The sequence below is a fragment of the Neofelis nebulosa genome, chromosome 8 (assembly GCF_028018385.1).
Source record: "Neofelis nebulosa isolate mNeoNeb1 chromosome 8, mNeoNeb1.pri, whole genome shotgun sequence".
Classification (NCBI taxonomy): Eukaryota; Metazoa; Chordata; class Mammalia; order Carnivora; family Felidae; genus Neofelis; species Neofelis nebulosa.
Genome location: NC_080789.1, coordinates 63,628,656 through 63,682,613, shown reverse-complemented (window position 1 = coordinate 63,682,613; position 53,958 = coordinate 63,628,656). Strand labels below are relative to the sequence as shown.

General features: G+C 53.8%; 4 protein-coding genes across 4 annotated transcripts in view; 2 read left to right on the top strand and 2 right to left on the bottom strand.

Moving 5' to 3' along the window:
- The first annotated feature begins 2,885 nt into the window (after positions 1–2,885).
- LOC131519561 (keratin, type II cuticular Hb6) lies at positions 2,886–9,739 on the top strand. Its single transcript, XM_058742695.1, has 9 exons — positions 2,886–3,313; positions 4,055–4,263; positions 5,052–5,112; positions 5,866–5,961; positions 6,177–6,341; positions 6,626–6,751; positions 7,005–7,225; positions 8,830–8,861; positions 8,993–9,739. The coding sequence occupies exons 1-9, from the start codon at positions 2,945–2,947 to the stop codon at positions 9,151–9,153; spliced, it is 1,440 nt and encodes a 479-aa protein (XP_058598678.1). The 5' UTR covers positions 2,886–2,944; the 3' UTR covers positions 9,154–9,739.
- Positions 9,740–16,426: 6,687 nt separating this feature from the next.
- Positions 16,427–23,322, bottom strand: LOC131519559 (keratin, type II microfibrillar, component 7C). Its single transcript, XM_058742694.1, has 9 exons — positions 22,863–23,322; positions 21,118–21,326; positions 19,996–20,056; positions 19,770–19,865; positions 19,019–19,183; positions 18,614–18,739; positions 18,140–18,360; positions 17,426–17,457; positions 16,427–16,946 (listed from the first exon to the last, which is right to left on the bottom strand). Exons 1-9 carry the CDS (start codon positions 23,244–23,246, stop codon positions 16,759–16,761), a joined length of 1,482 nt encoding a protein of 493 aa, XP_058598677.1. The 5' UTR covers positions 23,247–23,322; the 3' UTR covers positions 16,427–16,758.
- Positions 23,323–34,535: 11,213 nt separating this feature from the next.
- Positions 34,536–46,033, top strand: LOC131519558 (keratin, type II cuticular Hb5-like). The gene is made up of 9 exons (XM_058742693.1): positions 34,536–35,030; positions 37,703–37,911; positions 39,391–39,451; positions 40,040–40,135; positions 40,881–41,045; positions 41,281–41,406; positions 42,268–42,488; positions 44,947–44,978; positions 45,688–46,033. Exons 1-9 carry the CDS (start codon positions 34,608–34,610, stop codon positions 45,837–45,839), a joined length of 1,485 nt encoding a protein of 494 aa, XP_058598676.1. The 5' UTR covers positions 34,536–34,607; the 3' UTR covers positions 45,840–46,033.
- Positions 46,034–51,255: 5,222 nt separating this feature from the next.
- The window catches only part of LOC131519557 (keratin, type II cuticular Hb5), an 8,110-nt gene continuing 5,407 nt past the window's right edge, over positions 51,256–53,958 (bottom strand). Inside the window, exons 7-9 of the mRNA XM_058742692.1 lie at positions 53,643–53,863; positions 52,655–52,686; positions 51,256–52,252 (exon numbers count right to left, since the gene is read on the bottom strand). Coding sequence (XP_058598675.1) covers positions 52,059–52,252; positions 52,655–52,686; positions 53,643–53,863 — 447 coding nt within the window. The 3' untranslated portion in view covers positions 51,256–52,058. The remainder of the gene's footprint in view (positions 52,253–52,654; positions 52,687–53,642; positions 53,864–53,958) is intronic.

Sequence of the window (53,958 nt, the reverse complement as noted above, 5' to 3'; positions counted from 1 at the left end):
GTACTGAAGGGAAGCTTGAACAAGAACTTCCTAATGTTAAAACCACCAGATTTGCCCCTTTTTTCCAGGTATCCCTTGAAACAAGATCCACTTAGGCTAAAAGAAGAGCCTCTAATCTCCTGATATGAAGGTTTTTTTGTTCACCCTGTTTCTGTAAACACCGTGGCTACTCCAGAATAAAGGGTTTTTCTCTTTTATATAAAACTTCCCTAAATGGGAGATATAATGCAAGCACCTTTTTAGGATACCATGACTACCTGCTCTCCTTCTGGGACGTTTCCCTCAACTCCAATTTCCATCTGTCCAGCTGCAGTGAAAATCTGACTTCTCTTGCTCTCTTTGGAGTTCCATTGTACCTGGATGGATGGCATACCCCCCACCCTCAACTTCATGCAGTCTACTAACCAATCAGGGGGCTTCAGGATCAGGAAAGAAGCAAGATAAGTGAGTATGTCATTGATTTATGGCTGAGGATTTTTGGTGGTCTGTTAAGGCCAATTTAGAAATACAAATTTATGAATTATTAATAGATAACAGACTTCTGGGACTGTCCAAGCCTCTTTTCATCCAGTAGTATAGTTGCCTAAGGATTGCTGACATTGTCCCTTTGCCGAAGAGGAGAGATCCTCCCTGAGACTTCCCTGGGGGCAGTTGGTCTAGAGTGGGGTTTGAAGGAGGGGCATTTGATTTTGGGTTCTCTTCCAGGATAAAAGAAGTAACCATGGCCAAAGGTCTCAAGTCCTCCCTGTCCCTTGGACTGAAATCATAGTAGAATAATAATAGTAGATAACATTTACTGAGCACTTGCTATGTGCCAGGTGCTGTGTTAAGCATTGTTCATGTACAATTTAATCCTTTTACTAGTCCTTTAAGATAGACACCATTAGTGGGGATTTTACATTGGTGGTTTAGGAATGTGGGTAGGTACATTCTACCAAACCTGCTGATATATCTACAGCAGCAGCATTAGCAGCAATAACAACTACAAATATGATTACATAATTAGAGTGTCAGGCTCTATTCTAAACGCTTTACATGGATTAATTCTTTTAATCCTTACAACAGCTTTATGAGGTGGATATTATTATCCCCATTTTATAAATCATGAAATGAGGTACAGAGAGGTTAAGTAATTACCTGAGGTTACATAGCTAGAAAGTGGCAGGGCTGGACTTTGAAACTAGGCAGTTTGGAATCTGGGTCTGTGTGCTTAACTGATATGCGATGTATTTACACTTTTTATTTTCAATCATATTAAGAAATGATTTTATGTAGTCATGAAGCACACACATACATACACACCACATACAGTTGAGACAAAAAGGAAATAAAATGTTTTTTTTTTACTACATATGATGCACTCTGCTATTTTCTATTCCACTCTGCTTGATTTTGTTCTAATCTACTTCATTAAAATTCTGTTTGCTTCTATTAGTGGGCCACAATGTGAACTCTGAAAAAAAGGCTGCCCCAGAGCCTCCTGCTTCTTAATGATTATAATAAAACACATATGTACTGTGTTCTGGAGTTTAATGAGCACGTGGACATCTCTGTAATTTTCCCAGGCAGTGCTGGAAGGAAAGACTTAATATGTTTCCCAGAGGAATGAAGTGCCTTGCCCCCAAATCACACAGAGCTGTTCATGGAAGAGCCTTGATGTCCATCCAGCCCTGTTGGGTTCAAGGCCCACACTATCCACACTACAGGTGGCACATGCCAACATGGATCTGTTTTGACATCTGCCAAGATTACTGACAAACTGCTATAAAGGGAAGGGGGTTACAGGGTTGGTATAGCATAGGAAGCAGCACAGATCTGGGAGGGGGGAGGTGGAGGCAGGGGGCTGGATGCCCTACTGATGGCTCTGTCTAGATTGATTCTATTATATTCTGAGCAAAATGCTATACAGCTCACGACAGTAGTGTCTACCCCATGCTTTCTGGGCCCTAGAGGAAAATGGAAGTTTGAGATGAAAACCAGACATACTTATCTTTTCTTGGAGCCTTGCTGGAAATAGTTGGGCATTCCTGAAGCCAGCGAGCCACTGTGTGTCCCCTTAGGCCCCAAGGAAGATTTTGAGGAAGGGAATGCCTCCTCTTTAGCATAGGCTGGACAGAACGGTCTCATGTTTTGGCCTCGGGACTGGTCTGTGTGCAAACTGAGATGGGCGAGTGTACACATGAACAAATGAGTGTGTGTCCATGTGTATGTGTGTGTGTGTGCGAGAGAGAGAGAGAGATTATGGGTGACAACACCAGTATGTGAGTGCGTTGTGTGTGTGTGTGTGTGAGAGAGAGAGAGAGAGAGGGACAGAGAGAGTCATAGAGACAGAATATGTTGATAGGTGTAGGTGAGGGCTTTGGGTGCTGGCATGGGGGTATTGGGCCTTTGGCCAGGCAGATATGGGCTATCGGTGTGAGGGAGACCACCAAGCGCACCCCAAATTTCACATCATCTTCTGTAGATCTCACATTCTCCCAGTGTCCCAAGGCTGGCCCAATCAGCACCACGGACAGAGGTGGCGGCTTCGTGAAATGGGGCGGTACAGGAACTGTAGCCCCGCCTTTCTCCTCCCTCCATTCTAATCTGAGTCATTGCTTCCCATCATCCAATCCAAGAGTTCCGCCGAATGCGTAAAAGTAGTGTACGGGGAGGGTGTGAGAGAGGTGAGTTGGCCTTTTGAAGATAAACATTGTGCAGTTTTGGGTAAAAGGCCATAAACATCTGGCCGCATCTGGCCCTCAATTAAGCACATAAGGGAGGAGCCAAAGCAGCTAAACAACCCAAGCCAATAAAGACATCTAATTGCTCCTAACTCGTGGACGCACTAGGCTCCCCACATATATAAAGGGCCCAAAGATGTCCAAGACCTGAACACTTCAGTCACCGTACCCTCCATTAGTACGTCTCCCTCCTCAGAGCCTCCTTTGCCCCAAGAAGCACCATGACTTGTGGATCTTACTGTGCTGGCCGCGCCTTCAGCTGCATGTCGGCCTGCGGGCCCCGGCCCGGCCGCTGCTGCATCACCGCCGCCCCCTACCGCGGCGTCTCCTGCTACCGCGGCCTCACCGGCGGCTTCGGAAGCCACAGCGTCTGCGGCGGCTTCCGCGCCGGCTCCTGCGGCCGCACCTTCGGCTACCGCTCCGGCGGCGTGTGCGGCCCCAGCCCGCCCTGCATCACCAGCGTGTCCGTCAACGAGAGCCTCCTCACGCCCCTCAACCTGGAGATCGACCCCAATGCGCAGTGCGTGAAGCACGAGGAGAAGGAGCAGATCAAGTGTCTCAACAGCAGGTTCGCTGCCTTCATCGACAAGGTGGGTGTCCGTGATCACACCCTTCCTGAGCCCTCGATTCCTGGGCTAGGCTGAAGACAGTCAGGGGCAGGAGACAGGAGGTCCAGGTGAGCTCCCGCTCTCATGGACGAAATGGACACACACCCAGGCCACATGAGGACCAAGGACGTCAGGATACAGAGCGGAGGCTCCTGATTTGATAGTGTTGCCATTATACGCAACCTCTGTCCAGACAGGCAGGTCCCCACGGAGACACAAGGACAGGCTTGGAACTGGCCTGTCAGAGGAAGAGGGCAGAACATGCACACACACAGACACCAAAATGGACACAAGAAATAGGAAGAGGCCCGCAGGGTGAGCCAGTGGGTGGCTGTCCTTGATCCCACCCTTCCTGTAGCCCACCCATGCTCAGCACTCAGGCTGGGCACTGAGACAGGGGGAGCCAGAGGCCAACCGGAGACCTCTACCTGCCTCCAGAATACACATGCCACCTGGACTCACCAGGTCTGGAGAACTCCCTTTACCTGAGAGCAGACGCTGACCTTGCCCAGCCCCTTGCTCCCATCCCTGAGTGAGAAAATCCAGACAGAGATCACAGGAGGGAAATCCAGGAGTCACCTTGTCTCCCACTGCCCATCTCTGCCAAGCTCTGCTGAGCTCCGGGGTCGGGAGTTTGCCCCTAAAGCAATCACCCCAGCCCCACCCCAAATTGGCTTCGGGACACCAAGAGCCGTCTGACCCCTCCCCACACCCTGAATGCAGGTGCGCTTCCTGGAGCAGCAGAACAAGCTTCTGGAGACCAAGTGGCAGTTCTACCAGAACCGCAAGTGCTGCGAGAGCAACCTGGAGCCCCTGTTCGAGGGCTACATCGAGACGCTGAGGCGGGAGGCCGAGTGCGTGGAGGCCGACAGCGGGAGGCTGGCCTCGGAGCTCAACCACGTGCAGGAGGTGCTGGAGGGCTACAAGAAGAAGTGAGTGCGGCCCGGAGTGACGCTGGGCACAGGAGATGGACTTGGCTTAGAGCCCGTTGGGTTAGACTTGAGAAGAATTTTCCAGAAGGACGAGGGGCCATGCAGGCCGGGGACTTGCGCGGCAGGGTCATCTCAGCTGCGCCACTCTTGCCCGGATGCCTGCCTCAGGGTGGGGCCGGGATGCCCCCAGGAGACCTCTCTGTCCCCTACTCAGCCTTCCCTTCTCAGAGGCTGTCCCCCAGGCCCCGTGGGGAGGAGGTTTCTGCAGGCTCCCTGGCTGCCTCCTGCTGACTGACCTCTCAGTTTTCCCACCTGTAGCACCTGAGCGTCTGGTGGTTCGGGACTGACAGGCCCTGGGGCCCCGGGTGCCACTGCCTGGGGTGCTGAGTGCCGATGGGGGACGGGTGTCATAGGCCCCCACACCTGAGCCAGGTTGGGCAGCCAGATGAGGGGAGGCTGGGGCTGCCGTGCCCCAGAGGTGACACTGTCCTCTCTTAGCATGGGGCTGGGGTTGAGTCCTTATGTGCCTCCTAAGGTGACCTCACAGCAGCTGTGGGAATGGGGCTGGGAGGTCCCACACCTTAGCTCTCTGGACCCCTCAATTTAAAGTCGAGACAGGATCCTAGACCCGTTCCAGATCCAACCAGACAGAACGGAGCCAGCAGATTTGCTGTGTTCCAGCTGTTGGGAGCTCACTAATACTGCCCCCTCCACTGATGTGAAAGGGAGACGGCTTCTGGTGAGACCTGCCCTTCCCTGACCTCCCTCTCTGCCCTCTTCTGCCTCAGGTATGAGGAGGAAGTCTCTCTGAGAGCAACAGCTGAGAATGAATTTGTGGCTCTGAAGAAGGTGAGTGATGTGGGATCCGGAAGCACAGACACCAGGGATCTCGGAATGACAGACTCTTCCTGGGGAGACCCAGAGGGTCTCAACCTCCACGTGGGGCACACGACCTGGCCCAATTGGGCTGGGAAATCCCAGGGGTCAGGTCATGGAAGGCTCATTCAGGTCGCCGATGAAGGGCAAGAACCTTGGACTGTGCATTACACCCTGCCCTGGAGCGAGGGATGGCTGGGCTGACCGGCGGATGTCCCACTGTGCTTTAGAAGTTGTGGTCTCTGGCGGGGACTCCATGGAGGCAGGGCAGCTCCAGTCTCTCTGTTGAGGGACAGCGTCCTGTCTAGCACTGGGGGAAGTCTGACCAACAGGAAGGGCCCGGTCCCCAGGTATTGGGGAGGATGGAGCTGAACCCGGAGTGACCAGGTGGTCTTGGAGGACTGCCAGGGGACAGGGAGGGGTCGAGGTGGCGAGCAAGGAGTCAGTCTGGCAGGCTTGTTGGGATAGGGAGGGTAAGAAGCAGAGCTGGGACCATAAGAGGAGAGAAAGGCTGGCGGCCCATCTCAGGCACAAAAGCGTTTGTTCTCATAAGGGCAGGAGGTTGCAAAGCCCACCCCAGGCAGGTCAGAAAGTATGGCGACGGCATGGGAATAGAACAGTAGGAGTCCTTTCCCTTGGCCTCCATGAATGGGAGAGAAGAGAGGGGAGAGTTTGGGGTAATGAGCACCGGGGTCCTTTGAGCTCACAGACGCCCCATTTTTCCAGGATGTGGACTGTGCCTACCTCCGCAAGTCAGATCTGGAGGCCAACGCGGAGGCCCTGATCGAGGAGATCGACTTCCTGCGGCGCCTGTATGAGGAGGTGAGGGGCCATGGTCCAGGTCGAAAAGAAGCAGCCAGCCTAGAAAAGGGGGCTGGGTCCTGGGACTGATTGGCCAGGGATTTGGGTTGGGTGGCGGCTGCAGTCCATGAGGCTGTAGTGGGAGCTGGGGTAGAGACCAGGTAAGGGCTGAGATGACTGGGTCCACACTGTGGTGGGTGAGGCTGGGGTGTAAACAGGTTCCCCACAATCTGCAGGAGATCCGCGTTCTCCATGCCCACATCTCAGACACCTCGGTCATCGTCAAGATGGACAACAGCCGGGACCTGAACATGGACTGCATTGTGGCCGAGATCAAGGCTCAGTACGACGACATCGCCAGCCGCAGCCGGGCTGAGGCCGAGTCCTGGTACCGCAGCAAGGTGAGGGGCACAGGACACCTGTCTCTTAGACATGGCAGCACGAGGGAAGCCAAGTATTTATTAAGAAGGCCTCTTTTGTCTGGAGTTTCTGATCCCGTGGGATAGTAACAGAATGGCACACAGCTCTCAAGTTATAATCGCTGGGCAGGGCTGCCATGTATAGTTGCACAGGCTGAGCACTGTACAACCTCCCGACCATCTGTGGTGTCTGAATGGGAGGGAAACTGCATCCTGCGCTCAGGAGCACCTCTGTTTCCCCCGCTCCCCCCCCCCCCCCCCCCCAGTGCGAGGAGATGAAGGCCACGGTGATCCGGCACGGGGAGACCCTGCGCCGCACCAAGGAGGAGATCAACGAGCTGAACCGCATGATCCAGAGGCTGACCGCCGAGGTCGAGAATGCCAAGTGTCAGGTACGGGTCGCCTGGGGCCTCCCCAGGGCCACACAGGCAGTGTGTGCTCCGACTGGCTCTCACCATTCATGATCCAGCCCATTTGCATGGCTCATGTCCCTGGTTGTGGTCCCTCAGGGGGACTCCGTTAATGAAGGGGAGAGGCCTGTTCTTGGGGTGTCCCCAGCTGGGGGAGGGGAGAGACTGGACACATGAGGGAAATGGACCGAGACACCCAGGACCATAACCCACTCTGTTCTCTCCTGGGCCCCAGAACACCAAGCTGGAGACCGCGGTGACCCAGGCTGAGCAGCAGGGCGAGGCAGCCCTGAGCGACGCCCGCTGCAAGCTGGCCGAGCTGGAGGCCGCCCTGCAGAAGGCCAAGCAGGACATGGCCTGCCTGGTCAAGGAGTACCAGGAGGTGATGAACTCCAAGCTGGGCCTGGACATCGAGATCGCCACCTACAGGCGGCTGCTGGAGGGCGAGGAGCAGAGGTGGGTACAATAGCCTATTTTCTCTCCCAGCCCTGCCTGGGTTCCCAACGTGCCATGTGCCCTCTGGCATCACTGGACTCCCATTTCCAAATCTCCCCATCCTGCATCCTTACAGGTAATTTGAGAAAGTCCTTTCAGTTTGTTTCTAGCCTCCTTTGAGTCAGTCATGCCCACTTATGAGCTCATATGAGATTGGTATTTTTGCAAATCTGCCTTTCAGAGCCAGGAGTCAGGCCCTAGTAAATTGTTTTCCCGAGAATCCTAGTCTGGGCTTTCAGCCACCCTCTCTTGAACGTGTCTTTCTCCTCCTGGCCTTGGTTGCACATAATCCAGCATTTAGCTTTTGTCTCAAGGCTGGCCTTGGCCCCATTCAGGAGTTCATATTTATCCTGTAATGACTGACTCAATGGGGGATTTTATCAACTCACAGTTATGTATCGTAAGCACAGTGGGCCGCCCTAAGTGGTCGTCCATTGCAGTAGGTGGGGCGGAAGGTGGACAGATAGCAGGGGCCTGTCCCTTGAGGCAGCGGTGTCCTGCTCTGGGCATTTTTGCTTTTTGCTAGTGTTGGAGGTGGCAGGGCTGGAGGGCAGCTGACCATCTCCTATGTATACAACACTCCTGGAATGTTGCCCCTTGGTTGGTCAGGGAAGTTTCATTAGTGGACAATTCCACAGCAAAGAGTATCTCAGGATTGAGGTTGGAAGGCCTGGTGTTAGCTTTGGAAACTGAGAAGTCCAGCCCTCCACCACATAGGGCTCGTGGAAGCGGGGAACTCAGAAGCTTTGGTGTGGGTCCTCTATGAACCCTGGGCATGGAGTGAGTAGGTGGTAGACTGCAAATTCTCCCCACACCTGAAGCTGACTTTGTCAACCCTTTGCCATGGTGCAACCAGAGGGACTCCCGTTCCCTTTCTTTAAGGAGTCGCGTTGTGTGGGAAGGGAATGAGGGTTGAGTGGAGTTAGGTGGCCAGAATTACAGCCTTGCCTCTATCACCGGTTATTTCCTGTCCCTGGGCCTTGCTTTCTCCACCCGTCAAATGAAAGAACTCATGGAGACAGCCTGTTCTAAATGGGCCCTAAAATCCCATTCATTCATGCCACAGTTGTTTATTGGCCAAACACTGTTAGGCACTGTCGATTCTTCAGTGGGGAAAAGACAAGACAAAATGTTCTGCCCTCTTGAGGCCCACGTTCTAGTGACCGCAGTCAGACCAGATTTAGGAACTTAAATCTGCACTTCCTCGAATGCGTTTACAAGTCAATCGGAACCAACAGCAATCATAGCAGCCGACAGGTCTGAACTGCTCACCACGTGGCAGGCACGGAGCCCTTACGCGGGTCCCTGGATTCCACCCTCACAGGGGATCTAGGAGTAGATACTCCCGATCAGGAGGCAGGTGGATTGGAGGGCAGGGCAAATCTGAGGTTGCTAGCCAGCCAGGCGCACTGGGCATTCTGTCTCCAGAGCCCTCGAGGTGGCTGGGCTTCCCGATTGGCGCGTTTATAGCCCCTTCCCCAAAACAAGTGCCCAGAAGGAGGGCACGGACCTCGCTGTCGCCTCTGGCCCATGGCACCGACCTCTCTCTTTTCCTTTCCCAACAGGCTGTGCGAGGGCGTCGGCGCTGTGAATGTCTGTAAGTAGCTCTTCCCTTCCCGCCTGCTCCCGTCAGGGGGGCCCCAAGCCTTCTGGGAGGGACGTGTTCGCGACCCCCAAGCAGCCTGGCCGTGGCCATGCCTGATGCGTTCTCCTCCCCCTCCCATGCAGGTGTCAGCAGCTCCCGCGGTGGCGTCGTCTGTGGCGATCTCTGCGCCTCAGGTGCTGCCCCTGCTGTCACCAGCCGCGTCTGCAGCGCCCCCTGCAGCGGTAACGTGGTGGTGGGCACCAACTCGTGCGGGGCTTGCAGTGTGGGCTGTAAGAAGTGCTAAGAGGCCGCAGCGCCCCTTCCAGCGCGCAGCCACGTCCCCCTCCGCCCGGCCCGACCCCGATCGCCCCGCCGCTGCCCCACGACGGCCAGCTGCCCGCCCCCAACAACCAGTCGCCAGATGTGCACCCTCGGCACGTCCTCCCTGGGTGCTCCTTCTGCGCGCCACCCCCCGGGCGCCCTGAGCCCTGTGCACCTGGGGCGGCACCTTGGCTTCTTTCCGTAGCCTTTCCTAGTAGTGGATTTATCATCTTGAGGATTCATCCTTTCTTCTGCCTTCTGTGTTGTTTGCTGGATTCATTCGTCCTGCCCGACTCCCTCACCTAAGCTTGCGGGGACAGGGCAGGCCCTAGTCTCTCCCTGTCTCCACTTCCTGGGAATCTGCCAGTGCGCTGGATCCTGTGGAAGGGAGGTGGAGAACACTGACGGTGGTTTTCCTGTAACTCTGTGAGGCCCATGGCCGTGGGAGGGAAGAGCATCTCCTTGCAGGGCTGCCTGCAGAAGCTTCTGAAAACCCAGCGACGTAACTGCCAGCCCCTTTGTCTTCGTTTCACTCTGTGTTTCCAATAAACTAACTGTAGCGTATCAAACCCAGTGCCTCAGAGTTTTCAAAGTGCCAGGGCTGTCCTGTGATAGGAGATCCCTGCCAGAGATTTCCTCAGGACCCCTCCAGCCACTTAGTTACTACTGGCACTGGGTACTCCCCTCTGATCTTGAGCGACGTAAGCCTTGGAGACACAGAAGAAGACCCAGCGATGCAGGGAATCACATGTGGTCATGGATTTCTCTAGACCATGATTTCTCAGCTTCAACAATATTGACATTTGGGGCTGGAGAGCTCTTTGTTGGAGGGCTGTCTTGAACATTGCAAGGTGCTTAGCAGCATCACTGGTTTCTACCCGCTAGATGCCGGGTGCACTCCCCCACCCCCATCCATTGTGACAACCCAACATGTCTCTAGAAATGGCCACGTATGCCGTAGGAGTTCTCCACCAGGGTGATTTTGCCCCCCACCCCCCACCCCAGGGGCATTCCCGGAGAGGAAAGAGCATGAGGAAAGGTGTGAAGATGAGAACAGAAGGAAGGAGTGTGAGACAAGCAGTGTGGGGGAGAGAAAGGGCACTGGGGTTGGAGTCAGACTAGGCTTCTAATTCAGCATCCTGCCTCTGCCATTTCCCAGATGTGTGACTTAGGTCAAACTGCTTCCACAGTCCGAGCTTCCCTTTCTTTCCCTCCCAAGATCCCCCAAAGTTTCATCAGGTCATGACATCAGCTTGAAGTTCAGGATCTCACTATTTGGATCAGATCCAGGTATGCACAAGGCTCTTGGGACATGGTTCCTTGGTTGCAGCACCCCCCCCCCCCCATTATGGTTTATCTCTATCTGAAGACCTGTGAATTAAGAGTTTTTATGTCTACCACACTCCTGTCCTGCAACGGTGAGATGGGGGTAGGATAGCCACAGTGGGCACTCCCATTTAGAGGGAGGAAAAATTGGGGGCACTGAGAAGTCACTGGTTCTTAGCAATTCCAAGTATGGTCAGCCAGGCCCTGCTACCTCCTTCCATTGTAGAGTGTCATTAGTGCCACTTTTGCTCTCTGGAAGTGGTCCTCCTCTGTTCTTGGCTCTATCCTTTGGGATCTTGGCTCCGTTTTCTGGATCGCTCTTTCTTTTCCATGACAAGTGGCTCATGTTTTCTTAGCCTGCTTCCTGTCTATAGGAGGTTGGGGACCAGAGGCCTGTTTTCATCTTGAACTATCTCTATTTCTTTTCGTGAGAACGGCTGTAGTTCTTTTAAAAATGTTTCTGGGGTGCCTGGGTGGCTCAGTTGGTTAAGCGTCTGACTTTTGCTCAGGTCATGATCCTGCAGTCTGTGAGTCCAAGCCCCACATCGGGCTCTGTGCTGACAGCTCGGAGCCTGGAGCCGGCTTTGGATTCTGTGTCTCCCTCTCTCTCTCTGCCCCTCCTCTGCTCATGCTCTGTCTCAAAAATAAATAAACATTAAAAAAACCTTAAAAATGTTGTTTTTGGTGTATCAGAATTTGCTGGACAGAAGCTATCCCCATAAATCTCTTTGAGATAGGCTCCTCTCAACCTTAGACTGAGAGTCACAATGCTTTAGGACAATACCGAAGATTCTTGGAAGCCCTGTTCCTTAGTAGACAGAATATCTCTGATGGCGCCTTTCAGATGCTTAGAAAACTTTTGGTCCACAGAGTGAGTCTAAGGGGCCATGAATTAAATCTTTTTGAGATCTCAGCAAATGATCTAACAGCCAATGTTCATCTGGCTTTTGCTTGAGGGCATGGTTTACTGGCAGGGCTTTGAATTTGGTCTTTGTTCTGCAGCCATTTCTTACTTTGAGAACCTTTTGCTGACTGGAAAGACTGTCCTTCTGAGTTGTGTTAAAAAGCCAAACATTTCCCTCCACAGTCCATCTCTGTCCTCTTGTGTTTTATTGTAGGCAGCTAGGCACCTTGGTCATTCTACCTGGAAACCCTGGCCAGATCCCCAACTCCATAGATGTCCTTTGTACCTTCCTTGTCACCACAGGCAATAGTACTGCCAAACTTGTCACCACTACATGATATGGGTCACCTTTTACAGCATCTAGTAATAACTTCTTCATTGTCCATCCAGCTTTCTCTAATGGTCTCCTGGAGGACATTCAGACTATGCCTGATGCCTGGTCCCAGAACCAGTCATGACCGAACCCAGGTTTGTTTGTCCGACATGCAGCAAAGCCGATCATTGAGACGTTGAGTATGCAGAAAGGACAAGGTTTATTCAAGAGGCAGCCAAATGAAGAGACAGGATGACGGCAAGCCTCCAATTGACCTCGGTGAAGGGGGAGAGAACAAGTTTTTTACAATCATAGGAGTTGAGGTTATATATATATATATATATATATATATATATATTAATGGAAAGGCAGGGAAACTTATGACTATTTATGAAAACAGATCGAGCGTGCGCCCTGAGCAAACATGCATGTAACATACATCCCATGTTCACTTGGGGGTGGACTCTTAGCATCAGAAGGAGGCAAAATTCAGCCCCTAATGTAAGAGGTTATTTCAGGACAAGGAGCAGGGACTGTGGGCATGCTCCGAGAGCGGGTATAAACCAGATGGGTTCATTGTCTCTGGTAAGGAATGCAGGGCTTTGCCTGTTCATGGGCAGGAACCATATGAGTTGACCTTGAGTCTAGGCTTCTGCAGAGACAGCTAGCGTATTTGTTAGTGGGGACAGAAAAGACACAGTAGCTGATTAGGGAGAAACAGTTCTCTGAAAAACAAGCTTTTGACTTTCTGTGAAGTTTCTATCTCCTGGTTTGACAATGTTACAGGTCTTAGGTTTTCTCGTGGTAGCACCCTCCTTCCAGGTACGGATTTCTTCTTCACTTATCTATGGCTGTTCACAAAGTATCCCCAAACTTAGTGGCTTAAAACAACAATATTTCTGATGGTCCCTGGGATGAACCCTGGATGATTCTTCTGTTTCATATTATTGGCTGGGGGCTCGGGGAGGTCCAAGTGGCTTCACTCATGTGGTTGATATGTGGCGCTGGCCACTGGCCGAGAGCTCAGCTGGGGCTGATGGCCAGGAGCCTCTGTCCTTCTCCACGTGCTGCCAATCCTCGTAAGGTCTGGGTGCAGAAACCCAAGAGTGCCACTTCCACCACATTCTATCGGTCAAAGCAGTCAGAGGCCCCGCCCAGATCCAGGGGAGGGGCAATGAGGATTGATGGGGAGTGAGTAGCACGTACAGAGTGGGGAGGAATAGCTGGGGGCCATTTCTGAAGACAGCCACCACAAGAGGATTCAGTGAGACCACGCAAATAAAAGTTTAGAGTGCAGTGTGGCACATAATTGATACTTGACAGCTGCCATCATTATTGTTATTACTGTTACTGTGGTATCATAATGGCACAGCACTTCGAGCCTGTAAACAGCAGGAGGCAGGGTAGGGTTGTCAAAAAACCTGGGTATTGCAGGGCACCTGGGTGGCTCAGTTGATTAAGCGTCCAACTTGGGCTCAGGTCATGATCTCATAGTATGTGAGTTCGAGCCCCGCGTCGGGCTCTGTGCTGACAGCTCAGATACGGCTTCAGATTCTGTGTCTCCCTCTCTCTCTGCCCCTCCCCTGATCACACACACACACCCTCTCTCTCAAAAAATAAACATTTAAAAAAAAAAAGAAAAAGGCTGGGTGTGGAAAGTCTGGAATTTTGGGGGTTCCCGTCCTGGTTTAGTCACCAAGAGTGCGTGGTCAAGGCTTTTCAGCTTCTGGAACCTCAGTTTCTCCATGTTTTGGGGTGATAACTGAATGAGCACTCACTCCCGCTGCTGGGCAAGGCCAGGCAGACGCCGAGGGACTGTGACTCTGGGTATGATCACTACCACAGCTGGCCTCACCTCAGGCTTGTCAGCCCACAGGGGCCTGACATCCAGATAGCTCATGTTCCTCGCAGTCAATGTGGACTTTCCAAAGAGGAGGCACAGGGCTCTCTGTGAAGCCTGGAATTGGCCCATGCCATCTACCTCTGCAAGATGATGTGAAAAGTGTCTGGAAGGAAGTAGGAATGAGGAATGATCGCGGGCAAAGCTTTTCTGGGGTGGAGTTGGGGGTGGGGGTAGGAGTGGGCCGTGGAGGAAAAGTATAGACAGGAAGGGCTCATCTTAAGCTTTCTGATGGCACTGGAGAGCGGTCCCCCTCCTCCCCACCAGCCTTAGGACTTATTAGAGTTCCTGGATTTTTCCATGCTCTTCCCTTGTCTGGAGCACATCTCTTCCTCCTGGTTAACTCCTTACTTATGTTTACTTTCTTGCCATAAGATGTAAGCTTCCTGGAGGGCAGGCATCTGTGATTATTTCCATCACTTCCATGAACCCTGGCTTGTATAACAGTCCTTGGTAGTAGTTATTTGTTGATTGAATAAATGAACTCCGGCTCTTTCTTTAGGTCTCGGCTTCAATATTACTTCCTTCAGGAGGTAGCCAGCTTTCCCTGGCTAATGTTCCTCCAACTATGCTTCTCCTTTGCTCCTAGTACCAAGGCCCAGGCTTCTTTGTGGCTGCACCTGTCGTTGTTGGAGAGGTGGCAGTGGTGATGGAGGAGCTGGGGCTCAGGGACCCAGGAAAGGAGGCTCTAATAGACGGAGAGTATGCAGCGTCAGTCCTGCCTGGTGCCTTGAACTGGCAGGGTGGAAGAAAGGCACATCCCGTCCAGAGGTATGGGGTCTCCCTGGGATCCTCTGGGGCACCTGGATGACATCTCAAGGCTGGCAGTCCTTATAGTATCCTCCTTAAGTCCCTGGGGAGGGAGTGTTATGATCCCAGAGCAGAGTTCAGAGTCACTGCAGAAGAAGGTCAGAACTGGAAAGGCCCTTGCACAGCCCCTGGGCCAGCCCTCACTTGACATGTGTTCAAGGCATCCTGAGCCAGAGGTGGGGAGGAAGGCAGGGACGACAGGGAGTGGGGAGAGGCGCTGAGATCAGTCAAAGCCAGATATATAGGACGGGTGTGCTGTGTTCAGGAGTCTGGACTTCATCCTGAGGGCAATGGGGACCCACTGAAAGGTCAGACTTGTGTTTTATAAAGACCTCTGGCTGCTGTGGGGTGTGGGCTGGGAGGCAAGAAGACCGGCACTCGAGCCAGGATGGTGGGGGCCTGGAATGTGGGTGGTGGCAGCAGAGAGAGAGGAAAGGGATGGTTTAGAGGGGTACTTAGGAGATAGAAAATGAAAGCCCTTGGGGGTTGATTGGTTTTGAAGGTGAGAATGCAGGCATGGGGAGATTATAGGTCTGGGCAAGTGTGTTAATGATCTTGACAGGGGACACAAGAGGAGGCTCTGGCGGGCAGAGAGCGAATAGTGAGTTCAGCCCGAAGGTCTGTTGGCTTAGAAGAGTCTCCAGAACTGCCAAGTGGAGATGTCTTGTAGGAACTGGGGCAAGTGGGTCTGAAGCTGGGGAGTGAGGTCGGGCGGCGGGGGAGTCATCCGGACTCGGAAGTGCAGCTGGGGGATTTTAATCAAGGAGGCCATTAACTGTGGTGGTAACTGCAGGCCAGAGACTGATGTCATTGCCCAGGCAGTGTGTGCCGAGAGGTGAGAGAAGGGCCCCAAGGCACCTGAAAGTTCAAGGGCAAGGTTGTCTGGGTGAGGGACATGAGCCAGGGAGAGGTTCGGCCTGGGAGCAGCTGAGGGCCTGAAACAAGGCAGAACAGGCAGAAGAAGGTAGTGGAGGGCCCGAGACTCAGGGCTCAGGAATGGGGAGGGACAGAGGGCCACAGGGAACCTAGGGGGCTTGGGTGAGGAACCGAGAGGGCCCCAGGGATTCCAGGAGGGAGTGAGGGAAGGTAGCGGGTCCTCGTAGGACAGCTTGAGGAGATGGGTGGGAAGGAGCAGGGCCTGGAGGAAGAGTGGCCAGCATGGGGGCTGGGGACAGCTGGGGCAAAGGGAAAAATGAAGAGGGTCAGTGAGAAGGAAGTAGACTGCACAGGAGGGCTGGGGTCTGAGGAAGGCTATTCCAGGCCTGGCTCTTCCTGAATGAGGTTAGAGGCCTCTCAAGCTTTTCCTCCTGAGAACTCCTCCACTCTTCCTGAATGGAGAACAGGAGAGATCAGGCCATGCGGGGGACAGAGGGGCCCTATCAGCCTTAGGATTGAAGCTCTGAGGTATCTGAGGATGAGAGTAGTGTGGAGGGGAGCTGAGGAAACGAGTAGATGGTATGCTCTTACCAGCTACGGGGCCTTTGAGGAGGCTGTCCCAGGTGCTGAAGAGGTGTGTGTAAGGGGGGGGGGCGGGAAGGATGGGCAAGAGGTGGGTGTCAGGGGTCTTATCTCCCCTTGTTTGATGGGCAGCAGTGGGAATGGGGTGGGGTGGGGTCCAAACTGACACAGGGCGGCCACCTGAGGTGGTTGCTGCTGTGCTGTGTGGGTGGGTGGTCGTGGTGGTGGGGAGGGGAGAGAGTGAGGGTGTACCAAGAAAGTGGGGTGTATGTGAGGGGCAAGGAGGCTAGAACCAACTGCCCCAACTGCCTTCCAGCCGACACCATGACCTCCTTTGGTTCCCTTCAGAACCAGTCAGAAGAAGAAGAAGTCCCAAACTACCTGGCCAGGGGAGGATGCCACTGTCTGGGGACGGGCCCTGCAGGTGTCCAGGCCCTGAGACAGCTCAGATCTGCCCCACTCTTCACAGGCCCGTGGGGCCGGGGCGCTCACCGGTCAGTGGACATGGGCTCAGGCCAAGAAAGCAAGATACCACAGCACAGAAAGCAGGTCCTCCAGTTTATTGGGAAAAACAGGAGACAAGAGACCAGAGAGGCAGGGGAGGCCTCCAGCAGTGCTCCTGCCAGGGAAGGAGAGCCCTTCTCCCTGGGAGGGGCCAGAGGCCAACACAGCGGAAGGGAAGGGTCCATTCCCAGGCAGCAGCCCCCTCCAGTAGGACAAGACGAGCAGAGGAGTGGCTGATGGGAAAGAGCCGCATGGTGTATTCTCAGAACACGAGGGGAAGAGCTACCGAGGCACCGCTGTTCTCAGCTGGAGGTGGAGGCAGGGGCACATCTGGCAGGCAGGAGGGGCTTCTCTGGCTCTCTCTTGGGGACGCCTAACACCTCCCCAGCCCGCAGGAACCCCCTCCACAGGTGGTGTTGAGCTGGCCGCAGGGCGCACACATTCCGGTGCTCACCGCCAGGTTCCCGCTGCAGGGGGCGCTGCACGCGCTGCCGGTCACAGGCCGGGAGCCGGACACGCAGAGGTCCCCGCAGACGACCCCGCCCCGGGAGCTGCTGACGCCTGTGGACACAAGGGCACAGTCGGGAGGTCTTGCTGGTGGCCACCCCATCTGGCCACCTTCCTTCGGCCTCTCTGATCCGCCTAACCCTCAAGGGAAGGACACAAAGGGCCTTCAGCTGCATGGAAGGAACCTTCGTCGGAGAGCCAGGAGCCCTGAGTTCTGAGACTCGTTCTGCTTTGCGACTTGGGCAAGTCCCTTCCTTTTTCTGGTCCTCGGCTTCCTCACCTATACAAGGTGGCAGTTGTATTGAGTGACATCTCAGGTTCCGTTCTGCAGTGACCTGTTATTCCCCTACCCCATGTATGCTGGCCAGTTCTTCCTGCAGGCTAACCTTAGCCGCTCCTGCTGCATGACCAACCTACTACCATTTACTGAGGGAATTAATGGAAACGCTCCCCGCAGTGTTTCTATATGCTCACAGCCAGAGAATTCTTGTTGCCAACAGGAAATTTTCCTTTTCAGGGCTCAAGATACTTACAGACATTCACAGCTCCAACACCTTCACACAGCCTGAGTGGAGAAAAGGTAAGAAAGGAAAGAGAAAAGTCAGGATGAGATCCTCAAATTTCCTCTAGGCGGGAAGGGATTATCTCAGGTCTATTTTTGGTCTATATTTATGCCCTTGTATACCTTTTAAAAAGTATCTTTCTGGCAGTTTCAGCAATGCCAGGCCACACTATTTGGCAAGCAGAGCATGGGCTGGATTTCAGCTCTTATTTGCTCTTCAGGTGGCTGCCTTTGTGCAGTGCATAGCCTGTACAACCATACATGGCATACTTGGATGGGTCCAGCTTTAGGAAAGGGAAGGTTCTCTTGGGCAGTCGCATGAGGCCAGTGTCACACTTTGGCCTGCAACTCCACCCTTGAGCAAGGTAACCTCCTAGAAACCAGGCAATGAGTGGATCTTGAAAGACGTGAGGATGGAAAAATTTGAGGATGTTCTAAACTGAGAGAGTGGGTATCTTGGTTCTGGACCTGGGTTCTCTGGGACTCTAGACCTCACAGTGACACTTGACCTTCATTTTTCTCTCTGGATGTTATGTCCAAGATCCAGTCCTTTGAAACTTGGGATTCCAAGACCCCAGAGTCTAGCTTGGGGTCTGTTCTTGGGACTGAGACTGGGATATGGAGGAATCAAAGGTGGGCAGATCTAGGCAAGTGTAATTCCTGGGGCAGCTGGGTTGGGCCTCACCTCTGCTCCTCGCCCTCCAGCAGCCGCCTGTAGGTGGCGATCTCGATGTCCAGGCCCAGCTTGGAGTTCATCACCTCCTGGTACTCCTTGACCAGGCAGGCCATGTCCTGCTTGGCCTTCTGCAGGGCGGCCTCCAGCTCGGCCAGCTTGCAGCGGGCGTCGCTCAGGGCCGCCTCGCCCTGCTGCTCAGCCTGGGTCACCGCGGTCTCCAGCTTGGTGTTCTGGGGCCCAGGAGAGAACAGAGTGGGTTATGGTCCTGGGTGTCTCGGTCCATTTCCCTCATGTGTCCAGTCTCTCCCCTCCCCCAGCTGGGGACACCCCAAGAACAGGCCTCTCCCCTTCATTAACAGAGTCCCCCTGAGGGACCACAACCAGGGACATGAGCCATGCAAATGGGCTGGATCATGAATGGTGAGAGCCAGTCGGGGCACACACTGCCTGTGTGGCCCCGGGGAGGCCCCAGGCGACCTGTACCTGACACTTGGCATTCTCGACCTCGGCGGTCAGCCTCTGGATCATGCGGTTCAGCTCGTTGATCTCCTCCTTGGTGCGGCGCAGGGTCTCCCCGTGCCGGATCACCGTGGCCTTCATCTCCTCGCACTGGGGGGGGGGGGGTGGGGGAAGAAGCAGAGGTGCTCCTGAGCGCAGGATGCAGTTTCCCTCCCATTCACACACGACAGATGGTTGGGACGTTGTACAGTGCTCAGCCTGTGCAACTATACATGGCAGCCCTGCCCAGCGATTATAACTTGAGAGCTGTGTGGCATTCTGTTACTATCGCACAGGATCAGAAACTCCAGACAAAAGAGGCCTTCTTAATAAATACTTGGCTTCCCTCGTGCTGCCATGTCTAAGAGACAGGTGTCCTGTGCCCCTCACCTTGCTGCGGTACCAGGACTCGGCCTCAGCCCGGCTGCGGCTGGCGATGTCGTCGTACTGAGCCTTGATCTCGGCCACAATGCAGTCCATGTTCAGGTCCCGGCTGTTGTCCATCTTGACGATGACCGAGGTGTCTGAGATGTGGGCGTGGAGAACACGGATCTCCTGCAGAGGTAGGAGTGGGGGAAGAAGCAGAAGCAAGTTATCTGTGCCTTTTGTCACTCGCTGATGCTGATGCCTGTACTTTCTTTGACCTATTTGGAGCCAAAGTCTCCTATGCGGAGCTGATAATCCTCTGATGAAATTGTAGGACTTTATGTACAGTTAAGAAATTCCTTTTAGAGGAAGATGCAACCACTTTTCAAATGCTTGCTTCAGGGACATTTAGTCCGCTGTGAGCCTGGGCTGCTTCCCGCTCTGCCAGAATGCTGTGGATGCTTCCCAGGGCCCAGACCCTGTGTCAGGCCCCATTCACATTCTGCTGGCCCAAGTCTATAAAAGAAGGCTATTGGTTGCCAGAGAAAACAGCTTAAGGCTGTGGGATGCTTTGTGTGGGCTGGCCTGGGGATTGCCCTCTCTTGCCCCTTACTAATCCCGTCCCCTTTTTGTTCTCCATTCCTCTGCCTCCCTTCTTCCCTCTCCTTGCTCCCCTGCAACCTTCCAGCCTCAAGCCTGGGTTTCCAAGTCAGCAGGCCTCTGGGGGGCTGGGCAGGGCGTTGGGCATGCGCACCACAGCTGAGAGCTCCCTCACCTCCTCGTACAGGCGTCTCAGGAAGTCGATCTCCTGGATCAGGGCCTCCGAGTTGGCCTCCAGGTCTGACTTGCGGAGGTAAGCGCAGTCCACCTCCTGTGTGGGGTTCAAGGGGCTGTGAGGCCAGCTGTCCTCAGGGCGCTCTGAGGGCTTGGCGGCAATGTGGCGGGGCAGTGAGGAGGGGACAGCCAGGGACTCAGGGTGGGGCTGGGCTTCTGGCACTCACCTTCTTTAGAGCCACAAACTCGTTCTCCGCTGTGGCCCGAAGTGCTACCTCTTCTTCATACCTGAGGTGGGAGGGAAGAACAGGACGCTGCCTGAGCAGCTCTCAACTTGGCCATGAAGCACGCCTGATTCCTAGACCCTCTCCCTGCTCGTCCCTCCGCCTCCAGAAGACGTGGGGCAGGACCAAGAAGAAGTCAGGCTGCCTGTCCAGGCCTGCTGAGATACACTGGAGAACTGAAGTGCCCATTCTCACATCACCTCTGATCTTTTCGGTGGGGATGGGGGGGAGGGCAGGATCTGGAAGCTTGGTGTGTGCACACGTGCATGAGTGTGTGTGCAGAGGGTGGGGGAGTATTTTTTTCACCCAGGGCTCCATTTTCCTTTCTTCTGCCCCTGGCTTTGCTATAGATAATGGGAACCCCTCTCAGTCATTCCCCCTTCTGGGCTCAGCCAGTACCGGTCAAGCCTGCCACTTCCTCCTGCTCTGTGGGCAAGGCCAGCTCCAAGCCAGAGGCAGGGAGTGTGTCGGTCTGGCAAGTTCATGGCTGAGAGTGCTACTAGCCACCCCTGGAAACCAGCATCCTATAGAATACCCAGTGTGCACCCTCTGTATCCTGTGTCACACTTTATGACAGATGGCCTGTGCCGTGACCGTATCAGACCTGCTTCCCAGCAGACTGCAAGCCCCACGAGGACAGGCACTGTGTCCACGCCTTGCCCCTGGATTGCCTGCACCCTTCTCGGTGTCTGCCTGGCACCTGGTAGGCACTCAGAAAATGCTGGTTGAGTCAAGGAGTAAACTTGAGAAGCAACGTCCGGGACCTTGAAGGCTAGATTCAAAGGCACCGGGGGTGTTAATTTTTCTGGGGTCGTAAGAGAAGTGTCTGGTAGATGGAGAAAGGGAGAAAATATCACTTCCCTGACCTGCATATGGGAAGGCCAGGTGAACTCCATCTCCCAGCGGGCCAGGACCCACCTGCAGGCCCCATGTGCCTCCAGGAAGGACAGAGTACAGATTCTTCCCCATCCTCAGGCAGAGTCCCAGCCACAGACCCAGACACTGCTCCCTGCGCTGGGAGCTTCCTTCAAGCCCTTTCCTGAGCCAGCACCTTCCAGCACTCACTTCTTCTTGTAGCCCTCCAGCACCTCCCGCACGTGGTTGAGCTCCGAGGCCAGCCTCCCGCTGTCGGCCTCCACGCACTCGGCCTCCCGCCTCAGCGTCTCGATGTAGCCCTCGAACAGGGGCTCCAGGTTGCTCTCGCAGCACTTGCGGTTCTGGTAGAACTGCCACTTGGTCTCCAGAAGCTTGTTCTGCTGCTCCAGGAAGCGCACCTGCCGCCCAGAGGCAGAGCCTGAGAATTTCTTCTTACAGGATGGGGGTGGGGGGCAAGAGGCGGGGATCCCAGCACCAGCACCTGCAGGCCCCCAACTCTCAGACCCAGAGTCCTCCCCGGCCGGTGTAATGTCAAAACCACACCAGGGCTTCATCAGCTCCTCTGGAAGTCCTTCCTGAGAGCCCGCTTCCGTCTTTCCTGGGCCATTACGGGCTGCCACGGAATGTGCTAAACTATGCCGAGCCCAGACTCTGCTGCTGCACGTGTCCTCGGGCGCAGCAGCTAACCTCTTTGCGGAGTGGGAGGCTAATGCTCACTTCACTAAAGGGTTTAGTGAGCCTGGGCACCTGCGGGCTGGACAGCTACTACACAGGGCAGCTGTGGTTGTCGGCGTGCAGATGGGCAGGCCGGCCTTTTTAGAAAGGCTGCCTGCAGAAGTTGAAAAATAATGTATGTGCCAATCATTGAAACCTTACAACAACAAGGCCATTAGAATGACAGTCACCCGGGATTTGAGGGCAGGCCTGCTCTGTACTCCAACCCTCCCATTTTACAGGTGCAGAACTGAAGGCCCAGGGATGTTACCTGACTGCCTGAGACCTCATAATGGCAGAGGAAAGACTCAAAACTCTGCCCCACAGAGGGCTCTTCTCTCGCTAGAATAATCAGACTATTGGGCCTCGGGTAAATTTCACCTCCATCTCCCTGCCACGAGGCTGGCCCGGCCGGTCCATTTCCTCATTCAGATCCCTTTGTCTCGAGACTGCTACAACCCTGCTAAGTCCTTTCCGGTACTGTCCTTGGTGTTTTGTGTTGGTAGGAGTTCCAGACTTTTTGGGTCCTTCCTGGTGAGCATCTCTGTAGAGTGACTTCTTTCCAGCCTGGCTCCAGAGAGCCCTCCCCAGCCCCAGAACTGCTTTCTAGTTGGAGAGTTCTCCCTCGTCCCCTCATGGGGAAGATGGCTGCAGACTTGAGCCGGACACTGACATCTGCTGATGGGTTCAACTGCGTCCAGACCATATACTGCCTGCCCCCCTATAAGGCCCACAGAGCGGGGATTGTTGTTCACCCCTGGATCCTGAGCCCCAAGGGTTGGATAAACCACTCTGGCCCCGACTCAGCAGCCAAATAACCAGGTAGCAGAGGAACAGCTCTGTGTGATCTACGACCGTCCTTCCAGGCAGTCTTCCACTATTGCGTGGGGAGGACCCCCTTCCCACGTAAACGGCTATCTGACCTCAAACGCATTGACTACCCACCTGGCAGCCCTGTGCTCATGAGGAGATGTTCTCTCTCAGCAGTAAAGTTTCTGTGTCTAGTTCTGCTTACGTGGTTTCAATGTGTCTTCCCCATCAGATAGGCAGCTCCTGATTCTAGTCTTTCTGTCTGTGTCCTAGGGGTGTGACTGCTTCCCCTTTTGGACTTGGCTGGGGATTTCTGTGGGCAAAGGCCTGTCTCGGACTCCCTCCTCAGTGCCCCGCTGGAGTCCTGACCACGGTTCGGGTTCAGGGACGGTGTGATCAAGGACACCCACCTTGTCGATGAAGGCTGCGAACCTGCTGTTGAGACACTTGATCTGCTCCTTCTCCTCATGCTTCACGCACTGCGCATTGGGGTCGATCTCCAGGTTGAGGGGCGTGAGGAGGCTCTCGTTGACTGACACGGTGGTGATGCAGGGCGGGCTGGGCCCGCACACGCCACCGGAGCGGTAGCCGAAGCTGCGGCCGCAGGAGCCGGCGCGGAAGCCGCCGCAGACGCTGTGGCTTCCGAAGCCGCCGGTGAGGCCGCGGTAGCAGGAGACGCCGCGGTAGGGGGCGGCGGTGATGCAGCAGCGGCCGGGCCGGGGCCCGCAGGCCGACATGCAGCTGAAGTTCCTGGGACCGAATCCGCAGCCCACGGAGCTGAAGCCACAGGTCATGTTGAAGATAGGAAGGTGTGGGAGCAGTGGAGAAGTTGGCAGAGGACAGAGCCAAAGGCTTGTGCTCCCTAGGCTGTGGCAGGCCCTTTTATGCACCAGGGGCAGCTGGCATTAAAAGGGGCAGCAAAGAGACAATAGCTGTGTTTTATTGGCTTGGCATCACCCCGGCCTCTTAAGAGCCAACCAGGCTTGCCTCTTCAGTGTAGCTGTGTCAACAATCCACAGCCACAGGCCTGTTTCATCTTCAAAGCTATTAACAAGCTTCCTCATGGCCTCTCCCCCTCCCATTGCTACTGGAAGCGGAGAAAGGGAAGGGGTCCTGGAAGCATCAGTTGGACTCGACGCTCTGACTACGGGGAATGGGTGCAGGGACCTGGGGTGGAGCCTGCTCTCGTTTCTGGAAGGGTCATCGCTGGGCTATGGGCCTCGGACCTATGACCTGGCCTCAGGGTGGATGGCTAGCGTGCCCCAAGGAGCGGGCTGTGTCCCAAACAACTTCTTGTTCTAGGAGGCTCCTTTGCGTTCTTCTGTCTCTCCAAAGTGTGTCCCTTTCTCCACTGTCAATATCAGTCTCTCCCGACCTGTTCCTACCCAGAGCCTAGTCAAGGAGGGCAGTGGGGGTACAGGTTTGGGAGGGAGTGTGGTCTCTGCACTTTGGGTATTCCCAGGAAGACGGGCCACTGGACACCAGCTGGGACATGGGAGAAACTGAGTCAGAGAGTTCACGAGAGAACCGGGGCTGTTCTTCGGAGTTCTGGGTCTTTTTGCTGGGGGATTAGGGGGCAGGAGTAGGAGTGTAGAATTACCCAGAGCTATAGAGATTGATCAGGGAAGACCACCCGGAGGTGGGTTGAAGAAGGACTGGGGTGCGGTGGGGGCAGGGTTGGGAGGAGATGAGAAAGGAGTCTGGCTTGGATTTGGAGGCCAGGCTGTGTAATCATGCACTCTCTCATTCATTCAGAAAATTCTTATGTGTGCCAACTGTGCACCTGCTAGGTCCTGGGAATCCAGCAGAGGCCTGAGGTATTTGGAGGTGGGAGAGGGCGGCATGCGCACAAGGGTGGCAACAGTTGGCCAGTGGGGAAGGAGGAGAAGCCAAAGGTGAGATGCTTAGACTGAGTTGGGATCTGATACGGGGCTCTGGGGACGCTTTAGGTTGTCAGCAGGGAAGCTGAATGATGAATACTGGTGGGTAAGCCCCCACTAGGAAGGATGAAAGGTGCTGGAGATGGGGGGAGGGAAGTCACCAGCGTCCTGAAATGGCATCACTTCCTCTCCTCCGAGGACTCACGCCATGAGAGGAAGTGAGGGGCTCATGTGGCCATCCCAATGGCCAATTTCTCATGATTTTCCCCCTCAACGCTTTGGGCTAGGACCACTGATGGCTTTGGTGGGTGGACAGTGGGACCAAACCAGGAGGTTCCTCAAACCTGTGGATCTGAGCTCATAAACCCTTCCAAGAGCAAGATTCTTGACTGCCTTTGTACTTGAGCATGGCTCCTTTGATGGACCTGTTTACCGACCAGCCACAAGCACATGCTGACCTAGGCTGGGCTAAAAATAGCCCTCTATGCAAAAGGGCCTCCTCACCTATTGCCCTCCTTAGTCCTCTCAGGGCAGGTGGGTCACTTATGTCCCAGGGTAAAGGAAGGCCGGTCTTTTCTGGGAAGGCAGGTGATGGTGCTATGGAAATCTGTCAGGGGCAGGGTAACATCTTAATGTATCCTACTTCCAGCCCCTCCTCTTGGGCCCTATGGAAAAATTTTCGTAGACTCTCGCGTGTGGAGTGGGAGCTCTGCGGGTATGGGCTGTGGGGTAGGGGCTTCTGGGGTGAGAGACACCCAAGAAGGCAAGGCCTGGGGAGGAGCTGAGTGGCCGGTGGTGGGATTTTGGAGCGCTTCTGTGGGAGGCGTGGCCGGTGGGTACTTTCATGCTGAGTGTTGGCTGGGTTACACATCTACCAGACATCCGAGGAAGAACCCGCTCTTTCACTCCTCTTGTCTCAACTGGAAGTGCTGAGCACCTGGAAGGTTCTCAGTGCATGCCCAAGGATTACATGGGATTTAATTCTTGGTAAAACGCTGAGGGAGGCAAGGCGCTGAATCTCGCAGGAAGCACTCTCTGTTGCCATGCTGGTGATTGCACCTCTGTGCGCTGACCCATGCCATCTGTTACGACCCACTGGGCTGGTGTTGAGTTGCACGCTTCAGTGAGGGTCTCAGTGTAGACACACCTACTTCCTTGGGCTGGGGGAGCCATGAGTGTGCCCAGACCCCTGTCCTGACTGGAGATGATGCCAGTGTGGACTCTGGAGATAGAAAGGCATGGTCTGAAGCCCGGCTCTACCGCTGACTAGCTTTGTGACCCCGGGCAAGTAATGGTTCCCCAGTTTCCTTACTGGTAAAATATGAACGGAGATCCATGCCCGGCTGGGAGGGATTAAATGGGTGCCTGGAGGTGGGAGGCGCCACCCGCACCTTCACCCCATACTAACAAGGTGACTGGTCTTGGTTAAGCAGGCCCTTGCAAGGCATAGTCTATACTGGCTGTGAAGTACCATTCTTGGTAAGCAGAAAACAGCCCAACAGCTTTACAAGGCAGTCACGGCCACATCAGAAAGCTTTAATCAGAGCACCTATTTGTAAATGGCTGAGAACAAAGAGAATTGCGAACTGGGTGAGCCCTTGAAAACAGACTTAGACAGGAAGCCGACAAAGGGACAGCAGCCCAGCAGGTTGCTTCCGTCCACCTGGGCTCCAGGCCCTAACCGTGGGCTATAAAGGCTCTGGTCGAGCCCCAGGCTGGTTGGGTCACCCAGGCCTGTGCCCTGAGCCTGCTCCCCACACAGCTGGCCTGGGGGCTGACTGGTCCCTGCTGCCTGGAGTGACTGCTTGCCCTGTCCTTCTGGACCTTTGATTCCGGCCTCCCTCCCTCCCTGGGATTGTAAGAACCCCTTGTCCTTATTTGTAACTGGGGTTTTCTGGCTGTCACCTGCCTGTCTGGCCCACTGGTTCTGTTGGCATTTCTTGTTGCCTTCATATCAGCGGGCCTTCTTAATGGATTTTTAAAAAAAATGTTTTATTTATTTTTGAGAGAGAGAGAGTGGGGGAACATGAGCAGGGGAGGGGCAGAGAGCGAGGGGGACAGAGGATCCGAAGCAGTCTCCGTGCTGGCAGCAGTGAGCCTGATGCGGGGCTCGAACCCACAGACTGTGAGATCATGACCTGAGCTGAAGTTGGGCGCTCCACCGACTGAGCCACCCAGGCGCCCCTCCCCTTAATGGAGTTTCGATAAACAACACTTTGATGAACACGTGTAAGGTATATCTTCATGCACGTAGCCGCCAATTTCTTTAGGAATATGGACCTCCCGGGCCTTGTGAAGACGCGACGAAGTGGTGCGTGTGACGGCACACGGGACACTGGGGCTGAGCGTGCACCCACCTCCTACCCGGCGTGGGGGATCTCCTGTGCCTTGGTTCTCCGACCTCGCTGCCTCCAGTTTTGTCTTCTGGCCTTGAACTCACAACACACCGGCCCGTGAGCTGGAGCTGACGAAGCGTGGCACCCTTATGTGCTCCACAGGTGTTTATCAAACACGTACTACGTACCTGAGGGTAGAAAGAGGAGTTTAATATACATCGCTGTCCTAAGGAGCTGACTGCTTGGTCGGGTAGGTTTGTAAGCAGGCACAAGTTACGTGGACAGTACTTAGAGTAGTTTTTCGGGTCAGTGCACGAAGGACGGTCGATTGACAGAGTGTGTCTTGTCTCAGCGGCCCAGGGAGGAGCTCTCTGTGAGCTGGCGCAACCAAGGAGGCTATGGGAAAGGTCAGGGCAGCGGATGAATACGGGGAGAGCTTGGAGGGTGTCACACTGAAGGATGAACTTCAGGCACACTCCCGTAAGACTGGGGGCAGGGCAAGAATGCCTACTCTCAAGGCTGTGCTTAACGTACGGGAGTTCCTGGCCAAGAAAGTAAATATGTGTCAGCATGAGAGGAGAACTGGCATTGTTTGCACAGCTACAGGGAAAACAAGGGGCGCCTGGGTGGCTCAGTGGGTTAAGCGTCTGACTTCGGCTCAGGTCATGATCTCACGGTTTGTGGGTTCGAGCCCCGCGTCGGGCTCTGTGTTGACAGCTCGGAGCCTAGAGCCTGCTTCGGATTCTGTGTCTCCCTCTCTCTCTGCCCCTCCCCTGCTTGCATTCTGTCTCTGTCTCTCTGTCTCTCAAAAATAAATAAACATTAAAAAAATTAAAAAAAAAAAGAAAACCAAACAAAATCAACTGATAAACTATAGAAATAATAAGACAAGAGGAGCAGTGGCCTTGTGTGCAGCAGAAGGAAGCTGGGCCAAGCTGGATGATAGACTGGACAGTGACAGGGGACAACGGGTAAAGGCAGATTAAGGCAGTTAGAAGCGGACGTACTTACAGACCACACAGGGTTGAGTTAGAACATGTCAAAACCATTCTGCTCCGGTAGATCAAACAGACACACTCCGAATGCGCTGCTGCTTCCTTTCCAGTCGTGAGCATGTCTGTGAGGGCATCACACGCATTGCCTGTGATGTGGAGAGGGACGGAGGGGGTGGAGTGGGTACAGAACGAAGGGAAGAGGTGAACAAAACCGAGAGGGGCTTCTGTGGGCCGGCAAGGACGCCGTGCCGAGAGCAGGAGCATGCCACAGCCTTACCCCTCTGCCCAAGAGGTCCAAAAGCGCAACTGAAGATAAGATAAAGAAAGTGGGGGAGGGCCTAGGAGATGCGCTAAGAGGGCTTTGCTGTGCCAGCCTGGGGACAGGGCTGAGGAACCGTCGGATGCTTTCTGCTCGGCCTTTGGTGCCCGGGCACGTGTGTCTTGGAAGCAGATTTTGAGCGAGTTAAGACTGTCAAGGCATAGGATAAACTGGGGGAGGGAAGCCTGGCACACAGATCTGTTAGGAAATTAACACATGGGGGGTGGTGGCTGCGGGCCGCCAGGGAGGGTGCACCATGGGGTGCTGAGTACTCGCAGGGAAGCTGCTGGAAGCATGAAAAATCCAGGCAGGGAAGAAGAGCCGGGGAAGCCACACTTTGTGCTCATTAACCTGGGAAGGCTTCCCAGAGGAAAGGGGCTTCGGGTGGCCTCTGCCGCCAGGGTAGGGCGCCCTCTAGTGGAACAGTGTGGCAGTCCTGGCAGTCCAGACACGTCTCTTCTAAGGAGCTTCTGCAGCAGTGGGATGGGTGACTCACACAGCCCTGTGGGTTTCTCTGAGCCTCAGAGCTCAGGGTTTTGGTTTGTGAAATGGACCGCACGTCATGCAGGTGTGATGCAGCTGGATGGGCTCCAGGGAGAAGACAGGAAAGGGCTAATTATAAGTGTTTCTGGGCCAAGTTTTCTTCCTGTTTGTCTCCTGAAAGTCCTCCTTCTTGGCAAGGCTTCTGAGCTGTTGGACTCGGGGAACCCTGCAGGGGGCGATGTCCCACTGCGCCCCCCAGGGCGGGGGGGGGCCCACCCCAGCCAGGTGGCTGCTTCCCTGTCCTATGGAGCAGGTTGGAAAGCCCTGGGAGTGGCTTTTAAGTAGGGCCCGAAGCTGAGCCCCCTGTCACTTCAGCCCACTGATTGTCCTCTTTGGGCACCCCATGACATCAGCCCTGTCCTCACTCAGGGCCTGCCGGTTCAGCTGCCTCATGTGTGCCCTCCGCTCTTCCCCCCACTCCAAATCAGCCTCCTCTTCCTCAACACTCCTCACAGGGCTGGGTCTTGGGTCCCCGGAGCCCTGACACCCCTCAGAGTGTCTTGGCCAGCACTGGTCCCCTAGAAGCAGCGAGGGGGCTGTGACCAGTCGCTCTCCCTCTTGTGTGGTCTGAGCAGCAGAGGGCAGGGCTGGCCACTGCCCTGGACACCGTGCATCTGTAGGTGCCGCCTGAGGATGTGGGAGCTCCCTGGGACAGAAAAGTGAGCTGTTCCTGCCGAACACTGCCCAGGCTGCAGATGTGTGAGTAAAACAAACTTTTTTAAATTTTGAGAGAGAGAGTGTGTGTGTGTGTGAAATGGGGAGAGACAGAGAGAAGGAGACACAGAATCTGAAGCAGCCTCCAGGCTCCAAGCTGTCGGCACAGAGCCCGACGTAAGGCTTGAACTCACGAACTGTGAGATCATGACCTGAGGCAAAGTCAGACGCTTAACCGACCGAGCCACCCAGGCACCCCAACAAATGTTGGTTGTTAAAGCTGCTGAGTTTCGGGGTGGTTTAGTACACAGCTACGGTTCCCGGAACAGACGTCTTGGCTAGATTTCATAGTCTGCAACCGCTTCCTATGATGAGACTCATCTTATTCCAGAATTTAAGACATTTTAAAGTCATGGCACAATTTCAGTTTTTTTTTAAATTTTTTAATGTTTATTTATTTATTTATTTATTTATTTAAAAAAAATTTTTTTTTCAACGTTTATTTATTTTTGGGACATAGAGAGACAGAGCATGAACGGGGGAGGGACAGAGAGAGAGGGAGACACAGAATCGGAAACAGGCTCCAGGCTCTGAGCCATCAGCCCAGAGCCTGACGCGGGGCTCGAACTCACGGACCGTGAGATCGTGACCTGGCTGAAGTCGGACGCTTAACCGACTGCGCCACCCAGGCGCCCCAATGTTTATTTATTTTTGAGACCGAGAGAGACAGAGCATGAACGGGGGAGGGGCAGAGAGAGAGGGAGACACAGAATTGGAAGCAGGTTCCAGGCTCTGAGCCATCAACCCAGAGCCCGACGTGGGGCTCGAACTCACGGACGGCGAGATCGTGACCTGAGACGAAGTCGGATGCTTAACCGACTGAGCCACCCAGGTGCCCCCACAATTTCAGTTTTAAGCTCTGGTCCAACCTCCTCTCTCTCCCCGCCCCTAAACCACCTGCCCCTCCCCCACACCCGGCCAGCCTGTTATGGCTCTAATGGCTCGGTTCATGGGGCACAGTCTTTTCATGGCCTCCTTCTTTTTCGAGATTTCCAAACATGTGTTGTGTCGCAGGAGGTACTGTCACATAGGGCTCTGCCTCGGTGACAGCTGGTGGGGGCGGGAGGCTCCATGGCCGCCATGTGGGTGGTGGCCCCACATGCCTGTTGCTCAAGGGTGGCTTTCAGTGAGGTCCCCCGACGCTGTGCTGCCTTGTGACCTGTGGCCACACCTTGCCTTCCATGCTACTGGGGGCTGACAAGGCCCGACCCTTCCGTCTCCACTCTCCACTGGGTAAGCTGGTGACCGTGAGGGGTGGTGGCTGGGTCCGTGTGTAGCTTCTTAGAACGTGGGGGACTAATGCCCTTTTGTGCTCAGCGTTGGGACTCAGCTGCCGTTCTGGGACCACAGGAGAAATCTGCTGGATCTCCATTCCTCACAGAATAAGGCTCCGAATATCTTAATTTACTGGACATGTGCCTCGTAGCTTCTTAGCAGCCGCTTCACCCTGGAAATCAGAAGAGCCTGTGTGTGTTTCCCTCCCCTGTCAGGTGTAGGAGACTTAAAGCTCTTCTCCCCAGGTCCCCCACCATCTTCCTTGGTGATGCACATGCTTTCTTGATGACCCACGTCCCAGACGTCAGCTCCTATCTCCCACCTGCCCGGGATGTAACTGCGTCCCTGCCCTTCTCGTCCTGTCCCACACTCTTGCTCTGCACCGGGCTGTCTGTCCTCCTCTTCTCGCACTTAGCTTGGAAGCATCTTAGAAGCAGGGATCTGACCCACGGGCAAGGACCTTCTGCTGATCTGGAATTGTGAGGGAAAGAGATGTTACTCTTAGTAAAATTTCAAATACTGGAAGTTTGACCCCAAACTTCTGTGTGTATGGAAATATTCCTAAAGTCTGTTACCGACTTTCCTGCTGCAGTAAAGTGCATCGGACGTGATGTGAAGCTGACTCAGCGGTTTGGGGTTATAGGGATTAGGGATCATGGCTCAGCCCCTCCTTTTACTGGGAAATGGCCCGGAGAGAGGGGAAGGGGCTGTCCTCAGGCCCCACCGCCAGCTCAAGGCGGAGACGGAACCGGAAGGCTGCCTCCTGGCTGTGAGGCTGCCACTGTGTCCTTGATAGGTCCTGCTTCATTTTCATAGCTGCCAGCTGAACAGAGACCCTGCTCCTTGGGGTAGCGTTTCACTGAGTGTGACATTTCACACCCACGTTTAATGTGACCTGCACACGGGAGCTAGTGTGACGTGCAGGATAGTTTGTCCTCATGCTGGTACATCCTACTATCTGTGCTATTTTCTTAAAAAAAAATTTTTTTTAATGTTTATTCATTTTTGAGAGAGAGAGAGAGAGACAGAGCATGAGTAGGGAAGGGGCAGAGAGAAAGGGAGACACAGAATCCGAAGCAGGCTCCAGGCTCCGGGCTGTCAGCACAGAGCCAGATGCGGGGCTCGAACCCACAAACCATGAGGTCACAACCTGAGCCTAAGTCAGACTCTTAACTGACTGAGCCACCCAGACACCCCTGTCTGTGCTATTTTCTAGTACACACTGGCTTGGGTCCCCAAGGGGGAAAGGACAGCACGAGTGACCACTGACTGACCGCTGTGCTAAGTGCACTGTGCGGCCGTCTCATCTGATTTTCTCCACGGGCTCAGGCAGGGCTGTGATCGGGCGTCTTGCTGCAGGGCTGACGGGGGTGCTGCGGCTCAGGGATGGGCAGGTCACTTGCTCTTTGCCATTCCGTCTTTTTTTTTTTTTTTTTTTTGCTTCTCCCACATCCAATAAACTGCCATGCTCTTCTGATACCTTGTGGTCCTTTCCATGTCCTCTGCACTCCCTCCAACGCGGTCTTCTTTCAGGCCGTGTTATTTCTCATTTTGTTCACATGATAGCTTGCTAGCTGGATTTTCTGCCTCTTATCATGTTCCCACAAGCAGCTCTTCACCCTCCTTCTTAGTTGATCCCATTGTACATGCAGTCACCTTCTTCCCACCCACCTACCCGTTCCTCACTGTCCAGCCCAACCCGCCTGTCACCGAGAGTTGAAATTCTCTGCTGCTGGCAGGGTGAGCGTCAACTCCTGGGTCCTGCCTGAGCTCCCTCCTGCCGCCCCCCTCATCACTCTGCAGAGGATGCCCTGCCCTCCTGCCACACTCAGCCAGCTGAATGTCCTTCCATACTTTCTCACAGACTGTCCCTTGGCTTTGGGCAACTCAAGGCTTGGTTCAGGGGTGTTTCCTTTAAAAGGAGCTCAGTATCTTTGCCCATGTCTATTACCACACTGTACTATAGATGCCTGACTTCCCACTGTGACCGGTAGGCTGTGGGCCACTGGACTGGGAAAGGACTGGCTTTTGCCCGGCTTGAGGTCACCAGCATCGAGCCCAACACACCACCGCCAGACACTTGATAAGCAACTGCTGAATGAATGGATCAGTGGATGTGCTAAGACCAAGGACGAGGGGGTAGATGGGTATTCAGGGGCCACCCTGCTCCTCTACCCCCCAAACCACAAAACATCCGCTTGCCAGACACATTCAGACACATTCAGATGCTAGGGAAAGGCTTGTTGCTGGAGACGGATGCCAGGCAGGGCAGCCTGGGCGGGCTGTGAACAGGGCTCAATCCACGGCCACGTTCTCGGTTTTCAGGGGCTTCCCACACTCCCAACCCTGCTGGTGTTCCAGCTGAAGAATCCGGCCAGGAATCGCCAACTCTCCTTTAGGAGCGAACATAGCAGAAGATTCAAGTTGAGATCCTCCCTTCTGGATTTTTTTAGGGGGGGCACTCTCATAATGTTGGTGTTATCAGCAAGAAATCCAAGCGTCCTTAAGCTGGAGACAAAATGGAAAGACCATGTATGTAGTACCTTCAAAGCCCATAATAGAAGATCCCCAGTTTTCCTCTGGCGATTCAGTGTGTGTGTGTGTGTGAGAGAGAGAGAGAGAGAGAGTGCGGAAAGACCCTTCCCATTCTTTCTGGCTCTGTTTGGCTCTTTTCTTATGTCCCCTCCCCAAGCCTGTTCCCCCAAGAGGGAGTTCTGGAAGATGACTCCTCGTTCTGGTCCTTGTGCACAGAGATTCTCTGTAATGAGAGCTTTACTCCAAGGACTGGGTTGCTGGGGGTTTGGGTATCATGATAGTCGGGGCTGCAGGCAGGGGTTTTCCCCTTTGGGTCCCATTTCCATCCTGCTGTTCTGGGGTGTCACAGGGAAAGCATCCTGTACGATCGGGGTGGGAGGCTGGGGGTGAGCAGTCTTGGCTGACGGCTCAGTTTTGCAAAGGACCTGAGGAACTGGGTATTTGTCTCGTCACCAGGCCTGCGGTGGTGGCTGTCCCTGGCACCTCTGCTTCTATTCTCTCTGCCACATGTCGCCATCTTCTAGGACCTGCCTCGGGTCTCGCCTCCTTGTGACATTCCACCTGCCATGAGTGGCCCTCCTCAATCCTCAGCATTCCTTTTACACGATCACTTGTCTTTCCCCCTCTTGCCATGGATCTTTCCTGCCTCTGTCTGGGGTCCCCATGAGACCCAGGTTCTTCAAGAGCGAGCTCTGTCCACCGAGCTTTATTTCCCTCGGCATCTGAATTAGGGCCTCGCTCTGGTGGGGCCTCAGCACTGGCCTGTGAATGGAGGCACCTCCTCCAGGACAGCCCCCGGGCCTGGCGTACAGGAGGCTCAATCACTATTTGTGGACCAGATGAGGAAGCTGTCCAGATACTGGCCATTCCTTCCTGGGTCCAGTCTATTCAATTCAAGCCGTGCTTCCCAGGGACCTACTATGTGTCAGTTACCATGAAGGCTATCAAAGTAGAGAAGACGTGCTTTCTGAATCAAGGAGGCTGTACCGACCCCAGTCACTCTACTGTCAGAATGTAGGAAAAGCAGGTGCAGGGAAGCCTTGAAGGGTTCACTCTACTTGTGCTTACCCTGGAAAGATGAGCCAGGCATCCTTGCAGCCTTAGGGGGGAAAACACGTGATCTGCCTGCAAGGATGGGCCTGTGGGACCTTATGGGACATGGGACCCTTCGAGTCTCAGGAATGTGCTGGCCCAAGCCTCCACTTGCCCCTGTGGGATAATGATCCCAGGTGGACTCACAGGGTGGGAGGGGAATTAGGGGCCAAATAGATATGTCTAGGCCTGTGGGGTTGCAAAGGCAGGGGACAGGTTTATTGTGATGCAGGGTCTCCCTGAGATGCTCATTAAAGGAGACAAGTTTCAGCTTTCCTTCTCGGTCTGCCTAGCGGGAGATTCCCACGCTCATAAATAGCTTTAATAACTTTCTCCTGCCTTTTATGTTGTTGGGAGGCCCGTCGTCTGCCCGATAAAAAGGCAGGGGCACGGACAGGTCTCCAGCGTGAGACCTGTGTGCTTCGGGCCTCTCCATTTTCCCTGCACTGCCCTGCACCGCGGAGGCATGGCCAGCCGTCCCCACCGCATCCGCTCCGGCTATGGGGTCAGGAACTTCAGCTCCTGCTCTGCCGTCCTGCCCAAGCCGTCGGCCCACAGCTGCTCCAGTGCCATGGCCTACCGCGGGGGCAGTCCTGGGGGGCCCGGCTACAGGCGCCTCGGGGGCTTTGGCAGCCGGAGCCTGTGCGCAGTGGGGTCCCCGCGGATGGCGGTGAGCTGTGGATGGCCCCTGCGCAGCGGGGGCAGCTTTGGCTACCGCATAGGGGGCCTTTGTGGACCCAGCCCGCCCTGCATCACCAGCGTGTCGGTCAACGAGAGCCTCCTCACGCCCCTCAACCTGGAGCTTGACCCAAACGCGCAGTGCGTCAAGCACCAGGAGAAGGAGCAGATCAAGTGCCTGAACAACAAGTTTGCTGCCTTCATTGACAAGGTGGGTCTGTGGGCTGCTCCCTGGGGCTGTGGCACAGGAAGGGGCGAGGGACTTGGAACCCAATAACCAGCCGTCTTCACGTTCTCTGAGTCCCAGGCCTGCAACCCGTCAGCACGTGGCCTTGGGAGCATGACTGAATCCGGCTCTTGGTTTTCAAATGCTACCAGGAGAGTCAAACGCAACGATGAATATGACACCAGACAGAACGGGAAGTTTATTGAGGCAGCTTCCCTGCCCAGCAAGAGCTGCGTGTGTGTCTGTGGCCCCATCTTCGGGATCTCAGCCATCACCCCGTGAGAGGGGGGGTGGGTGGGTTGGGATGTCTGCTTAGGTTTGTGTGGAGGTGCCGCCCTCCCCAGGGTGAAAGGATCCAGGATGAGGAGGGGCCAGAAGCTCCTTTCCTGCTCCTTCTAGTGGGAAGGCTGTGAGTTCCCGGGATTTCTGCCCCAGGCGCTTTTCCCCACCCAACGTTACACAGATTAAACACAGTGAGTTGAGAAACTTAAGGGGGCAGCCCCTGGAGGGGCTGTTGAATTGCACTCTTCAGATGCTGGGGTCTCTGAGCCCACCTTCTGGTTGGACGCATAGCTCTGGTGTCCTCTAACTCAGTGGCACCCCCTCTGCGAGCCTCTCTGGGGGAGGACAGCCCCTGAAGTCCAGGAGAGGAAAGGGTCCCCTTCTAGGGCTAAGTGCTGTGCACATCTACACCGAGGGTCTTTGTAAGTGGACACACACAAGAGTGACGGTGCATGGAGGCCTTGCTCTCTGATAAGAGCCACCATCAGAAATAGGCATCTCTGCAAGCGAAGGTGCTGTCCATTATTCTTTTTCTTTTTTAACGTTTGTTTATTTTTGAGAGAACGCCAGCAAGGGAGGGGCAGAGAGAGAAGGGGACAGAGAATCTGAAGCGGGCCCTGCGCAGTCAGCAGCGCCCCGACGCAGGGCTCGAGCTCACGAACCACGTGATCATGACCTGAGCTGGAGTCAGATGCTCAACCGACTGAGCCACCCAGGCACCCCTGGACACCTACTCTTCACATGCTGCTGGCTCATCCCTTCCGCCAGCACATCGTGTGGGTCATTCATTATGCAAGGACACCCACCAAGGGCGGCAGGATGAGGTTGAAATCCAGCCCATGCTAGGCTCACCAGGCTGTATGCCCTGGAAGGAGGCTGTGTCTGCCTGGAGTGGCCCCTTTGCCTAATTTGCTTGAAAGCACAGTAAGGTCCCCGAACATGCAAGGACCTTTGCACGTAGCCTTTTGGACAGCACGCAGGTATGCAGTCTCTGTGTGAGCAGTCAGTTCCGGTCCGAGATCCAGATTCTTGCCTGAAATTATTCAGTTATTAAACCTCGGCAACAAATCAGATTTCTATGATATGGTTTGCGGGCCAAGTAAAACGTGCCTGCAGGGCAGAAAGAGCCTGGGGACTGCCAGGGGACATTGCTGATGCATTTCTACTGCCTCGGTTTACAATGAGGCTCCGGGAGAGTGGGGCACAGGGGCCCGGTTGGTGGCAGAGTCAGGCAGGGGAAGGTCTCCTCATTCCCCATCCAGGGTCCCTGGGATGGGCTCTCCTGCCCCAGGATCAGAGTGAGGGAGAGTCGTGGTGGGTGCGTTTTAAAATCACTGGCATAAAAATGCCCACAAACTTAGTGGCTTAAAACAATACAAATTTCTTATCTCATGAGGTCAAAACCAAGGTGTTGGCATAGCTGCGTTTCTCTCTGGAGGCCGTAGGGGAGACCTGTTTTCAGGGACACGCACGCTTTTGGCAGAATTGCGTTCTGTGTGATGGTAGGACTGAGGTTCCTGTTCCCTTGCTGGCTGGCTGGCTGGAGCTCCTTCTCAGTTTCTGGAGGCCACTGGCATTCCTTGACTCAGGCTCCTTCTCCCTCCACCTCCAAAGCCGGTGATCGTGGCCAAGGCTGCCTCAGGTTTTAAGTCTCTCCTCCACCTCTTCCTTCTGTGCACCTCTCCACTCTTCTGCCTTCTTCTTCCACTTTATTTAAAAGCTTTTAAAAAATGTTTATTATTTATTTTTTGAGAGAGGGAGACAGAGTGCAAGCAGGAGAGGGCAGAGAGAGAGGGAGACACAGAATCCGAAGCAGGCTCCAGGCTCTGAGCTGCACGGGGCTCGAACTCACAAACCGCAAGATTATGACCTGAGTGGAAGTCGGATGCTCAACTGACTGAGCCACCCAGGCGCCCCCTTCCTCTCCCACTTTAAAAGGCCCATTATGACACCTTGGGGCCACCTGGATAATTACAGATCTCCTGATCTTCAGTGCCATAACCTACATTCCACCTGCAGGGTCCCTTTTGCCACGTAACATAACAGATTCACAGGTTCCAGGGATTAGGACGTGAACATCTTTGAGGAGCCATTTTTGGCCCACCACACACGGTCGAGAGTGTTTTTGCAAGATCAGATGTTATTTCATTCTGTGCAGAATAAATACCGCAAATCAATTGTGTGCTCTAGTGGGAGAGGGGGATAGGGTGAGGGAACATTCCTGGGGGAACAGCCGTGACCTGCACTTTCAGACTTTGCCAAATGATTTGGCCTTTGGGGGAAGGTCACAGCCTGCTGCGGGTCAGAGATCATCCCCAAGGGCAGAGAGGGCTCAGGGCTCCCCCTGAGTCTCTTTCCTCCACCCTGGGCGGCAGGTGCGCTTCCTGGAGCAGCAGAACAAGCTTCTGGAGACCAAGTGGCAGTTCTACCAGAACCGCAAGTGCTGCGAGAGCAACCTGGAGCCCCTGTTCGAGGGCTACATCGAGACGCTGAGGCGGGAGGCCGAGTGCGTGGAGGCCGACAGCGGGAGGCTGGCCTCGGAGCTCAACCACGTGCAGGAGGTGCTGGAGGGCTACAAGAAGAAGTGAGTGCGGCCGGGCTGGGAGTGGTTATGGGTGTGGGGTAGGTCTTGGCTGGGTCCACACCACTCTACCAGAGGTGGGGATGGCTGAAGGTCAGGGCCAGCCCAGGCTACCTCTCTGATGGTTCTGTTTTCTCAGCCTGCTCTATCTGGTCTCAGCTCCCAGCTCTTGTAGCCCCATCCCGGGAAATGGGGAGAGAGCTGGGGAGAAGAGGTACTCCCAGCCTGGGAGGGTAGGACACACATCCAGGGCACACAGTGGCCTAGAGACACAGAGAGAGGAACAACAACGGAATGGGAAGAGAGAGGTCAACAGACTGGAGGAAAGAACTTGGGAATAGTCAGCACTAGGATGTGGGGAGAGGAAAGGTCCCTGGGGAGGTATCTCCAAGATGATCCGGCCAATACCATTCAAGATAGCCAATAAGTTTGGAGAAGTCGTTTATTCACTCTGTGGATAAATCACCAGGCTCTTGTTCTGCAAGGCTCTGCAATTCAAAGGCCCGCGTCAATCTTCCCTTGTAACCTGACTTGTTTAGGTTGGCCATTGCCTAGTTTAAACTCACCGGGTCACTGACACCTTGCTCCTCTTTCCCTGTTGATAGGGATGGAGAGAAAGGTGATCCTGATATAATCTGTCCTGATCATTCTAATTGGAAGTAACCGGAATTCGGATCTTGGGAGATCGGGTGTTACCATCCAGATGGACCCAGCAATGGGTTTACACTTTCCTTGGGGGGATGCAAATGCAGACACAATTCTGTTTGCAGGTGTCAAGGCCTGTCTCCCAGTCTGGGGGGGTGTGAGGGCCAGTAATTACATAGCCCAGAGTTTATAGCAGCCCAAATTACTCTGTCATTAAAAAGTCATGAAAATCATGCTATGAGGACTCTGGTCATCCCTGTGGGCTGGGCAGGGCTGCTGCAGGAATGACCTCATGGGCAGGCACAAGAGAATGTGCCAGGCAGTGCAGGAGGGCTGTGGAAATGCCTCCCCGCCCCCCCGCAGTCAGGGCATAATGGGGTGCTTCCAGGATTTCAAGTCCTTGAGTATTGGGGGAAGGGAAGAGAACATCACAGGGATGGTTTCATGGAGCTTTACGTTTTGTACAATTTTCGGGTTGAAAGACACCCCCCCGTCCCCTGGAGCATCTCTCTTTTGCTCATCCCACAAATATTTCCAGCATGCCTTATTGCACATCAGGCAACGTAGCCCAAGATGCAGAGAGATTAAATGGCTTGCCTGACGTTTTCCAGAAACTTCAGTCCAAGCTTGGACCAGAAACCAGAGGCTTGAACTTCATGTCCTTTTGGTGGGTTCTTCATGACTGCAAAATAGAAGTCCAGAGAGGACAAGCCTCTTTCCCCAAGGCACACAGCAAGTCAAGGGCAGAACTAAGGAGTCTTGAAAAGCTCGGGCTTGGTTGACCCACCCAAAGCCTTCATCCCCAAGGGCCTCTCCATCTGTGGTCTCTCTCCTCAGGTATGAAGAAGAAGTGGCCCTCAGGACCACGGCTGAGAATGAGTTTGTGGTGCTGAAGAAGGTGAGTGAGTCCTCCCACATGGGGAAGAGTGAAATCTTAGATGCTGGACCTCTGAGACTAGCAACTTGCCAAGTTTGCGGCAGTCCAGTTGTGGTGCAGGCACTCGACTCCCCTGACCAATGGGGGCCACTTGGTTGGCAATGCCCGCATGAGAGGGAGACTGATTAAGTGACCACTGTGGCTAATCAGCCAGACAGCAGCTTGGTGAGACCTCGGGCCCGAGAGTCAGCTACTTGGATGTTGCCCAGCCTGGGTGCCAAGGACGGCCTGTGGGTGGGGCACACTCATGGCTCTGTGGCCACCACGTGGTCATGCTCCATGGGCCAATCTAACTTAGTAGTAGCAGCCTGGCATTTTGGGCTGTGATATTAGGCTACTCGCTTCAGGAAGGTCTCTAATTCTGGAGGAAAGAGAAAAAATCTGTCGAGGTCAGACTTCTCTCTACTCCCTATTTGAGGTGGCCCCGTGGATGTTTCTGTGATAGGAGAAGAGTGGGACAGAACATAGCCTCGGGGCCCCATATAGAGGACAAAGGTCCAGGGGCCCTGAGTGACCCTTGTTCCACCCTTTCCCATGTGTGTCCACCAGGACATAGACTGTGCCTACCTGCGCAAGGCTGACCTGGAGGCAAATGTGGAGGCGCTAAGGGAGGAGATGGGCTTCCTACAGGCCCTCTATGAGGAGGTGAGTCTCTCCCCTTCTCCAGAAGAGCAAGCGAGGGAGGAGAGGGCAGAGGGTTTTTTGAGTTGTGGGTTGTCTTGGTCCTTTGGCTTTAGAAAGTATTGTCCATCCCTAACACTTTTAGAACCTAAACATCCTTTCCTTCTGTGATCAGAGGAGATTTTTCTCTTGCTTAGGCCTCCTTTCAAAATGGAAATGGGTGATTCCCTTCCTTTAAAATTATTTGTGGGGTGCCTGGGTGGCTCAGTCCGTTGAGCATCCTCTTGATTTTGGCTCAGGTCATGATGTCATGGTTGTGGGATCGAGTACCACGTCAGGCTCTGCACTGGGTGTGGAGCCTGCTTGGGATTCTCTCTCTCCCTCTGCCCCTACCCCATTTGCACACACTCTCTCTTTCTCTCTCTCTCTCCCCCCACCAAAAAACCCCACACAGATGATTTGAAGGACTGTGATTCATTGCCTATCTACACAGCACAGCATGAAGTGGAGATATGACAATATAGGTGTGGGTATATAGATGTAATGATATCTTATTAATTCAGGTAGTATGAAAAGTTCATTAGAAAACCCAGCACTCTAAATCTGTCCATTGTCTGGTTGATTAGATTTATGCAGATAGCTAGAGCTGCACTTCTGGAATTCTCCAATTTTATTTCCTAAAGCTTCAGGTGGGGATGGTTTTTTACCTACAGCAATGGGAATCAGAGGGGGATTTGGAGCTGAGAGCACTGGTTGCTGTCTCCTACAGGAAATCTACCTCCTTCAGTCACAAATCTCTGACACCTCGGTGGTCGTCAAAATGGACAACAGCCGGGAGCTCAACATGGACTCAGTGGTGGCCGAGATCAAGGCTCAGTATGACGACATCGCCAGCCGCAGCCGGGCTGAGGCCGAGTCCTGGTACCAAACCAAGGTGAACTGGAGAGCCGAGCTGCCCTTTGGGCAGGGAAGATAGCCAGAACCTGAAGCTTCTCTGGGAAATGCACCCATGCATTCAGAGGGGTTCCATCACAGGCCCAAGCAGAGCAGGGGTAGGAGATGGGACCACTGTAGAACAGCAGGCTGGCTCTTCATAGTGACGACCCAGCACCCCTCCAGCAATGTCACAACCATTGGCTGGTCCTGAATGTTTGTCTCCCAACCCACAGTGCGAGGAGATGAAGGCCACGGTGAGCCAGCAGGGCGAGAACCTCCGCAGAACCAAGGATGAGCTCAATGAGCTGAACCGCATGATCCAGAGGCTGACGGCAGAGGTGGAGAATGCCAAGCAGCAGGTCAGGGGGCGCTGAGACCTCGCTCGGTGCACCTGCTGTTTCTGACCTGTTCTCCTGCTGCTTCTGATCTGTTCTCCTGCTGCTTCTGATCTGCTCTCTGCTTTCCTCCTGCCTTGAGGGGCTGCTGCTGTCTTTGGAGAGGCTTATATTTTAACCACCTGGATCTGAAGGACCGACAAGCACTGTTTGCACAGAGCATTGTGGGGGAGGGTTGGTCTGTCTACCTTCTCTGAATTCTGCTCCTATTTCCCTTCATATCCCTCCAAGGTTTCTTTCCTTTAAACATACATTAGGCAATGCGGTCTAGTGCAGGTTGTGTTCTGCTGGCTCTCCCCCCACCTCCCCAGATGGATTTGAGGTGCACGGACCTGACCTGGTCCCACGCCACTCTGTTCACGGTGCACGCTAGCACCGTCTGTGCATCTCTGTAATTGAACATGGCTTGTCTCTCATTCCATTCCCCACAACCTCTCTGAGTCTCAATTTCTTCATCTGTTTAATGGGAAATAACCGTGCCTGTTCTGACACGCTCAGAGTAACTGGAAGCAGATAGGCAACATCTGTGAAAGTGCCTTGTAAACCAACAATGGTAAACAAGTGTAAGATACTATCACTAACTATTATCAGTCCTGTTCCAGCACTAGCATTTCCTCCCTCTAATGGCTCACTGGGGACTTGAGTTTTACAATAAAATTAAGAGGCACATACATGGAGGAAGAAAGCTCCAAAGGGCCATTATTTTCCTGCCTAGTTAATTTGCAAGTGGACCATTTGGAATAGAGGTGAAATAGGTTGATGGAGGCCATTGGGGACCCACTAGGTCCCCTTCTCAAGCTTCTCCCCTTCTTCCCTCCCTGACAGCGGTGCAAGCTGGAGGGCGCCGTGGCTGAGGCAGAGCAGCAGGGCGAGGCAGCCCTCGGTGATGCCAAATGCAAGCTGGCGGGGCTGGAGGCCGCCCTGCAGAAGGCCAAGCAGGACATGGCCTGTCTGCTCAAGGAGTACCAGGAGGTGATGAACTCCAAGCTGGGCCTGGACGTGGAGATTGCCACTTACAGAAAGCTGCTGGAGGGCGAGGAGAGCCGGTGAGGACAGGGCTTAGGGTCTCTTCACATCCCCACTCAGGGCTGGAGGACTGCCTCAACAGACTATCATCCTCCAGGCAGAGAGTGTTCAAACTGGGAAAGACTCCAGAAAGACTCTGGAAATCAAGAAGTCTAACCGTTTTCCCATTTTCAGGTGGGGAAACCGAGGCCTAAAGAGGGGAAGGAACTTGTTCAAGGTGACAGCTAGGTAGTGGCTATGCTAAAATTACCGTCTCCGGTGATCTTTTCCCTCCCACACTGCCCCTCCTGATGCAACTAAGCTCATTCCAAGGCAACTACTTTACCCTGTTGACTGGAAAGGGGTTTCTGCAATCACATCACAGTGGATTGTAAAAGCTGGAATCATTCAGAGGATTTGCTAAAGGCCATTTGACTTGGCGTGTACAGACAAGGAACCCTATAGTCTCGTGTTCAGGAGCAGCAAATAGAAATGACCAGCACAGGGTCCTTGCTTAGTAGGGAAAGGCAGGGGCAGCATAAATCGGACTCTGCTGACAGTTTGAGCCGAGAACTGGGGCAAGTGAAGTCAGCAAGGGAAGGAGCAGTGTGGATTTACACCTGGGGTAGTGACGAGCATTAAGCCTGGAGGTAGCCACATCGTTACTGCCTCCTAGCTGGGTCCCATCATGGGGGAGCAAGCTAGACTGGGGGGGAGGACAGTTGCATAGAAAGGTTAAGATCACAGGTTGTGAGCCATCTAGACCACCTGGATTCACATCCCAGCTCTACCACTCACTAGCTCTGAACCTCTGGGCCTCAGCGTCCCGATCTGTACAACAGATAATCATAAAACCCAGCACTTTATGCTGTTGCAAGGATTAAATGAGTTAGTGTGAATGGAAATCACCAGTAGGGGCAGGTTACGGTCAGAACAAGAATCTCTCTATCCAGGGTAGCCAGGCAGGGCTGTACCACGGAGAGGCTCCTTACTGACCAGGTTACATTAGACATCTAATGTGTGTCGCCCCCTAGGCAGCTGGCCATGCTGCTGGATTTGTGCCACGCTTGACCAAAGCAGGTAAACTCTTCTGTCCATTTCCTCGGGACTCCGGGTGAAGCCACCAGATTGATCTCCTCCTTTTACACTTAAGCCTCTGGCCCACTCATCAACATTCAGTAAGGCACTCAGCATTTGTGCTGTGAAACTTACTTTCATCATCATCATCATCATCATCATCACTGATGTATTAAGAACTCAATTCTATAACGCATGAGGCACTGTCTCCAACACATGAGATTTTACAAGATGGTTGGGTGTATGGAGCTTTGCATATTGTGGCCACTGACCTTTTGACAGATCTTCTCTTCTTGGCATTTAACAAGTGTAATTGGATTACCCAAGTAACCCTCACTGCAGAAAACACAGAAAATGAGAAAACAAAGCAGCCGTAATCACTCAACTTGGTGACAGCTTTTGCCAGCATTGTGGAGCAACAGGCACCATGATGGGCATTGGCTAGAATCTTCTGGAAGGGCACAGTTCCAAGGCTGTGGCAGGGTCAGATTCACGTGGTGGGAGAGTGAGCCCAAAGCATAGATCCTTACTGAAAAGCTGTAGTATGTTGAAGTGCTCAGTCGGGCAGAAGGAATCAGATTGGAGATTTACTGGAGGAGATGGTTTGAAGCTCGGGGATAAAAAAAGAGGGTGATGTAGAAGAGAAAGTGCAGGTGGGCGTGAGGGAGGAGGGACCCACGGCAGTGATACAAATGTCTCATCATCAATGAGATGTTCATAATGTTAGTAGCAAACACAGTGGATTTACTGTGTGCCAGGCTCTACCTGTAGGCACTTTGCAATGTAGAGCTTGCAACAGTGCTGGAAGGTGGGTATTATCATCCCATTTCATAAATGAGGAAACTGAGGTACAGAAAGGCTAGGTGATTTGTCCAAGGTCACCCAGCTAGTGATCTGGTTCAGCCAGATTTGCGCCCAGGATGCCAGGCTCTTGACCACCATTCCCTCCTGCCCCCTCTGCAAGTATCAAGTCAGATAGATATCCGGGGTAGCATTTAAGCTCGTGGGATAAAAAAAAAATGGCTCAATTAGCATGCTAGGCAAGCTCTTTCCCACCTGAAGGTGTCCCAGTTAGGCAGTGGCTGTTCCCATCACCTCTTTGGCCATGCTGGAACTTCCAGCCAGGGGACAAGGTGCATAACCCCACTGCACCCCACGTGTACCTTCTGGTACACCACATTTCCATGGCCGAGAAGCAAACAAGGCATATAAAGTGGCCTTTGGGTCCTGCAACCTAACATTCCCCTGTCCTTTTGGGGTCCCTGGGAGCAGTGGCGACACTGATGCTCTCTGTGGTAGGTGGGCAACACGTCCCCGCCCCTCAGCCCTGCTCTCTTTGCTCAGGATGGACCAGAACAGACCTGCTGCAAGAACAGAGGAACCCCATTCTAAATGTTCACTCTCTCTCTCTCTCTTCTGCAGCTTGTGTGAAGGCGTGGGCTCCGTCAATATCTGTAAGTTGTGTGCATGTGTGGGCATCGTTCTTTTGGGTGTTAATATTGGGTTGCATCTAATTGGTGACTGAATCTCTGTCTGTGGGGCACCGGGAAGGGGAGATGTGAGCTGAGGTCTCTGGGATCTGGACAAATGGATGGTCCAAAATATTTGGTCCCTACGTGGAGCCATCTGGAATATCCGTGAAGCATAAGTGAATGACTGGGGGAAATTCCGCCCCGCTGACTGGTTCTGCAAAAATAGCTCAAGTCTTTCAGTTACACACAGGATACTCTTCAAGTGGCACAATATTTTAATAGGAAGAAACATTTTTGATGTTTATTCTGACCGTTTGGGCCCACTTCAGGCAACTCTTTACCTTGAATAATCCACTGTGTACACAGTCCCTAGGCTAGGTATCTATCTGTTCTCATTTTTCCAGCAACCATGGTTCTAGATGATTCCTTCACTATGACCCATCAGTTTTTGCTCAAAGATTGTATAAACACATCTCAACATTAGTCTGGTTCAAGCAGAGTTAGGTGTCCAATTTGCGAACCACACTCCTTCAAGAAGCAGATGGCAATGGCTTTGGATTTGCCGGTAGGTCTAAAGATTCATGATGCTGATCCCTCAGAAACATGAAAGTCAATCATTGGTGGCAAAAGGTTTTGGGTCATGTCGTGTCGGGGATGGAGGAGAATTCTGACCCAGTGTCTCCTCCCGCAGGTGTGAGCCGTTCCCAGGGTGGCGTGATCTGCGGTGACCTCAGTGCCACTGTCCCTCGTGGCCCAGGGGTTGTGGCTTCCAGCAGTGGTGCCCTCTGCTCCCCCTCTGTAGTGGGGGCCTGCTCCGGTGTGAGATCCGTGCGGTTTGCATAGTGGGCAGGGGACTCCGGCGGGTGCCCCCCTCTGATAGGGGCATGGGTGGGGAGCAGGAGGGGAAAATCATTTCTCTCCCAGACCCCCATGCCTGTTTAGTAACTTCCCCTGGCTGGAACCCAGACTGTCTCTCCAGTTTTCTTCCTATTGCAGTTATGATTTACTCTTTGTGTGCAAACCCTGGGTGTAACATTACTGCCTGTGGTCCAGGAAAGGCATGTAAAGGCTTTTTGATATAAGATGCTCAGCCGCTTTCTTCCCCAGCTAATTTCAGGTTAGCAAACATTTTACTAAGTCTGCTTACTAAGTACTGGCTGTGTGCCAGGCCCTCTGGGCAGGGAGCCAGGTAGGAGAATGGCGATGGGTAGGTGCACCTGTGCTTTGCCCCCGGAGGAGGGGCGGGGCATGTCACCTCAGCACTGAGGGAGCAAAGGGGAAGTGGACTAGGGGTCCGGGAGGCCCCTAACACTCTGAGAGACTGTATGTTCCCGGAGAGACCCCCAGCTATTTGTATGCCAGGATGGAAAGATTGACTGAAGCTAACAGCTGAGGTGTTTATGGTTGGCAGTTTGGATTTTTTTTTCTCTTTTTTGTATTTGGGTGATTCCTGTTATGGCTCCTTCTTTCTTTGGGTGTGCGTGATTAAATATCGATGGCAACAAGTTTTCTCCCAGCAAACAAATTAATGTCTGCCTCCTTTGTGGTTTTCCCAGCCCCCTTCAAAGCCTTGACCTTTTCAACGCTTCTGCAAATGTGGTCCACAGACCACCACATACATCAGAGTCGCCGGGATGGGGGTGAGGGGTGGAGGGGACTTCTTAAATAAGCAGATCCTGGGCTCCATCCAGAACTCTTGAACCCAAAGTTCTAGGGATGAGCCCAGGAATATGAATTTAAACAAGCTCCAGGTGATTTCTGTAGGAACTAAAGTTGAGAACCATTGGTTTGTGTGCGCAGACAGAAGAAGAGGGTCAGATAATTCTGACCGAGGAGCTGACTTCCTCTCTGATTCTCACAGGATCAGAGTCATCTCTTTGCATTTCTCCTTTGACTTTGCCAAAAGGTCGGAGCCAATCTGAGTCACCCAGGCCTGGGTGGAGTGGAGGGAAAGCTAGAAGAGGGGAGGAGACAGGAGCCTTTATCCATAAGCACCTGCTAAGTGGCACACAGCGTATGTATTTCATTCATGGGTCATGTATATTATTTGATAGATAAGGAGGTTAAGGCCCAAAGAAGTGAAGCAACTTTACTAAGGTCACACAGCTAGTCCAGCATTCAAACTGAGGTTCAGGGAATGTCAAAGTTCATATTCATATTGCAATACTCCACTGTCTTACCCCCAGTTGTTCCTTCAGACTAAGCATTTTGGCTTATTGCAACACTCCTGGAGGAGGCATTCTAACTGATCCTACTTGCTAGTCAGACCCTTCAGAAATAAGACATGAAGATGACTTAAAGGAACCCCCTGGAACCGTCTGTAAGAACAACTCTCATAGTCTGCTCTCCAAGAATCTTGGACAGATCTTATTATGGGGCAGTTAATAACAGGCTAATTATGTGGGGACCCAGAAATAAAATCCAGACCTCTGGTTAGAGGACATTTTCCCTGACGGCCTGAACGGGGCAATTGATTGGGGAACTCTGTCTCTGGCCTCTTCCTGAACTGACAGTCCCCAACAAGTCCCACCTGGGGAAGTCTGTTTGGAGTCCCTTCTGATGCAAGGGATGTCCCCCCTGATGATGTGGAGAGAGGGGTTTCTGATGGACAAGTTTCTTTCATTTGATTTATAGGAAAAATTCTACTTCTTCCCCTTTATTTTATTTGGGATTAAAAAAAAAAGATTTAAATACAGCCTGACCGGGCAGAAGATATTTTGCCATAAGAATATACACTTGATCTTAAGACATAGAAAACCTTGGAGCAGTTCTCTGGGCAACGCAGTCCTTCTAATGCCTTCAGAGTCTGTCCTCTGGGACACATGTGGGCCCCGGAGAGGACCAAGATCTTTCTTAGTACATATATATATGCTCCCCTAGCTCTGTCTCCTGGCCTTGGAGCCCGCAGGGGCTGCCCCCTGGCACACCACGGTCTGGGGCCCACCAAGTTTGAGTGGAAGTAAAATCAGGTTCAAAGGGCCACTAGATCTGCTCTGAGGAGGAAAAGGAGTCCCAAGTGGCAGAACAGGGGGTGGGAGCGGAGGTCTGCCTTTCCTTTGTGGTGGTGGTGGTGGTGGAGGCCTGTGTACACATTTTCGTGTCCCTGGTGTTTTCTCCATTAAAAAATATTTTTTTTTAATGTTTATTTACTTTTGAGAGAGAGACAGAGTGTGAGTGGGGGAGGGGCAGAGAGAGCCGGAGACACAGAATCCGAAGCAGGCTCCAGGCTCCGAGCTGCCAGCACAGAGCTCAAGGTGGGGCTTGAACCCATGAACCATGAGATCATGATCTGAGCTGAAGTCGGACCCTTAACCGACAGAGCCACCCAGATGCCCCTGTTTTCTCCATTTTTTTAATGCGAAAGCTCATTCTTCTGAGTGCTGCCTCTATCCCGCTCCATCCCCTGGCTTCTCACCTCCCACCTCTCAATGCCCCCATCCAACAGCACCAAGAGAGGAAGAGTGGGCCTGTTGGGGGACCCTTTGGTTTTTGAACAAAGTGGAAGTAGGCAGGGATCTCCAGGGGGCCCAAAGGGGGTGTGGTGAGGGTTGGAGGAGGGGCAGCAAAGTGGTGTGAGGCACTTGTGAACTCAGCCTCTCCCCAGTGCAAGTCTCCCGACCCCAAGAGAGCAGAACCTCGTTAGATGTCCTCGCTGCTCTAGTTTACAACGAACAAAACACTCAATACAGTGTCTTCTCAGAGTCCACATTCCCAGAGCGTGGCAGTGGCATGCAGATGCGGACAGGGAGTAATTCCTCGATAGCCATTTCCAGTGTCCATTACAAAGACTGATACACTTAGCCATTTCCTTGATCACGTGGTGAATTTACATATCTCACTGTGTGTCTGTTCAGGTGAATGATAGCACTCATCTGTATTTCCTGGGATCCCAAAGACCAAAAGCAGGGAAGTTGGAGATACTGGGCTGGTGGAACGAGCCGACCTGGGAGTGAGTGTTGTGAAGCAGGTGCAAGGGGAGGGTGTTTGAGACTGGGCAGAGGAGAGCGTGTGGCCTCAGAGAGCAAAGGAGAAACGCCAAAGCCCAAACTGACGTGACTTTTTTGGAAAGGACTATAATCCATACTTCCATCTTCCTTTGGAGATTCTTGTATTTTGTGTGTGTGGGGGGGGGGGGGGCATTGACTATTTGAATAAGAGTAGAATACAAACAGAATGTCTGATTTTGGAGTTTCGAGGGGAAAGGAGCCCAGGAAAGATCTCTGGAATCACCTACATGGGCCAACTTTATTGTTTGGGCCACTCCCTCTGGAATTTACCTGATCTCTTGATTTCAGACCACTTGACTTCTCCTTAAAAAAATTTTTTTGGGGGGTGCCTGGGTGGCTCAGTCAGTTAAGCATCTGTCTTTGGCTCAGGTCATGATCTCAGGGTTCATGGGTTCAAGTCCCGCATCGGGCTCTTCACTGACAGCGCGGAGTCTGCTTCTGATCCTGTCTCCTTCTCTCTCTGCCCCTCCCACCTTCTCTCTCTCTCTCTCAAAAATAAAATAAACATTTAAAAGAGTTTCTTAATTTTTTTTCTAATAAAACTTTAATCCTTAGTTGCCCTGGGATTATATCCTTTGCTTTGTTCTTTTATCAGGATAGGGCTGTGGGAGCCACAGAATCCTTTGAACTAGAGTTTGCTTGGCATTTTTGCTGTTGGCTGCAAGGGAAGGCTGGAGTGGGGAGGGGAGGTTTCATTCTTATAAGCACCGGCAGCTCTGGCTGGATGAGTCAGTTGACTGGTCTTTGCACACAAAGCACAGAAACTTATTAAAAAACTTGTTAATATCTCCCAGTTTGTGGTTGTTTGACTTTTCCAGTGCATAATGTCCTATTTTGGGGCTAATCAGATTTGGCACCTTGGTTATGCTTGTCCCAGACCTATAGTAACATCAAAGTGTTTTCCCCAAGCACAGACTCACTCGGGTAACCCAGAACCACAGGAGCTAACAGAACCAGAGAGGGCTCATCGCACAGTCCCCCGGGACTGATGCAAAAAGCATGGGGGCCACGTCCTGCCCGATGTCTCACTGAGACATGGCAGAGTTCACACTCAGGTTTTGATTTTCGGCTCCTGAGTTTTAAACTTTCCTGTGGATGAATGATGTGCCCTACATTGAACGTTGCCCTGTTGTGGTTATGAGCATGCCCTTGCGGCCCAGGGAGGTGAGTGAAAGGAGGGAGGCCAGTGGGAAACTTGGAGGAGGCCTGCCCAGTGTCAGCGGGCAAACTTCAAATGGCAGCAGCCTGAGCACTCAGAAGGGACCAGCCGCCTGCTCGGTGGATCTGCAACCCTTTGGGTCTGAAGTGAGCATTCGTCAGAGCACACAGAGCCTCAACTTCTCCTCCCAGGGAAAGACTGGGGGGTGGAGGAGCAGAGGGACTGGCAGGTGGGTATGGTGATAGCCAATCTGTTTTCCTAATGGCGACATGGAAGTGAGTCCACGTGGCTTCTGCTCTACCAGCTGCCTGAGTTCATCCAACCATCCTTGGCCTGACATATCCTGGAGCCCCATCCTGGGACTTAGCTGGGGGTCAGAGCTAGGAGGAGATCCTTCCTGCCCTCAAGGAACTTTCACAGCTTGATCCAGTCTCCAGATACACGCAGTGACCTCCCTGGCCCTGAGCCACAAAGTCAGAACCAGACATCCTCGGAGTGGGAGACGGTGTGGGGCAGGGGTAGGAGGGTGGTGTGTGGGGGATGGAGGGTAGAAAGGGCGAGAGCAGAGAGCACTGGGCAAAGGGAGGAGAGGCGTGGGATGGCGTCTGTGTCCAGGTAGGATGGTCAGGGGTGGCTTAGAGGGTAGGCTTGTCTCTGTGGGATGGAGCTGGCATCTGGGAAGATTAGCACTGGGAAGGGCCAGCTTGCCCAGGGCTGAGGAGCAGGTGTGGAAAGAAGAGAAAGAGGGAGCCTGCGCTTAGCATAAGGATCACAAATGCATGCTGGGAAGTGGTTTGGACCAGGTGGCGGGAGGTGAGAACAATGAATTTGGGGTGGGATTCTGGCTGCTGGGGCCTGGTGGGTGGGGGCAGACAGCAAAAGGCCAAGGGGGGAGCTGGAGCTGTGGTCCAGGCCTGACTGGACTGAGGAGGAATGAGCTGGAATCAGGCTGTGGAAGCGGAGGAGAAGAGGCAAAATCACTGGAGGGCTAGGGAAACGTTGCTCTGGGGCTGGAAAGGATTGGCCCCCTGGAGACCGGGCTGTCTCACGGGTGGGGGTGGGGCGGAGTCACTGTCATTCGCAAGACTACATATCCTTGCATGGAAGCAGCATTTATTGAAACACAGGCTGAGACAACCCAGAAGGCAAGGCACCCACAGACAGTCATAACAAGAGGGAGACTCAGGAAGTGGCCTCACCTTCTCCATCCCACCGGCTCTGCATTGGACAGACCCCCTCCTGCACCGGCAGGGGGAGATCTGGAACAACCTTGGAGTTTTCTTTGAAATGTATACAGGTGCAATGAACAGCAAGACCTGTCCCAAGTCGAAAAGATTTCCCCTCTGTAATGGGCCCCTCAACTGGGAGGTCACCTGAGGAGTTTGGCTGGGACAGGTTAACCCGAAGAAGGCAGTCAGTTAGAGAGACAAGCAAAACTCAAAGGGAAATAACCCTTGGGGCAAGTGCTTCCCGCAGACCTCCCTGCCAGGAGGGGGTAGCTGCTGGGAGGGAGAACTTGGTCTCAGATTCTCAGGTTGTGGGACACTTGGCTGGATGTTAGGCTCACTCCTTGTCTCAGGGGAAGGTCAAGCTCCCATGAAGTCCAGCCACCCTGGGTGATTGGTAGTGTCCCATAGAGGTCGGAGAATAGTACGGGTGGTTTGGCCCCGGGTATTTTGGAATCAGATTGGAGGTATGGGAAGGGCTGGGAATGACTCTCTAACTGAAGGCGGGCGGAGAACCAGGAAACAACTCCCTAAAACGAGCAGGCGGCAGAGTGCGGCCGAGGGTCTTTCCCTCTGTAGGAACATGTGGAAGATTCCGGAAGCAAGCACACGATTTCCATTCACACACCATCCCGAGCTCCGGGGACGGGAACGCAGGCGGCCGGGGACTCTACGCAAAGCGGACAGACCGGCTGCTCCCGCAGCTGAAGCTGGCGGAGCGGGGCTGGCAGGGGGCACAGGAGTCGGGCGCCATCACCGTGATGCTGCCTCCGGTGGCCACGGGGCCAGAGGCAATCTGGCGCCCCGGGGTGGTGCTGCATGTGAGGCCCCCGCAGGAGACTCCGCCACGGGAGCTGCTGACGCCTGTGGGGACAGAGGGGACACAGAGGGTGAGTGGCCTGCCCTGACCTCACCAACCAAGGGACTTCCGCATAGCAGGAGCTTCCTCCTCCGGAAAGAAGTTTACTGGTTAATGACTGAGGTCCGGCTCCTCTCAGCATCTCAGTCCTTCTAGGGGGCTGGGACAGGGAGGAAGCCAGGACGCCCATCCAGAGGGGCAAAGCTGCCTGGCCCTATTTCCATGGCCTGCAGTTCACATCGCCACCAGTTGAGGGCGCTCAACGCGTCCATCCCTAACTCCGGAGGAGCTCCCTAGTGAGGAGCCCGCGGAAGAGACAACCCCCTCCCTGTCGGGAAAGCATTCCAGGTTCAGCTTTGCCCGTTCACAAAGCCATTTTTTTGGAGGATGTTCAAGCAGATACTTACAGACATTCACGGAGCCCACACCTTCACACAGCCTGTAGGGAAAAGAAAACTTGGTGAGTACTGGACACGGAGCTGGAGTCCTTGAGGCAGGGACAGAGAAGGCCCTCTTGTGTCTGGATCCTGCCGCCCGAGAGGCACGGAGGGCTCCCCATAGTCTACGTTTCGCAATCACCTTCTCTCTCAACGTTTTTTTTTTTTTTTTTTTTAAATTTATTTTTGGGACAGAGAGAGACAGAGCATGAATGGGGGAGGGGCAGAGAGAGAGGGAGACACAGAATCGGAAACAGGCTCCAGGCTCCGAGCCATCAGCCCAGAGCCTGACGCGGGGCTCGAACTCACAGACCGCGAGATCGTGACCTGGCTGAAGTCGGATGCTTAACCGACTGCGCCACCCAGGCGCCCCAATCACCTTCTCTCTCTAACCGTTCTCTGAGCACAGAGACAAGGCCTTCTGATTTCCAGCAGAGGTGGGCGCCATGATGAACTCTGCCGGCTGCCGCCAGTCTGAGCGACCCCTCACCCTTAATGCTGGTCAGGCTCACAGGAAGGAGAGTCCAATCAAATGCAGCAGTGTGTGTGGAAGGGCTTTGTGCCAGTGAAGAGCTAGTACATACGGAGTGCATTGTCCTTATGGTGCCCAAGCCTCGTGTAGGAAGCTTCTGGAAAAATTGGGTTTGAGAGGCACGTGACTTGGCCACACGTCCTGCCTCTTGCACTTATTACCTGTGGCCACGAGGAAGTCACTGCACACTGAGCCTTATTTCCTCGTCTTTGGATGTGAAAAGTGACACCTACCTCATTAGATTGTGAAGATTACAAGGGGCACTTAGCATAGGCCGACGCATAGTAAGTGTCTGATAAATTATGACTATTCTCAAAGCTTGAGCTGTCCTAGCAGTGGGTAGAGATGTAGCTCACACTTGGGCTGAGGGAAGCCCCCTCCCAGGGGACCAGGGCCTCCTATGGGCCAGATCCTCCTTAGCCCTACCTGTGCTCCTCGCCCTCCAGCAGCCGCCTGTAGGTGGCGATCTCGATGTCCAGGCCCAGCTTGGAGTTCATCACCTCCTGGTACTCCTTGAGCAGGCAGGCCATGTCCTGCTTGGCCTTCTGCAGGGCGGCCTCCAGCTCGGCCAGCTTGCAGCGGGCGTCGCTCAGGGCCGCCTCGCCCTGCTGCTCTGCCTCGGCCACGGCGGCCTCCAGCTTGGCCCGCTATGAGGAAGGAGATGTGAGGGCAAGGATGAGACAGAGAAGGCACAGCTCGGCTCACCTGGACTGAGGGAGCGGGGGCAAGGAGAGCAGGGTCC

Coding starts and splice junctions, on each gene's coding strand:
- LOC131519561 (XM_058742695.1), top strand. CDS start 2,945: ATGACTTGTGGATCTTACTGTGCTGGCCGCGCCTTCAGCTGCATGTCG. Junction 5,962..6,176: donor TGCGGCGCCTGTATGAGGAG/GTGAGGGGCCAT, acceptor CACAATCTGCAG/GAGATCCGCGTTCTCCATGC. Junction 6,342..6,625: donor AGTCCTGGTACCGCAGCAAG/GTGAGGGGCACA, acceptor CCCCCCCCCCAG/TGCGAGGAGATGAAGGCCAC.
- LOC131519558 (XM_058742693.1), top strand. CDS start 34,608: ATGGCCAGCCGTCCCCACCGCATCCGCTCCGGCTATGGGGTCAGGAAC. Junction 40,136..40,880: donor TACAGGCCCTCTATGAGGAG/GTGAGTCTCTCC, acceptor TGTCTCCTACAG/GAAATCTACCTCCTTCAGTC. Junction 44,979..45,687: donor CGTGGGCTCCGTCAATATCT/GTAAGTTGTGTG, acceptor CTCCTCCCGCAG/GTGTGAGCCGTTCCCAGGGT.
- LOC131519559 (XM_058742694.1), bottom strand. CDS start 23,246: ATGACCTGTGGCTTCAGCTCCGTGGGCTGCGGATTCGGTCCCAGGAAC. Junction 19,866..19,995: donor AGTTTGTGGCTCTAAAGAAG/GTGAGTGCCAGA, acceptor AACCCCACACAG/GAGGTGGACTGCGCTTACCT. Junction 16,947..17,425: donor TGTTGGAGCTGTGAATGTCT/GTAAGTATCTTG, acceptor TTGTGTCCACAG/GCGTCAGCAGCTCCCGGGGC.